Below are 72,089 nucleotides of genomic sequence, written 5' to 3'. Positions count from 1 at the left end.
TACACAAGCCCAATATTGATACTGTCTAAGTGGACAAATCTAATGCTTACAAAATGTAACGACACAGACTACAATTATGAAGATCCAAACTGCAGTTGATACATAAAGTCAGGGTGGACTTACAGATGTATCAGCTACAGGCAGATGTAAATTTGTTGGATTCCAAACAAGGACAAAAGTTTGGTTTGTGCTATTTTGCAAGTTTATATCAATAATTCTCTCCTTTGCCAAGAGAAAATGCTCCTTCAGGGAGAGTATTTCAGATAGTCTATGAGCAGAAAGTCCTAGAATCTGTCACTGTGGTACCCAAAACAAAATTATCACAGTGGAAATCAATTATTTCACTCTTACCTCGGGAACCCCTGCTTCCTCATTGTTGACCTGCCAGAGGTCAACAATGGGGTGAAGTGGCTCTTTCCCTAAAGAGAGCATGACTCACCAAGTTCACTTTGTCCAGGGATATTTCTGAAGCTACTTCTCTTCAAGCTCTCCAGTTCAGGCAGTCACATGTCCCCAAATGTGCATCATTACTGCTTGTACCTTTTGCTTGCATGGCTCACTCATACTTCTCTGCAGACAAGGTACACAAAGTTAGTTATCGCTTTGAATCCTCCTCCATTAGGGCTAATGAGAAAATTCAAACGGCTTCTGTAAGAAGAAAAGAAAAGCTTTACGGCGATATTCGCTGTATGGAGTACAGCATAGGAATCCATGTGCAATGTTTTGATGCTGTGATTCTTAATGCTGTGAACATATTTCCATACATGTACAAATTTACTGATATAGAAATATGCTTTTTAAGATTAAACATAGCCCAAAATACTTGATTTTAAAAATATTATCACAGAAACTACCAAATGGATCCTGGACAGCAGAAAAAAGTGTGCCAATAGTCATAAATAGGATCACATGTCCATTTGATTGAGATTAGACCGCACAATGATGTTGCTATCGTCATGTGACCGTTGCAAGAGATCAGCCTTCATTTAAATATTCCTCTATTAGCAATTTGGACAGAAATCATGAAAACTGTAGGGACATCTGCCACACCAAAAGAACTTTGTGAGCAGCATCACTTAATTTGTTCAATAAAAGAATGCTTAGCAAACAAAAATACCCTTTAACACTCGATTAGAATCTGCTCCCGTCCCAGTCACAACCTTTTAACAGTCTCATGAACTGCGGAGCTACAAAACGGAAGAGCAGTCGGTACTTCAACATCTGCAGTGTTAGAAACCTCTGCCAGAGCCATCTCCGTTGCCTGGCCGGCTGGAAATGAGCAGATGAACAAATGATTGGAGAGGCTTTTAAGCCAAAGGGAACTTTGACTCCCCAAGGAGAGGAAATAAGGGACAGGTGAGCGTAGAGCTGAGTGAAAATAGGACACAGATTGGTCGCTGTGAATCAGAGTGGTTAAAGACATTTTATGTTATTTAGCAGACTGGTCTATAACCACGGCAGTGCTGTCTCACACTGAGCCTCCGGGACCCTTCAGCTGACTACAGTTATCACCACACTGGCCCATATTTCACAAGGACATAACTTACAAGTCTTATTTATTGCCCAAATTTGACATCTCCACTCTATTATACAGGAGTTATTACTTTCTAATAAGATGTCTGATGTGCTATGGATGAATCATCCTTGTGTTTTCAGATAACAGAGAGTGTGATGATGTTTGGGTTTTAAGTGTATCTGGAATACTGTATCATGAATGATACATTAGCTCAGTCAAGGTCTAAAAGTCTTATTTGTGACCCGTGAGACATCCTTTATTCTGTAAGATGTGTAAGTCTGTATAACAAGCAAGAATCAGCTACTTGGAATAACTGATATGATTATTACTAAAGCAAATAAATCACACGGGTCCAGCTTGACATCACAATGCATCCAGTGTGTGTGAGCTGTATAATAAACAGGCATGAGATTGTTTCCTAATCTCGAGTGGACATTCTTTGAATTCTGTCCGTGTCTCGCTCCACGAGCCACACAGTCAGCAAGTGTTGGAGCACAAAAGATTGTGATTAAGCTCCTTGTGAAAACTCCTCATCAACCTGCTTGGAAAATTAATTGTTTTTCATGGCTAATTCAAAAGCGCATTAGCATACATTGACAGCTGCGGCGTGCCATATGCATACGTAAAACTGGAGTTCACTCTGCGGTCGGGCACCATCCCGGAGAAGGAGTGACGGTTAACTCGCAGAGGTCGGCTGAAGGATCAGACCCCCATCACAGAGGATGCCAGCAGTGAAATGCAGCCTCAGCAGCGCGGCTGACACAGGCCTTTTTTGTGTCTGTTAGCAGAATTAAACAATCCCCTGAGACAAAACATCAACACACACAAGGTCCCCTCTGAATATTTAATCAGGCCTACAAGTGCTAAGAGGAGCTAACCAGGTTTGTCTTCAATCACCCAGTTAACCATGAAAGTGCTTGTACAGATCAAGCTGGATTGAGTGGAGGGAACTAATTGGTAGCACATTAACTGTGACCAGTAAAAGTGCTTCATATTAATCTGTAGATATAAGCAGACGCAGCTGGTGTTGGATAATTAATATTATGACAAGTGTGTTTGTTCAGGACTTACGCTGATGAAGTGTTTGAGGCTGTATGGGGAGAATCTTGGCTATCAACTGTTGATCAAACCCATGCAGATTTCACATCATTCGCTGTGTAATCTTGGATATTATCACAACATTTATTTCTCCAGAAAAACAAACATGCCCAAACAGACTCCCTAAGTCCAATAATTGAGGAATCACAAGATTTTGCTTTCAGGTTTTGGAGCTAGATTTATGGTTATTACCCAGGAGAAAGGAGAGCACACTGCAACCAGAAAGTGAATGACCATCCCTGTTTATCTGGCGAGTGTGCACTATATCATCTCCTCTTATCCAAGGAGAGTGAGGGCAATAACTGTTCACAATAAAAGGTCACTTTTGCATAAGCCTGAGCTGAAAAACACCAGCCAGGGGTTAAGGGGGCTCGTAAAAATTCTATCATTTTGGTCCATGGATGAAAGAGAAAAAGCCAAAGAGAGAGGGGGCTGGACTCTGAATACAGATTAGGGAGGGATACTTTTATGAGATGAACAGCGCAATCAGGCAGAAGGCAGAAAGCCCAACACATCCAGCAAAGAGCACTTTTGTGCTGAGAGGATTGTGTCTTAATTAGAGTCTGCCTTTGAATGGCTTGAGACAAATGGCATCTGCAGAGAGACAGGTGTTCATTTCCCATGGATATTACTAATCGCTCATCACAAATTCTCTTATCACCATCCCACAGCAAAATGTAATATGATGGCATGTCCCAAACAACGTGTTGAAATCTTTAATAACCGGCACGTGCATTTATTGGCACAGCATGGCTGGGGTTTGGTTTTACAACATTAGATTAGAATATTATTATATTTTTCAGGCGTTATAATTTTTTAATTTATGCTTTTGACTGAATAAAGTCTCCATGGTGAAAGAAGATCAAGATTCAAATTTGCTAATTTTCATGAAACAAAATGTATAGCTCATGAAAACACCAGTAAAGTGCTTTTAAAGATATGAATGCATTCATGGCTTGGTGAAACATCAGGCTAGCTCTCTACTGGTTCTTGATCCTAACCCCCCCCCCCTGCATTTTAACGTCCTGTAATAAGGCCCAGAATTCCCTGTGACGCCCCTGTAGGTGCCATCTACCTGTCAACCTGAAATCTCACAGCACTATGTCTAATAAAGGCATACACTTTCCCAGACATCAGAGTAAATAGGGGTTGCTAGTGCAATCAGCATTGGCTGACACACAGAAATGCATCTTTGAGTCTGTGTCCTCTCTGGATGCTTCTCATTTATCTTGACTGTCAAGTAAGGCGAACATGATAATGAAAGGTGAACACTTCAGTGAACGCTCTCTGTCTGCCAGCCCACCATGCGGTGCCAAATAATGGAAACTCTGCTCTGTGGACAGAGGTTGGCTGGTTAGAGGATGTGTTAGTGCGATTGTGTGTGGTGTGGGGGATAGGTGGAGTGTTTTTCTAGTTATGCTGTTACACATTTTTACAGAGGGATATTTAGTTTAGAGGAACAGAAAAGAAACAATCAGCTCTAAACTAGCACAGCTTCAAATATGAAGGCTAAGATATTTGGGATAAGAAAAAATAACAAGCTATATGTCTTTGTTTTATGTCACAAAAAAGGTCAACACTTGGAGAATGTGACTCATTGACTCACGTTCTAACCCGAAACACACTAAATCTGTCCCTGAAGTGGATTATTTAAGATGTACTACATGCAGTTTTATTTAGTGTGCTCTCACCTTTCTTAACTGTAGAAGTTACACCACTTCACTGAAATGAACGGACTTCATTAAATGCACAGATACCTCCCTCTGCTGGTTGCAGGCCCAGTTACACTCTGGATACAGAAATAATGCAGAAATTTAAACATAAATGCTTGTCAACTCTCAGTGTTTCAGCAGAAGTGATACCAAACAACTGCTGGATTCAGATTGTTTTGAATCCCCAAAGTCACATTTTTTTTGGCACATAAAACTTTCACGATTAAATATGAGCTCTTACTAGTTTAACTGCTGAAAAAGCTTTATCAGTTGAATAGTCTTGATCAAAAGTATATACATTTTAATTGTCCAAGATTTTTAATTGTAGTCATATAGTTTATAACGCTTGAGTAGATGAGGTCAAGCCTTTGGAAATAACATTTTTGTAGTGTCAATTCTCTTTGGGGATTTTAAGAGGGCTTATTTGGAAACAATGTGAGAACTGATCTCCGCAACTCAGATGTACTAGAAATTTGTGAATATAGATGTTTATCTTAAGCTTAACACAATGGTAATACTCCGCAGTAACAGTAGGAACATTTGGATTAAAAAACTGGAAAGTTACCAAAAATCCTGAGATGCAACAAAAGCAAGTTGAACTGTTGATCTTAGTATTTGAATGTGCTTCACATATGCTTTTCTTTTTTAAAAGGTTATGTATGTAGTCAAAATGTAAATACACAAAGAATTTAGTCTTAATCAATGTTGATTTTTTTATTACATCAAAAACCAAAACAGTGAAATCTTTACACTCCTGTTATATCAAGAGACAATTTCATTATTACACCATTTTTAAAAACGGGCATTTAGATGTAGCAATTTAACTTGTCTGGACAGTAAGCAAAGGGGACAAGATCATAACAAACTGATAACCTGTGTGACCAAGCAGCTTTATTTGGCATGCATGTAGGATGTGATGACTCTGGGACAATGTGCCGAATAACTCCCCATTTCCTCAACAGGCCGGGACAAGTGCAATACCTCACTCACATACAGCATTGCTACCTCTCCCAACCTGCACAGAAAGGGATCACCTCTGATGGATTGTTTTCAGTTCTATGATCAGTTTTGCATGGATTTGCACAGCAGTACATAGAAAAGCTGAAAGCAAACCAGCAAAACTAACCAGAGACTCATGTGCAGGAGATACATCTGCAGTTTCAGGGGGGGAGAACACAAGTCTAGGAGTACTTTAAGTGCCCACATTGCAGTAGATTTCATTAAACTATCTGCACTATAAGCACTTTAATACTACTGAAACCTTTTAAACGGACACAATGATGCCTCATTAACCTTTGAGGAGAGAAATGTCCGCTGAGAGGATTTAGATGGAAACACAGGCCACCATCAGTTTTGCATAGATTTGCACAACTATTTTTTCTCGCAGCGCAACTATGCAAAACTAACAGAGAACTGCCACAATTACAGTAAACATTATTGTGCATTAACAGAAACTGTTTATACAAAGATGCAGCAGATGAGAGTCCCAGCTCTTTATGCCAGAAGGAGCACTTAGGGCAGTAGGTGCTAGTCTACTTCACTATCTGCACTAGATGCACCTTAGCACAAGCACCAGATGGATACATGTTCAATGATCATCAATAAACATTTGGTATTTTTCCATGAAAGTTAATTAAGAGAGACCTTTTAGTACCCCTCCACTGACACACAGACTTTGCTCAGTTTTTGTCAGTGACAGGATGCATGATGCCCTCCAAACATCAAGCATGTTTCATAAAAGGGGCTGAGCGTAGAGAAATTTATTGCAACAGGAACTGTAGGGCGCCAAAAACCAACCGCAGGATGGAGACTATGTCCTCCAACATGTGTCAATCCAGGATAAGCCGTTTGTGTCTGTGAATAAACCTGCTCTTTTAGTTGCCATCATCAGAATAGTGCTAAAAGTGCCTTCACTGCAGTAGATTTCATAAAACTACCTGCACTGTAAGCACTTTGACACTACAGTGGCTTCAAGGTGTTCACAGGGAGGATTGCATTGGGTGAAGAAAGTGGGGGGGCCTCTAAGTCCAGAATGAGGGGGTTTCCGGAGGAGATACAGATGTGCACAAGGGTCTGCAAACAAAGGAGAGACAGCTTTAATAGTGTGTCAGCAATCTTAGCTCAAAGCAAATATCAAACGTGATGTTCAAACATTGTTATAAAAATCATGCAGTATTAAAGATGTCAGGTAAATACATAATAAGAAAAAAATGAGGAATCTAAAGTATCAAGTCTGATTAATAATAATTCATGGGCTGAAGATTAGCCATCTGTAAATTAAAGTTAAAAATTACTTGTGCACAATTTTAAATGACTAGTAACTTGGCTTATATTTTATACACTTTATTCACTTCAGAATGACCTCTGTCTTGCCAGTCTTGGTTTGTAAACAGAGATGAAAAGAGGTTAACTGTGCTGCTCACCTGTTGCCTGAGAAGATCAAATCAAAATCATCTACCTGCATATGCAACTTTCCTTCTTCTTTTTTTTTTTGCAAAACATCATATATTCTAATGTAATCTGGAATCTTGTACTTGAAAATTTAATGGAAAAGCTGCACTGCAACAATTCTTTTTTTTTTCGCTACATGAGTTAAAAAAAACAGTTGCCTTTGCACAAAGCGCTTGTGTACCGAGGACGGTGGCATCCTCCAACCCGCCTAATTGCCTATCTCTGGATGCACAAAGAAGTCCAGGTGACAATTCAGCGCGCATGTGTGGATGAACGCGTGTGTTCGTGGCACACAAACAACAGAAAGTTCCACATGCTGTAATGTTTTGGTAAAGTTTGACGGTAAACCTGAGAATAAGTGAGGAGTAGTTACGTTTGAGAAGCAACACTTGCGCTAAAGTCACATTGCCATACCCCTCCCCCACGCACTAACATGGCGCCCAGGAGTCCGCATTTTGAGCGTTTAATAAATCAGTTTCCATCGCGCAAAAACACCCAACAAGTGCTAGTGTGCACAAAATGTGTTGATATTATTGCACGAACACTATCATCAGGTGCACGGGAAGCGTGCGCTCATTTGTGACCGGGCGCACCAAGCGTAAGATACAAGCTACTGCAAACTTAAGTTAGAATCCAGCACACAACAAGCTAGTGGAGCAGGATGGCTCCATCAAAACAGTCCAATGCAAGCATATGCTAAGCTAAAGAGGCTAGCGCGTGTAACCTGTGAGTACGGTTAGCTTCCAGGAAATTTAGATAACTTTTGAGATAAGTTCGCTGCAGCGTGTTAGTCATCTCAAAAGGTGGTTAAATACCTTAAAGACACAATAAGTGAGAAAGCTGAAGCACTCCATTCACTTCAAAGCGTTCTCGTACTTAGCCTAATAGCCGCTTTGCTACAGCTTCTTCACAGGCTAGCGCATATTGTATCTCTATGTGTGTCACCGAGAGCTTGTACACCAGAGAAATTTCACATAACCTCAGCACAGACAACGGACTGTCAAGCCAATGGTAAAAAATGTGAATATTTTCTTCCCTTGTTGTGCAGAAAGACTTAAGCGCAAGCTAACTCATCGGCTCGCGGGATAGCAAAGGCGCGCGGCCTGCTTCAACCCCATGTGCTGCTGCTTTGTTCTACGGACACTTTTTAAGTGTTCACAGACGACAACTTTAAATTTCTACCAACATATAGCGGTCAGTAGGAGCACAAGACTCTATAACTTATAGTTAGAAATAAACTGAGTTGCGCGTAATTTTCACTTCCACGGGGTAACGAGTACAGATGCAGCAGCAACACATGCTTTTCAAATCTCCCTCATTCTCCAACCATGGAAGAGAGATTGCCATGCGCCCCTTATAACATTGTTTTCAAATGCGGAAACTGGCGAATTACACATTCTTCCCCGCAAAACCGTGAAAGTGCTGCCCCGGTTTTCAATACAAGTCACAGCTTTTTACTTTCCAAGCGTTTACCGCATCTCACGCAAAAGCTAACAACAGGTTTCTTGCCAATAACATGCACGTAATAAGACACTGGCTTCTAAAAAATCCACCATCTTCACTCACTTGTTCAGACTTACCGTTTACTCACACTGTTCCAGAGGTATCTGCAAAACTGAGAAAAGAAATAAAGACTGTACAAATACAGTCCCAGGTAGGACGCATAATCCAGAAAACACAACCATGTGTTCCTATTTTGATTTGCATGGAGTTTGGGAATCGTAGTAAGATTGCGAAAGTGGCGCGAGTGGAGTCTGGGTTCAACCATGTGGTGAATGAAGGGCGGCTCCCAGCCAGCGTAGCTAAACCCCAACTCCTTCATTAGCATAAATCAACTACTTCCTCTCCAAGGGAGACTCTCAAGTTTCACTTGATATACCCTGTTAACAGGCAAAAGCTGTGAAATTTATCGAATGAGAAGTGATTTCTCACAAATAATAATAATAAAAAAAATACCAAAAACAAACATAGAAATAAAAGAGGAGGGAAAAAAACCACAGTTTTAATCTGAGGGAAAAGACTCAAAAGTTAATCAAGTCAAGAACTGTGAACTTTTTAATTTTCTTTACTGGTGATATTTAGTCGAACAACTTTAATATGAAAGTGGAAAAAGCCCACAATAAATAGAACCAATAAATCTAACGAAATTAACTTTTTCTAGCATCTTTTTTTTTACATGAGCTCATATCTTATCATTGTTCTTTGTATCTCACATTATAAAATTGTATGTATCTTTTCAATAAATATATTAGCTTCACAATTATTTGGATCTGTGTTATGGTTAACTAAGTTTTCTTTACAAGTTTACAAACAAACTTAAATTTCTTTTTTTTAATCTTTTTTTTTCTCCCCATTTCCTGTGGGTCATACAAAGTGTTAAATAGTCCTGGTATTTACACACCAAAACATACATGGGAATGGTAATAAATGTTAGTAAGATTAGAGTTTTAAACTATTGAAAAAGTTCCTCTGGAATCAGTTTTAGAGATACAACTTAATCAAACAAACAAAAAACAAAACACATTTTATTTACTGAATTATATGCCAAACCCAACTTTCACCAAACTTTTTAAAAATAGTAATACCAATAACTTTTTAAATAACAAAATTTTCATCTTTTTTTCTCTAAAAAAATCTCCATAATCTTTAAGGTATTCCTCAACCACCTGTGACAATTTTTTCCTCTGAAACAAAAGTTTCTGTAAGTTATATATACATGAAAAAGGCATAAGTTTGAAATAAAATAAGCAGTTGTTTATAAACTCACCGGTGTAGTTTTATTGTATGATTTTAATTAAACACCAACATGTTTCATATTTAATCAACTTTTGTGTGGTGATTTGTCTTCTATTTGGAAGCAACCTGTCATTTAGATCCCCTCCTTTATATAAACATTTGCAAACAAAAAGTATTTACATATGTGATTCAATTTCAAACCAAGCCGGCTTTTATATCCAGCTATTTTTTGAGTTTCATTGAACCAACAACTAACCAAAAACAACATTCTTAAAATCTGGCCTGTTTTTTAACAAATCAACTCATTGCTGTTATGTCACTGATGTGAAACTTTATTTAGTCACCATGAACAAATAAATAAGAAGAGAAACGGATAGACCCAAACAGACATGGAAAAGAAATTAAAGTTTCTGCCACCAAAGTCTCTTTAGCCAAGGCTCCTCCCACTGAATGGATGTGAGGAATTTTCTTCCCTTAATGCAGAAATGCGGGAATTGTCTTTCTTAGGACTGTGGCTCCGGCTAGTTCACCTTTCACCCCTGGATCCAGTCATGTGTGAAGTCAAACAATAGAGGCACAGAATTCAAAGTTTCCCTGCTGTTCACACAGATGTGAAATAGAGGACAGTTTCTAAAATGATTCTTTAGATTTAGATTAGTAATATTTGTAAAAAGAAAAACACACTGCTTTTTAGATTTTGTTCAGCTAAGGAACATAAGTGACTGCAAAATAGAAATCAATCATATGTACAAATGGGTTAAACATTTAAAGCTTTATTTTAAAGAAGTGACAATGTTAAGTTTGCAGTCTTTCATTTTTTAAATGGACATGAAAAAGTTGTTTACTGTTGTTTAAGTGTAAAACTCTGGGTACCATGAGAGCACACAGTAGATTTTCTTCCACACCATACTTCATTATAATTTAAAAACTGTTAACGGTTTTCTTAGATATGTATTGGCTGGACATGAATTCTGTTCTCAGGAGGTACACCAAAGGGGACAAAAAAATAAAAATGAAATCGACAAAGAGAGTGTTTATCCTTAAGAAGAAAAAAAGATTTTCTTACCCATTACCAAGAATACTCCTGAGATGCATAAAGACAAAAAAACAACAACAAAAAACACAACGTAAAATAAAGAGTTTATGGTTTAAAATATTCTTAATGCAAAGAAAAGAGTGGTTACAATTATGTTACCATCATCACATAATGAAATAGTCATAACTTAAATCTGGGAAGTTTAATAGCCCATTAGAAAAATTTGAAAACAGATGCCTATGAAGGCATGCTTAGTTGTTGCTTTCCAGATTTGAGAGTTTATTTGAAATGTTAATGTTACAGAAAACACTGGGAAACAAAAGAGAAACTGAATTTGAAGTTTCAATTTAAAGTGTTCAATGTTGTAAATTAGCCATCTTTGCTACATTAAAAACTAGTGATAATCAGTCACAGAGACAAAAAAGACAGTTTTGTATTTTATGATAAGTTTTGATTGGGCTTCAGCAGCCTCAAATTATGCTCAATTAGTTGGGGTTTAGTACACTCAGCGCAACACCAGTTCTCATATATCTCTGGGCAAAGTCAATGTAACAAAGTTATATCACTGAACAATAAATCATATTTAATACAGAGACTGATACGTGGTAAAGATTTATTCACAATGGTATAGTACTTAAATCAGAGTTTCATTGCTTTTCATTGCTTTTCATTGCTTTTACTGCTTTTTAAAGTTTTGAAGTTTTGTATACTAACTCCAACAAAAAAAGAAATTTGTAAAAGATTTACAGTCGGTTAAACTAAACGAAAATTTTGTTATTGTCTACAATTATTGTCCTGTAGCATTATTTTTTTTTTCAGAAATTCAGAGATTATGCATAATGCATAACATTTGGAACATTATATGAGAGTTATCTTTGTGTGCTCTCTGGGCCAATAATAATAATAATAATGAAAAAATTCAGTTTCGTTTTGATACATTTTAGTCAAGAAAAAAATAAGACAAGATTAATCCAAAAAGAGGTAGATTCCCTCTGACTGGGATTTCTGTGCCGATGGTAATTTCCTTTGCGCTTCGTCGTCACAGATTTTGAGCCCACCCAGGTGCCGTAGGTCATGCCCTGTACACTCCAAGCTCCTCTCTTCGGAAGTGTTAGCAACATACCAAAATAAAGTAAAACAACGTAAATGACACCATCTTTCATAACAATTTATCATCAAACACAATACTGGAAATAATTTCTCTCCTTGCTGTTATGAAAACTATGCACCAGCGTACGCTTATTGTGGCTTTTTTGGTCGTATTATAAATAATTCAGTTTTATTTTGAAGGAGTTACATCTTGAGTTCCGGTGTGATTGCAGCATGCCTGTTGGGCTACACCACTTCCTCTGTTAAACTTCATAAGTTTTCTGTTTTCGGACTGTGAATAACTGGACAGTGTAGATGTCGGAGAGAAGAAGGTGAGTTTTACTGTCCGGATTCAAGGCGCTGATTCATTTATGTCACGTAATTTACGGATTTTGCAGAGACCTACTAGCATCTCCAGCTTCAGTCACGTTAGCTGCTACCTGAAACATTCAGAAACCGGTATATTGTGGATCGCAAAGTCAGTTAATGTCAACAACATGCATGTTCTAGTACAGTCTAAAAAAAAAATCGTAACAACGAGCTCCGCGGTTTGAGTTAAAATAGAAACTTCGAGCAGGGATCCCTGCTTTTATAAACTGTCAGCAGATTGAACAGCATTTGCTGGACTTTGCAGTTTCAGTCGTGAAATAGCCTACATTAAACACATACATTTGTAAAATCCAACATAAATCTGTTACAGTGGAAATCTAGATAAACACAAGGCACATTTAAACTATTGAAAATAATACTTTGTGCTTACTATTTTTTTTTTTCATTTTATTCAGTCTTGTCAACACCAAATATTGTACACTATATTGACATTTCACACAAAATAACAGAATCAAGAGTCATGTGTTGAGTAATGACTGGAAGGCATAGGCAGAAGCAGACTGCTTATAAAGGCCTATCTTATTTTATCAACTTTGTAAGCTACCAACCTCCAGAAAAGCAAAGGACCAACAACACAGATAATTAATCACACTTATATGCTTCAAAAGTAGCTTTACAAACCGTTTTCTTGAAAAGCAAAAAAAAAAGAATGACATGTTTTTAAATTTATGCTGGCATTATTCCAGAAATTTAACTCCAATAATGGAAATACATCTCCTTTTCATACTTTTTTTATCTTTCTTGTACAGTAAAAGTATTTTGTACAGTACTGTATTTATAATGTAATTAATGTGATAAATGGTATATTTTTCGTGCCATGTTGACTTTTTTGTTAGTTCCAAATGAATAAATCTGGTAAATTTATTCATTTTCTAAAAGTTATACAAATGTTTCATTTATTTATTTATGTAGCTAACTGGGATTCTTCTCGTAAGGATTTATGATTTACCTTTTTAAGTGATAGTATATATATATATATATATATATATATATATATATATATATATATATATATATATATATATATATATATATATATATTAATTAGTGTAAATGGCAGCCCACACTGAATGTCATTTAATGTTCACAATATCTTTACTTTTTTGTGTTTCATTAGTACTGCTGATGTGTAATTGATTGAGACTAATGTTACTGTTGGATGATTTAAGTTAATCTGTTTTCTAATTTCGTCACCTAAACGTAAAGACATGTTTATGTCCAAGATGTACATGACAAACATGAGGTCAAAATTGCTTCTAGTGGTAATTTTAAAACGCAAAAAATACCAGTGATCCCTTGAAACACAAATCCCTAGAGTCCATGTAACATTTCTGTCTGCTTAAAAAAAAAACAACTTTTAACCTTAGCTACAAGGTGTGTGTAAGATTTTGATGAAACATAACTTCATGAGCTGTCCTCATACAGTATGCATATAAACTTATGATGACTGTCTGAGGCCCTGGTTTTGCTCTTTTTTTTTTGGTTTTATTATCAAGTAATTATTAAAAGAAAAAAGATCAGCTGATGCCTTTTGGTTATTTGGATCTGTTTTTGCAAAATTTCTCTCTGCTCCTGCCAAATTTTATGGCCAGAGGAGATACATGTCTGGAGATATTTGACTATAAGATGGCAGTCTGAGACATCCGTTAGGGGGCAAAATGACTTCCCTGGCGGTAAGTTCAGCCAGAGTGTTTTCCAAAACTTTTTTTTTTTTTTCTGAAATAGGGCGCACACAGGAAGTAGGCTCATTAGCTGTCAGTTTTTAAATTCTGTTTAGGCATATGATAGTTTTCTTTTAAAATCTTGCCTTTTTCTTTTCAGTCTGGTGGACTGATGGCTGCCTGTGTGCTGTGTCGACGGCTGCCCAGGCTGCGCTGCCTTCCAGGGTGGAGGAAAGGCTTCACCCAGGCCCGACACGAGCATATCAAACGACTGGATGAGACTGTTGATCATGAGGGAAAGGAACCCAGGGAATCCTCTCCACTTGATGGATATAGGCTGCATTACAACCCTACATCTTATCATCCCTGTGTGGGGAACTCTGCTGCCTCCTGGAGCCACATGGATAACGAGGAGGATGAGCAGTGTCTTCCTGCCCTCACACCTTCCCTCTGGCAACAGAGAAATCACTACAGCGTGAGTTGTTCTCGGCATCTCTCCAGCTCTAAAAACACACTCCTTGACTTGGCATTCGACAAACGCCCAAAACAGGAGATCCCATCAGGGTCACAGCATGATAGAAAACCCATGACACTAGATGTTAGAGTCGATCCACGTGCCTTCCTGAAATGTAGGCCAGAGTACGCCTCCACCACCCTTGACCTTACCCAGCGGCCGTGCCCTATCAAATGGGAAGAGGCCGTGCTGCTGCTGAAAAAAGTGGCTGCTTTAAAGGGCAGCATGAAACCATCTGATGTGTCTCAGACTTTCACAAAGCTCAGTGGCTTGCACCCAGACTTTGCGCCATTAGCGAGGCACGACCAGCGGTTCATCATGCTACTTCGATATTCTGTGGAAAACCTTTGTCTCTTTACTGATCCTGAGCTGCTGGAGGTCTTGCAGGCGTTCGTGTGGCTCAGCATGCCTTCAACCCACTCTGTGCTCAGTCTGTACGAGGCCGAGCTGTGCCACCGGGCTGGTCAGATGACTTTACACCAGCTGCTGTTTGTCGCTGACTTATGGCGCTGCATTAGAAAGCAGGTCCCCCAGTTCTTAAAGCACCTGTATGATTCAGTGCTCCTGAATCTGGGACAAATTGGAGTCCCTGAGCTGGTGCAACTCCTGTATATAATGGGAGAGGGCAGACAGTGCCCACCAGACTTGATCCGTCCCCTGGAGCAGCTTCTCATGCAACATTTACCACAACTGCGCCCTGAGGAGGTTGGTACTGTTTGCCTGGGGCTCTTCAAATCCCAGACTTCACTATCGGAGAGTTCAGTGACTTGTCTAGTTGATAAGGGTTGCTCTCTTGTGAAGGATATGAGCGCGTTCGGCATTGTAAATGTGCTGAAATACATGCGTTTCAACTACCTCTATCACCGGCTGTGGATGGAGGCAATGGCTGAGGAAATTCCTCTACGTGCTCACAGTATGGGCATCAAAGGGATAATGCATGTGGCGCTCACCTGTTCAGCGCTACACTGTCGCAGTGACGACATCCTGGGGGCAATAGCGGAGAGGGTTCCTTCTGTTGCACTGCACTGCAGGAGTAAAGACGCAAGCAAGCTGCTGTGGGCCTTTGGGAATTTACAGTTTTTCCCTGATCAGGGAAAAACTGATCAGGGAAACGTCTATTCAGCTCTAACAGAGTCCATGAGGAAGAGAAAGGCAGAATACCTGCAATACCCTGAGCATCTTCTTACTGGTCTTCTTGGACTTGCCTTTGTCTCGCAATTCCCAGAGGACCTGTATGAGCTTGCCTTGAGTCCAAACTTTGTCGACCAAGTGCTTAAACCTTCAAAAATTGATATGAGAAAAGACTTGTTGACTTTGGATGGAATTCTAGCTCTTGAGTTTCCTCACTGGACTGGGCCGCGGCTCAGCAGTGAGCTGAGAGAGGAGGTGACACAAATGCTGTGGACATTTGCTCAGTCAGATATTTGCCAGAAACCAGAGGTGCTGGGAGCAGAATTTGCTCTGGAGGATCTGCTCGGAGGAGAGATGTATGTTCGTAAGAGAATGGTTCTGCCTCACACGCGCTCTATTGACCTGGAGGTCCACCTTGATTCCAGTGGAAAGCCTTTACCTGTGGACTCAGAATCTCATTTACCCACCTTATCAGCAGTGGAGAGAAGTCCCTCTAAAGCTCCTCCTGACCTGGGTTGGGGACAAACACATTTAGGAGTGACTTTAACAGACCAACTTTTAGCACAGTTAGTGAATACCAAAAAGACTTCACACCCTTTAACCCCAAAGCCGATATCTTGTCACAGAGTTCAGCCACGTGAGGAAGAAAGACTCTTTGATACAGGATTAAAACTAACCAATGACATCACAGAGGCTCTTATCAAACCAGGGAGTTGGGGTTCTTCCTCTCAGGACCCCAAATGCTCAGTCAAACTGGCTATCCAGGTCCCCAGCAGGAACTACTACTGCTGCCATTCAGATCAACTGTTGGGAATTCATGTGATGAAGAGGAGGCACTTGAAGATGGCAGGATACCAGGTTGTAGAGCTCAGCTATCGGGAGTGGTTCCCCATGCTGAGGAAAAGCAGGGCAGAGAAACTGGGGTACCTGCACTGCAAAATCTACAGTGACCTTCCATGAACCGCTGACTTCCTGGAGCCAAGAGAAATATCAGTGAACTCTGACGACTGAGTCACTCCTGCACCGAGCTCTTACTGAAATGAAGTCACTGAGGCTTTTTGGCCTCTGGAAAATCTGTTGTTTATTTTATACCAGACATTTCAGGGCACATAAATAAAAAAAGAGGACTTAAAAAAAATCTATCCTTCGCTGTCTTGGTCAGACTTCTGGTACTACATCATAATCTGATGTCAAGTTATGAAAGAATTTGAACTCAAATCTTCCAGCTTTGTTTGTGCCTTTAGTGTGAGCATGAAAACATTGTTTTGGTATCACACTCACTCATGCATGATGGCCTTCTCAGAGGTCAGTGCATCTTATCTGGGGAGTTATGAGATTACTGGCCACTTTGCACATCAAAGGTCAAACTTGATCTTTTTCATCTGATGTGAATCTGGGTGGAAGTAGACTTCTGTTTTTTCCTTGTTTTCTTTGCTGCTCCTCAGTCTGGTTTAATATTGGAGAACGAAAGTCTGAAACGTCTCTTTTCATTTGAATAAAAAAGAAGAGGGAATGGTCTTTATTTAATTGAAGCATCTGTAGCTTGTTCGCAAAGCAGACAGGCTGTGCTGCTTCATTTCTGCAGGATTTAATTACAATCACAAGCTATGGCACTGCTGATGTCTGTCTCATAATGCATATTTATTGTTTTTTTTTGTTAGAAAGTATGTGAACAGGATGTTTGGTTGAAAGAACCTTTGTTTCAAATTTTATAATAAATATGTATAGGGATTTCTTGTTTTTTTTTTTTTTTTTTTTTCACAATCAGACACTCCCAAGGTGGACTAACAAAATAAACATGGTTTAAAGTGTGTTGAATCACTGACTTGTGTAAGCTTTTACCCGGGGTCACATCACTGCTCTTCTATTCAAAGTTTGTTTTAATTACCTGGACAAAGCAACACCAAGAATTTCACAAGAAGCAATCTGCAACAAGAAATCTCCTGCAGAAGTCACCAGACAGTTTGTCAATACACCTTTCTTTGAGGGTAAGAAGTGTCCACAGATTTCTTTCTTTTTTTTTTTTTTTTCAAACTTGAATTTGAGTTTTGAAAAAGAAAATACTTCTTTGACACATTATTATCATGGTGGCATTCATTTACTTTGTACAAACATGTTGTAGTGTCAGAAAATCATCACAATTCAATTTTTTCTGTCAAGCTGTCAGATTTTACATTGTGTAAAGTTTTTAATGAGTTTTCAGGGTTTTTATTATTTTCTCATTATAAACATCTTTCTCTACATATTGCAGGTGGACAGCTCCAGATCTCAGACGCCTCTCAGAAACATGTGATAACTCAGGTACATTTTTCCAAAGCAGACACAGCAGACTTATTAGACGTACTGGTTTTCATTGAAAAGCATGTGGGCATTTATTATAACTTGGTATTTTTGCTGTTTTGTCAAGAATGATCATTTAAAAAAACAGTTTTAATGTGTCACTGTTCACAATGAGTCACATAATCATAAGTCTAAAGTGTGCCGAAAGTTTCAGCTGAGTTTAACTCTGTGAGCTTTGCTTAAATTTGCAAGAATTATTTATGCAAAAAGCACGTTTTTCTTTTTAGACTACTGTTTCAAGGTTTCAGACGCATTCGGGCAGGATATCCTTGAAGACAAAGCTGTGATGAGACTTCACTGCGAGGACGCGCTAAAAAAAAATGACAGGTGCGTTTTTTTCCCCCTTAAAATATCTCTTCCTTACCTCTCCCTGTTTCCTCTCAGTGACCCAGAAACTCATGTTTGTATGCTGCTCAAAACAAAAACAGCTGTAAGGTATCCTATTGGGATAGATTTGTCTGAAAGAAAGTCAAGACATCCTACAGGGAGGGCTCTTTTCAATGCCATGTCAGTTTCAGCAAACATCGGATGAATATCTGATCAGATCATCTGAATTTTCCTCACTGAAAGAATTAAACAGAATATCCTGAAGCAGACATGAAATATACAAACGTTTTGCTGGCCTCTGACTCACCCTGTTCACTTCATAAAACAGAGACAGAACGTGACTCGTGGATCTTTAATCGGTCAATGGACTGTAAACTTTTGTGAGCTTCACATCATATAGACTTTAACGCTAAAATTAAAATGTTTCCACATCTGTCCTCAAACTTCACTTTCTTGAAGTTACTCCCTAAAGGGAAGGAAGAAGGATTGAAGCAGTAGGAAATACAAATTCAGTCAACAACACGGTATCTGCCAGCGTGTGTGGGAGTGCTAGATTTTCCCCCAGGAGGAGCTGGAGGAAGCTGCTGGGAAAGGGGGACACTCTGGTTGTTCTGTTGCCATCATGTCTCAATCAGGATGAAGAAAAACAGGAATGAGGGAGAGATGTCTGTGGCTGTATTCACATTCTTCCAGCAGAGGGCGCTCCTGACTTTGTAAACTGATTTACAAAGTCATGATGAAATAGTCCCATGGCTCCTGTATGTTTTCTCGAATACTTTATGTAACTCTTATATATCAGAAAGCAATGTTTGCATCAGTGGAAAAGTTTCAACAGGTCTGGGGAAAAAAACACACATAAAAGAAAGGATTAAGTTTTACATTCTGTCAATACTACTTAAACTTTCAATAATACTTAAATAATTCATCTGCAGACTCAAGAAAAGAGGCAGAAACACATTCAGAGTCTGTAATTACATTTTATCATGGCAGACAAAAGTCAGTAAACACTTCTTTTATTCCCCACAGATCTGAAAAACTATAAAAGAGAATTCATATTTGGTTACTTTCAAGTCGGTGCCACCCCTGCAGCTACAAATTTCACACTTCTCGGTGTGAAAGAAGCACGCTTTTGAAGTCAAGATGATTCAGTTTCTCATTTAGCTCCATTTTCTTTGGATTCAGATGCAACACCTTGACTGGGAAATAAATCCGGTATCCTTGTACAGGGAGGAAGTTACCCATCTCACTGTTGTTGCATCTGCTTCCTCATATTTTCAGGGTGAATGCTAACAAAAGCAAACCTGAAAAAGAGATAGGGAGTATCAGCCACAGCGCAGCAGTTTTATTAGCGAGTGGAGTAATAGGGAGGATTACTGCTGTAGATTGGATCATTATGCTGCAGTTATATCACACCCAGAGCCAGCAAGGTGTGAAACGTTTTCTTGTTTGTTTCTGCATCACTGATAACAAGAGTTATTAACTTCTCTAAACAAAATATAAGTAAGCAGTGAGTAATCATTAGGCTTAGACGCTATTTTCAGATGTGACCAGTTCTTCACCCGTTAATGGAGGAGGCTCTGCGAGGCTGAATGCTCTCTCAGTAATCCTCGTCTTATTTGCATTTCAATTCTTGTGCTTTCCTCAGCCGGGAAGCTAATCCACAGCGTTGTGAATGTAGGCTAAACTTGAATCAACATTTCTAAAGTTATCTCAAACATAGAGATATTACTGTCTGCTTCCTCTAATTCTTTAATTTAGCGTTTTGTATGGAGCAGACAAATCCTTATGTCTCATATTCTTTAAGGATCAATGCAACAGTCCTGATAGCACGTCGCTGAATGCAACACTTCATGGACTTGTTACTACGGGGTCAGGAAACAGGTAGGGGTTAACTAGATGAATGTGAAGCTCCCTGGGGAGTGATGCCAAATGATCCCGATCCCACTTCTGCGCAATGATGGTGCTGCTCAGTGTGTCTGTCTCACTCTCAGTGCACCTTTCTCTTTGACCCCTTCAGTGGCATTCAATAATGCGTCTGGATCCTCGCCGTTAAGATTCCAAACACACACTCTGCTGCTAAACCAACTGCTGCAGGGGCACGGCTGATCGGGGTGTTTGCATTCAGAGCTCGTTTCAGCCACCATTGATAGACTTTTATTAACTTAACTAGGTTCAAGATTTCCCTGGTTCCTCAGTTATTAGGGGATAAACCTTTTCACCTCGAGAGCACAGAGGATTTGGACGGATTTGGATAATTGGTGCAGTATTTCTGCCGCCTTTAAAATAGAAATGAAAGGATGTTTTAGAGGAACTTCAGGCACTTTAGTCTCCATGTGCAGAGGAACATATATGTTCATCTCACGGGGACATTTAAAATCCATTAATGATTAGACAGTACAGCTAAAGATGTGTGTTCAACTCTCGCTTCCTGTCTTACCATCCATGGAAACAATTGGACCATAAAAAATGCACCATAACCTCAAGGCACATTAAAGGAACGGTTGAACAGAAACAACAGAAATATTAATAAGATGCAGCTCAGTTGCTCGGTTCGAAAGTTCAGCAGAGATAAACATTTGCAGAGGACAAATCCCAGTAATTAAAGCATATACTTTGGTAATTAAAATATCCCCTCCATCACACTGCAGGGATTATTTTTTAGTGAGCTTGTAAAAGATAAAAGCTATTGAAAAGAAAAAGTTGTGTGTTTTTTTACAAGCTAATTAACATTATGTCTCCCCCAAGTTCAAGATGACACTTTTGCAAGCTGTATTGTGTTGCATAACCACACTGCTGTCCCTCCACACTCATCACTTCGCGACACAGATCAGTACAGCTCAAAGCAGGATTGATGTGAGCTCACTAACCAGAGTGGCAGTGTGAAGCAGAGACACTGTAATACTCTTCTACTACAGTGTTTGCGGTGGCTTCCAGCCATTATTAAAGTCTGTCGATTCTGCCCGGCAGATCTGGTGGCATTTCAAGGTCAGTTTAGGTTTATTGCTTGACAGGCTGTGACCTATCTTATATTTATAACGCTAAGGTTTGTCATTTCATCATATCCCATATTTATATGTAAATGACATTCGTTTTAAGATGTCACTTTGGCACCAGAAGCCATTCTGTCATTTCCTGCTGTAATTGCCTGAGTTTTCCTCGCTCTGGGTTTTAAATTTGCAACCCGTGCACAAGGGAATGACAGGAAATGATGGACATGAATTTTGGACGTGATGAGGAAGACAAAAGCTGGTGTCAGGAAACACAGCTAACTGTCTACTTTCTTAAAAAAGAAAGCACAACTTGAAGTTTTTATGAGCACCCTGTCAGGAACACAACTTTTGTTGCATTTCTGACAGGAACCGCTCGACACATGTTTGCTGTTGTGTTGGTTCAGGTTACGTTTCAAATTTGTCTTTGGATCCTGTACTCAGAAAACTTCATTTTTATCAGAGCATACAAACACAGTTATTGCTTCAGTTACCAAGCACAAAACCTCTGAGATCATCTCTTTAAAGCTCCTGTGGGAAACTTTTGGTTTGCACCGATGTTAAAACTCCACAAGTTCTTCATGAGTTTAAAATGATGAGGTCGCCACAAAAGGGTCTCTGAACTGGACCCTGACAGAGTAAGGGGTGCGGTCACAATGGCCATCCAAACTGTGCCACACTCAAGCTTGACTGCCCCCTGCATCACCATTCCTCTGTAGTGGTCATGCTATCAATCAACCAGAGCCTTTTAACACACATAAGGTGACCAAAATGCTTTCCATTAAACATCAGAACATAACAATTCAAATTTAATATAATAACAATATAATATAGATATAATGGCAAAAATATCTCACCACATTACTGTGTGTTAAAAGTCAGTCTGAATAAGTAGGTTTTGAGCCTGGATTCAAAAAGCCCAAAGTCAGTAATGGTGTGTATTTGGAGGGCAGCTTGTTCAAGAGTCTGGGTCCAGCGACAGAGGAGACCCTATCATTCCAGTGTTTAGTCCTTGCTCTGGGGTTCGAGGACCATAAGATCCTAGTGGGGTTTTGAACACACACTAGTTCAGACACATAAGGAGGGGCAAGGCCATTAAAGTGATACTCAGGGATGGAACAAGTTGGGTCCTATCCCAAGGTTTAGGGCAGAAATTCCCCCTACAGCAGTGTTTTTGTGCAGCAGAAGTCCAGAGCGCTTGCACCAAACACCCCCTCCCTGCTCCTCTGCTGGTTTCCTCTGCACTCAGGCGGGGCCATATTTTACTTGACCAAAAACACAAATAAACTGACTCCCACCAAAAAAAATTTGATATCGGTCTGCGTTCACGCTTTATTCAGAGAATTTTCAGCGCGTTACTTTCACACAAAAACACAGCTAAATAAGGCTCTAGTTCTCATCGTGTCTCTTCGTCCTGGCAGACTACCTGCGTTTGTTTATATCTGGCACGCCGCGCGCGGACTGAAACACTAAGCGGCGAGCGCCTCGTAGCCAGCTGTGGCTCTGCAGCGGAGGTAGCGTCGTTTTACGACACGATGAGAACTAGAGCCTTATTTAGCTGTGTTTTTGAGTGAAAGTAACGTGCTGAAAATTCTCTAAATAAAGCGTGAATGCAGACCGATATCAGATTTTTTTGGTGGGAGTCTGTTTATTTGTGTTTTTGGTCAAGTAAAATATGGCCCCATCTGAGTGCAGAGGAAACCAGCAGAGGAGCAGGGCCCCTCCCTGCGCCCTGGGCTTCTGCTGCACAAAATCACTGCTGTAGGGGTAATTTCTGCCCTAAACCTTGTGATAAGGACTCAACTTGTTTCATCCTGGAGTACCACTTTAAGGGCTTTAAAAACAAAAAGTAACATTTTATAATCAATTCTAAAAAAAAAACATGAAGAAAGTGAAGGGGAAGCAAAACTGGGGTGATGTGTTTGCAACGGCGAGTATTAGTTAAAAAGTGTGCAGCAGCATTCTGAACCACCTGAGGACGGCTGAAGTGACGACTTGGAGACACCAACATACAGTGAACTACTCCAGTGGGAACCAGACTTACGTGCTGTCCGCTTACTTGTGCTTGTGCTTGTGCATGAAGTGAACCGTACTGAAGCCCACCTCTCTGAAGCATGCCAAAGCAAAGAAGTGAATCATGCTTCGGCACTGCACGCTTGCAGGCACACTGGCCAAATGAACTGGGATTTACGTTTGAAGCGTGATTAAGCATGGTACAGTTTGCTAGTGTGACCACGTCATACGTGGTCACACTTCCAAAATTGGTCTATGAGCTTAGTCAGTACAAGATCAGACTATTGAAATGCATGTAAACAGCTCAGTTAAACCTAGAATGGACTTAGCATAGCTCACTTGATACACATATATAACATGATTGCAATCAGACTGCAGTTGGATTCAACAGGTCACAGTATGCCTCGGCGTTCAGCCAGAAGAAGAAGTAGATGACCATGAGAAATAGGGTCGCTGCGCTCATACAGTCTATTGCTCCAACACAACAAACACCATGGCACACACTTATATAAAAACATAAAGAGCTACAGCTGCATCCATCTCAGCCATCACCATTAAAATGTTGTTTCCTTGAAACTGGTTTGATATGCATGCAGCTTAACAAAAAAGGACACAGTGCCACCTCGAAGCAAAGTAAGATATTCTTGGCTGGAAGTCCGATTCTCTTTTCAGGGTATACAGGGTAAGACTTAGACCCCCTGCTATGACATCACAATCGAGCTATCACCTTAGTGGAGCTACTGCGCGCATGTCAACGTACTGTTTGACACCTCAAGCATGAAGGTTTTCCTACCCAGGCCTCCAGAGAGCAGGCCAATCAGAGGAAAACTGGTTTGTTGAGCAGGAAGCTTTAAAGAGACAGTAGCTAAAATGAAGTGTCATTTTTTTCATGTAAAGATGAAAACCTTCACCTAAATCTGAAATAGCAGAGTTAATGCTGATGTTATACCAGCTAAAAACTCCTCACAGGAGCTTTAAACCAGCATTTATAGATTTTCTGGCGTATTTAACAGAGAAACAAACTGTAAATATACAACAAACAGGATGTGAGCCTCATATACAACCACACTCACATGCACAGAGCGCTGTGAAGTTCACATCAACATGGTTTGATTCCTTTACGTCTCTATAACCTCCTCCCATGCCCACTCAGCACCAGAACAATTCCTCCCCTATTCTACCGTTTACATCGTTGGCCAGGCATAACAGAGGTGTGACAGTCCTGTCTTAGGCAGACGAAAGGAGCAATAGACTGTGTCTGCCAGTTGGTGCCGGGCAGGGAGCTCACAGCTGCCTGCTGGTGCTGATAACAAGGTTACAGAGCGATAACAGCTGAAGCTAAACCCAAACAAATGGTGCAAAGACACAGAGAGATTATAGAGTGAGAAAGGGGGGTCAGACTGTCGATATTTGTTGACTCATAGATCTTGAATCTGCATTACATTAGAAATGTTCTCATGTAACAGATTACAGAGTGATAGAAGAAATCACCTGAGTCCAGTGAGTTTTTCTCAGAAGCTCGAGGGATGGCTTGAGTTGGTGCAGTATCTTTTAGTCATTAGGACTTAGAGATGCTCAGGACAGTTACATCACTTCTGTGAAACTTCCGTCTGACTCATATCAGTGTTTAGTTCGCTTACTCTGCAGGATGAGTGATGATGACAAACGACAGCATCTGACAGACCAGGAGTTTCAATTACTTCATGGATCAATGACGTCCTTATTAGGGAAGGTTTAGCACAGGCTCAGTGCACAAGAAGGATGTATTAAAGGAAGCCATGCAATTTCAGATGTTTTAAACTAGTTTGTATCGTCAATAGCATTGGGTATTTAATCACAGGCTGTATATCATATGACACTCAAGCGTTTTTATATAGAGTTTGGAAGCCTGTTACTGGTCTTGGCCATGGTGGAAATGATGAACTCAACCTAAACGGCTACAAGGTGCTTGTCTGTAAGTCTATATATCCATAGGGATGGGTACCGAATTAGGTAGTTTCATGGTTACTGTCCAAATTCTGTCAAAAGTACCAGGTACCAATTCAGGTAAAATCAAAGTGTACCATGTTTAGGTACCTAAATGCATCCTTGTGACAGAGTGGAAGAGAAGGTGTTTTTCCATGCTAGACATAAACACATCATTACAAGGTCATATATTGAAGAATAAACATGTTAAATTGAAAATAATTTACATTTCATTATTTCACAAATTGATATTTTTTTTACCAAATAAACACACTAAAGTACCTAAAATTGGTACTGATGAGTACCGATACTGATTGCTAGTTACCAGGAATCGGTACTGTATAGTTTCAAATGTAAAAGGTACCCATCCCTATATACCCATGCCCTAATATGGGCAAAACGCTTAAGTTAAATAACTCTGAAAATAATAAGTAATGACAATTTCACCACAACACAGTGTGCACTGCTGTAGTTATGTATATTTTGGTATAAAATCACCTGTATGGCCTGGTGTGTGTGTGGTTGTTGATGGTTTTGCAGCTAGCCTTTAGTGGACACTCAAAGAAAAACAGCACTTTTTAAGATTTACATCTTGGTTTCATGTTTTCAGATCCAAGGTTGCTGCTTTGCTTTTATCTATGACGGACCTTTTGTAATGTTATATCCTGCTTCATGCAGAATTTCAGCCTTGATGACAGTGCAGATTTCCAAGCAAGGTTTTATTGATTGTGATCTGATCTGTAGTTTAGCTAAGACATCCTCTTTCTACGAGAGAATCTTAGTTTGTTATCCAATAAATCCCCATCCATGAATTCTTGAAATTTTAAAACGACTTTGTCCTCAAACTAAAATGAGATTCCCATAGGAGGAAATGGAGCACTGAGCGGCTCCTTTCTCATCATGCTCATGTTTATCCTGTCTCCTGTTTTCCGTCTCCCACACTCAGAGCTCATCAAGCAAACAGACATGTAGCCTCCAGGTTGGTATCAATATGTGACTCTATATATAATGCTGGCACTTGAGAATGACTTGAATCAGGCAGATTAAGGACATGTGGTCCTTGTCTTTGACAATCCATTGTTTATTTAATGCCTGCGTGTAATTTCCAAGTGCAGTCATAAATAGAAGTGCAGAGGTGATGCAGCAGTTGCAACATCAGAAATGGGAACAAACATCAGACAGACATGAAAGTTGAATCCTGCGTGATGTATAAACAGTGTTTCATATTTGATAGAATCAGCTTCAGATTGTCGGTCTCCAGTTTACAGTTAATGTAAGATAAAATTACAGTGTACAGGAGTGCAGGAGAAGGATGTATCTGCGTTCAGGATGTGACTCATTCATTTAAGAAATGTATTAAATTTTAACGGTGATGCACTGCTAACCCCTGAGCATGAATAAAACCCATCCACATCAATGAAACCCATCTTCTGCTTAATGGGAATCTATATTTTAGTCTGTAATTAGACCCTCGAAAGCTTTGCCTGTGTTAGTGATTACGCAATGATTAAGTCCATTATCTCCAACGCACACACGCACCAGGTATTAAGAAGTGTAGGGGGGAGAATTCAGAGACTCTGTCAAAAAACAAGACTCTCCACCCAGTTTTTTAATGAGCTCTGTCCTTACAACATTATGTCATCAGGGTTACGAGGCATGCTGGGAAACATGCTGGATGGAGAAGCTGGAGAAATTTAAAATCTTTCCAATGTTCCAACTTCTTTATATAAATAATGGATGGATCTTACAGTACATTCACATTGCTTTGACATTGCAAAACATTGTGCTCTGCTGCACATTATTGTTGAACATTTCCATTTCATGACCGTGGTGAGAGGGGGAGAGAGGAAAATGGAAATTGCGTCTATGTAGTTCACTCCCAGAGTAGACTCGCACAGGAGTACCATGCTGTCCAGTCATGCCCACCTCGTGACAAATAATGACTAATAGCTGCTCTGGTAGGAGAGGTGTTCAAGAGGGACACTTTTTCCTCTGTGCTGCAGAATGTGGGCAAAGTGCAGCTATCACACTGAAAGGAGCGTTTAAAGAAAGGTGCTTTGATTTCAAAAGGCCAGAAAGGAAAGTAAATAAGAGCGTGTACCCAAAGGGAGAGGACAAATGTCAGGGCACGATAACAAAAACACAGTGAGGAAGCTTCACATTTAAAACAGAAACTTGAAAATAGGAGCTATTTTAGGTTCGCAGGAAATGTCAGACCTTTTGGAAGCTGCAGCTCGTACTGGCTTGTGTTGTATTCTTTCACATTTCCAGGAATAAAACCAACAAACGTAGATGACGTTTTGGGGACTTGTAGGCATTTTTGTTGTCTTCACTCTTCCTGCATTGCATATCCGCTGTTCTGAGCTAATACATGTTTCCACAGCTGTCAAAACCACATATTTAATGTATTTGACTGTATGGAAGCTGGATGTGGGTGACCTCATTTTGCAGGATTGATGCATTATGGGACCTTGTGATCAGGAGTAGTTCTTAATAATTCCTGCCTCCATGGCTTAATGCTTATCAACATATCCGCTGATTAGGCCGCGTTCCTACGTTAATCCGGACAACTTAATTATACAGGAGATGTCAGGCTTCCAAGGACGCTCTTATTCCATGTGTGGTAAATCCAAGTGAATGTTTAATGTCGCCAGCTTCCTGTGCCATAGACATCGTGTCTCCTGGGAGGGCCAGGAGGACATGCATGCAGAATGTGACTCATACATACATGCATGAAAAACCGTGTGTTTACATACAACCTGACCTAAATCATGATACACATGCTGTGGTGCTTTCCCCCCCTTTAGATAAAAACTCAAAGAACTGTTTTTATATTTCATCCTATCTTTAGATGCACTATAGTGTTAGTAATATCTGTGAATAACAAAGAAGCTATAAACACAACCTGCTGCTGCCATCTGAAGTCATCACAGCAGGTGTTGTTTCACTACAAACACTCGCCTGATTAATGCAGTTAATACACTCCTGGCCTAATAATACATTTGTAGCAAGAGACCATACAAGAAGTGGTTTGAGTTGTCATGGCAACCCACCTTTTTCTTTTCCAGCTCGACTGTTTTCCTGTGAGCGGATGTTGCTTTGATCTGCTAGCCAGTGGCTAGGTGAGGAGTTTAACTGCGCTGTAACCAGTACGAGGACTCTCCCTGTGGGAAAAGAAACCCATCAAGATTACAATCATCTCTCGGATTATGGAGGAGGAAATGTGTCGTAATCTGGCCGCATGAGTTTTATAATCTTCCAGGAATCGATAGCGAGCTTATAAAGGACCTGTGTGTCTCACTGCAGGACTCTTCAAAGAACAGGATATATAAAAAGGATATCTCTTGTCTACTTTTCCCAAACATGTTTTTTCATTTTCCTACTGTTTCTTGTCTAGACTGAGGGTTTGGTGTTGAATTTTGGATTTTTGAATTAAAAGATTTTATAAATATGCATGTAAACCTCCCGCAAACCCAGGTATTTTCAAATATGCAGGATATGGGATGAATTATTAACTGACATTGTGAAATCTAAAATAGTCTTTGTGAATAATTCATCTGACATTCTTATGAGTTGCATATTGCAAACCACAGAGGAGACTGATTTGTTATCAAACATTGTTTGAGGATTTGTAATAATTTTAGCTTCACTTTAAATCCATTACCTTTTCTCTCGTTTGCTATTCAGAGGAGCTGTCAGCTCCAAACCGCTCCGAGGACTCTGGGTGAGCTCAGCTGCAGCAGGTGGCTTTGCTTGGTGGTGCTACAAAGTAGATGCAAATATCTCTCCTCGTGCTTTCCACAAGGGTGATCACCAAGTTTACACCTGAGTGTGTCCTCACAAGATGCTGCATTTTAAAGGGGCTTCTGTGCCTGTGGAGATAAGCTCTGTGACAGTTAAAAAAAACACATCTGCAGCCAGATTACCGCTCAGTCAGTGCGTGGAAATATCCATGCAATATCCTGCTGTTTTTTCTCAACAAAGTCCATCACATCCGTAGTGTTTCAACAAACCTACATATGAGAGATTTCTGTAGGTGTCTGTGTATTTTGCTTCCTGATCTGTATGGGGGTTGTCAGGCCTGCAGTCACCTAAATTATAATAGCTGATGCTGCAGTAGCACATGCAGCTGTGTTCAGGGTTCATCTGGGATTGGCAGTGTTCTCTTTGGATGTGCATTTTAGTGCTAACCTCAGCTATGTGACACTTTTGTGTTTAGTGAAGCACGGCTCTTTTTCTGGTGTTTTTTTTTTTTTTTTTTTTTTTTTAACCTAGCAGCATGCCAGAATTCATATATTCATTTTCATATACAGTGGGTAAAGTTGGTTTCAGGGCAGTTAAAGTTCTGTGGCTTTACTTGATAAAGAAACTACTTCTTTTGGATTATAGGAAAAAAACCTGATAAAAAATGAAATGGTTTGAGGAAAGCAGCTCTGTGCGGGGAGGTGTCTGGATTTTTTAGACTGGGATGACCCAACACGGACACTGACTCATGCAGGGGGTGGCATGAGGAATACATGCTGACATTCACCCATAGGTATGTTAAATATAAGGCTGTTATGATTCATATTTTTATTCCCAATTATTAATCTTCAATAGTTTACTTATGATTAATCGCAAAGTAATCAGACTTTTTTTTATTATCTGTTGCATATAAAACATAGAGGGAGGTTTCCCCCTTTTTTTAAACTGCAGCACTTTATTCAACAAGACCATGCACTTTAGCCTAAAAAATATTAATAAATATTTCCATAAAATGAAATAAAAGACAACAGAAATGTCTATCCTGAAAAAATATCAGTGATGAGGTGATGAGATTACTTTTACAATTTTTCTTTTTAACCCACATCCTTGCCCCCCCAACCACCACCACCACAAAAAAAGACAAAATGCAAATACACATGGAAAAAAACACAAAAACAATAAGAAATAAAAAAGGATAAATAAAAAAAGAAAGTAATTAAGTGAAAAAGTGAAAAAGCAGTAACATATATGGTAAGTTATTTGCATATACATGCGTTTACATACAAGGTCTCACATGATTTTCCATTTTTTTTAATACTCTGTATATACAAATGTGTGATGATGATGATTTTTCTTACTGCAGAAATCCAAAATAAAGACTTTTCATAACCTCAAAGGCACCACTTGCACCAAAAATAATCAAGGCAAACTGATCGGCATACCAACCAGAGTGTAACATTATAAGTGTTATAAAGACAACTAAATCAATATAATATAGACATGTTTGTGTGTAACCCAGAGTTTGTTCAAATTCACAATTTTGCCTACTTAAAGCTCCTGTCAGAATCTGTTTTTAACTGGCTGAGAAACAGATTGACACTGACATTAAGACTTCTTATCACCTTACAACAGAAGACAGGGGAACAATCAGCAATGGCATTAAATATTTTCAATTTTTTTTGTGTATATTTCAGTTTTAAGGCCTTTATCCACTTTTGGGGGGGTAGGTATCAGACCAGAAAAGAGCATGCTAAAGAATCAGCCTTTAGACAGCAAATATTCCCAACAAGTGATATATTTCTCTGTTAAAACAAAAGCCAGGAGAGACTTTTTCAGGCTTTGTATGCACAAGACGAAATCAGCCAAAAAGTAAAAGGTACAGTTTCATTGACAGGGGCCGCCAAAATCATCCGTCACCCAAATTTCCCCAAAGAAGCTTTAAAAACTGTCAAAAACACATTTGCAACTGTAATTTTTGATGGATTGACTGCTTTCATCACACCTGTCTTGTGAATAGATTGGAAATATTTTTCTACAACCACACAAGAAAATGAGCTACATGCAAACAGAGCTACTAGCGGCTAGTTGAAACACAAAGTAGTTAATTTTTCACAAGCAAAGACTGATATCCACTTATAGTTTAGGGTTTTGGGGAAGCACCCAGAGAAAGTAATCTTGATCAAACTTAATTTGTGGAGACATCCCGTCCCTGGCCTCCCTCTGAATACACTTCTCACTCTTGATGCTCGTGTTAGCAGGAACACTGATGAGCATAATGGCATTAAAATCATCACACTAGCCAGGTGTTGCTGAGCCTCTAGGCTACAATGTTTGTCATGTATCGTCTTAGCGTAGCTGTTTGACACGCTAATGTTAACTTTTTCCAAAGTGATAACTGTCTTCTAGGGAATCTGAATGTCTTTACTGTTTTGATACAATTCATCTAAATAGTTTTTGGCACCTGTCACTTAAAATCACAGAATGTCAACTTCACAGAGGCGCTAAAGAAGAAGTCAGGTCAACAAAATCTGAGTCTGGAAACTGCAAAGATGCTCCTGGTGGCATACAAGGAAAAATCAAAGCGTAAGCAAAGATAAACAAGGATTCACTCAGATATTTCAGCCTTGAATTAAACATTAATGGATTCGTTATATGGAACTATCTGAACTCATGAAGTTCAAGAGTTGTCGGTTAAATTTTTAATGAATGTAATGATAAAATACTGATTTATTAAAAATATCTAAATGAGGTGATTTACAACATAAGCTTCTTCAAGTTGCCTTGGGTTTTGTGTCAAACGCATGAGCATGATAAATTTTCGAGATGTTCGAAAGATTCACCGTCAAGTATGAGCTACATGAAGCTAAGTTACGCTGACAAAGTGAGGCATTCATGGAAAAGGGCACATTCAGAAGCTGCCCTTTGAGTGTTTTCAATCTTGTTAGGGTGTCTTTTTAGTTATTCTAAAGGCATACGTTTTTGTTTGTACAAAAATCAACAATCCCTGTCAAAAGTGCCGAAGTCTTTTAGTGGTTGGCTTGATAAATTTGACACTTCTTTGGGGAAATCTGGGAAATGTTGGCTGTCAACCAACAATAGCCTGTCAATTATCCAGTCAAGAGTGAAAGAGTGAAGTGGTGTCTTACATAAATGGCTGTGAGCTTCATCAGCATTATGAGAGCTGACACACACTGGCAGCTCTTCTTAGTCTTTTGCCTTGTTAGGAGTTGTGTAGCAGCACGATACTTAACACAGGGAGGGAGTTAAAAGAACTGTTTTGATGCAGTTGCCACCAGCGTGCAGTACACAGCCTTCAGCAAATAATGCTTCCCAGTGTGCTTAATGAGGAAATACATGAATGGTCAAATGTAGTTAATGCTGAGGCATTGAGATACCTCTCTTTGAAGTGCAGCTTTTTGAATATTAATGATATTCATGACCTATTTGCTACTTCTCTTTATGTAAATTCCTGATGGCCTTGCTGCCCTTACGCTTTCATGGAGGCTGCGATGGTGCTGTTGGCACAAAAACAATTTAATTAATAAGGGAGTGTATGAATAAACTTCTTAACAAGAAGCAAAGATTTTTGGCTTTAATGCTGTTTCTGCAGTTTTCTTTTGGATGTCTGAACAATTTTGTAAATTAAAATCAAAGTCAGGATCTCATTATATTTAAACAAACGGAACTGCGGGTGAAGACATTTGTTTGACAGCTTGTATATGGCAGCTCTCCCTTGGGTTCAGAAGATGCCTACCCAACACCCCCACCTTGCCATCTGTCTGGATCCATTGTAGCTCGTTGTAAATCCCATAAGGATACTCAAGAGAGACAGAAACACAGAAAAGTGCTTTTAAGAACCACAGCACACGCTCGGGCTGTCATGACAGCTGAGTATGACATGAGAGTCTCACTATGCCTTGAACTATAGACTGAGAAAAGTTACCCTCAAGTTGAAGTATTGTAGTATCTGAGTTTCTACCAGCCAGACCAGGGGGAAAGTTGGGAGTGTGATACTGTTATTATACAACTATTCTACTACAGGATATTGTCATGAACTCAAAAAGGCTAAAACAGATTATCATTTTTCTTTAATTATTCATTTGGGACTGCCAACACAACTCCCACAGCGTCACTCAAAACGGACAAACCTCAAGCAGCACAGGGACAGTTTCCTGCTGCATTGTGAATGTCTGCTCAAAAACCTCTGGTGTTGAGAACTGGAGCCAGTGCAGAAGAAGAACAAAACAAAAATCAGCAGTTCCTCCTGGGTTCACTTTAGGATGGCTGCAAAAGCCAAAGAATCCTCATTGGGTCTCATGATAAACGACCGTTTACTCAGCAAATACATGCCTGGTGCTCTGCTGCGCATCATTGTGGGGCATTTCCATTTCATGACCGTGATTAGAAAGGAAAGTGGAAACAGCAGCTGTGTTGTAGTGTCTCTGTTGTTCACTTCCAGAGTAGGCTTAAACAGAAGCACCATGCTGCCATGTTGGAACTGAGTTAATCTAGCGTATCTACAGCCGAGCTTTGGGTTTGGGAATTTTCTGCTGCTGTGTTTGTTTTCTGGAGCCAGAGGTGACCATATGTGGAGGAGAGAGTGGAGCTGGAGAGAGTTGGCAACTGTTTCAGCCAAACAGTAAACATCCTCAGCTAACTCATTAGCTGATACTGAGCTTGTTTACTCTCATGTTTCCTGTAAAGTGAGGCTCTATTAGTGTGTGGTGGCTGACCACAGCTGTTTGGTTATCAGAGTAAGGAAGAAAGGAGAGTTTGTGGTAAATAACTGATATACCACTTGAAAGCCTGGCTGTTAAATTATGTCCTTTGATATGTGGCAAAACTAAGTTTTTCAAATTTGGAGCCGGTCCCCAATGGACATTTAAAGAGCAGGCATAGTGTTTTTTTTCTGCTTTATTCTGTCCCTCTGGTACACTTGAGCTACATTGCATAATTTATAGCTAAAACAATTTAATCCTCTATTTGTCCCTTAGCCTTTATTTCAGCATCTGTTTGAAGCAACATGTTTAGCTGCCGTCTCTTTAAGGCTGCCTGCTCCACAAACCCTCTTCACTTTGATTGGCTGGCCCCCTGGAGGCCTGTAAGGGGCGAAGCTATGTGCAGAGCTTAGTGTTTGAGGCCCAACCCTAAAGCATGTCATGGGCCAGTTAGAAGGTCCATATGTGATAAAATAATCATTTGAGCAAGTCTGGAAAAGATCTTGTGAAGATCTCTTATGCTATTTCTTGAGCCGAAGGTTTTGAGCAGTTTTCAGACAGATTCAGGGATTTTACAACATATGAATACTTAGTGGTTTGAAAATCTGCACACATTTAGTCCAGCATTTTTCCTTTAATTCATGTGTAAAGTATTGGAAAGCAGATTACCCCCTCTTTAAGTTTTTTGTACTTCCATATTCGCTTAATTTTTTACACCAACACAACTGCCTTGAAACTCCTGTAAGAAATAGATGAATATGATGGCCAGTAACTTCAAAGGTTTCAATTTAAAGCTCTGCTACAAAAGTTCATCCCTTAGGACGCAGAAACTCTGTTCTGTTCTTAGCGCTGGTAACCAACGAGACAAGCAGGGGAGGAAAAGATAAAGAACACACAGAAACAGATCACTGGAAGTTATTTACAGATTTTTATGAGACTGCTTCATGAAAACAATGATTTAAAGTGACAGTAGCCTGTGTGTGGTGTGTTAGGCTTGCACTTTTGTAAACCAAGTCCTATGTCACAGAGATACCACGCCAGAGGCTAAAAGCATGCGTGGTCCTGATGACACGGGTCACAGCAGGTCTGCCTGTCACCTGAAGTGTTTATTCTGCTGCTGTGTCCTTGAGCAAGGTACAGCAACCTTTATCAGCTCAGAAGGTGTCGCACCATTAAACTGACACTTTGCCAAGGCGAGAAAAGTATCCTCGCACTTCTGCAAGAAGAGGAACTTGTTAACGGCTCTTCTTTTGTCTACATGTGGTTTCATTCAGCTGTAACACGACTATGATAAGATGATAAAGCTTCAAACACTTTCAAGGTTAGAAATAAAAGAGCCTCTTTAAATTCTCGAAAGCACACCCTCGTACTTTCTTGAACTTTGTACTTTTTTTATGTTTCTACATCTTCATATGAAGTGACAGAACCACAAAAGGTATGACTAGGAATAAATTCTGGCCCAACAGAGGGAATTTGGGGCTGAAGTCGTATAACATATGAATCATTTAAGCCAAAAAGTAGAACTTCTCCTGTCACTCTTGAAGAAATACTCATGAAATTATTAAAGTTAGTCTCTCCAGCTACAGAGAGGTTCAGTCGGCAGAACTGCTACACGTCAGAATGAACAAACATTTGAACAAAGCCGAGCGGTGAGCTGCCTTCCTCTAGCTGTCGGTTCGGTTTTATGAAATGGTCAGGAAGAGAAGGAGGGAATGTTCCTCTGTGCTGCAGTAGCTGCATTTAAATTCAGGGCTGCCAAAGTACACGGGCAATCTGTACGAGTCCACTCACACATCACAGCACTTGATTCAAAAGCTTTGCAGGCAAGGCAAAATTAACTGTGTCCAAGAACTCAGGAAAAGGTTTGTATGAAATGATACAAACTGAATCTAGGGTTTGCTAAAGCCCCTGTTTGTCTTTAATAGCAGGCTTTAAAGTTAGAAGTTCGTTTTGTTCTTCGTTTTTAACCAGAAACCATTGCTTTAAAAGAATCCTGCCTGTTTTCTTTTCTTTTTACTGTGTGGTCTCTAGTGCGGCATTGCTGTTAAGGAAGGTCAGCCTCATCATTGAAGTCGGAAGTGGGAGAGGAAGATGCAAACAGGGCCCTTTCAGGTCACATCTATTTCAAATCAGGAGGAGACACTGCTGCAGTGAATCATGCTGGTGGGCTCAGAAAAAAAACAACAACATGAGACAAAAAACAGGTTCAGTATGTGGATGTGAAACACATATTTCACGCCATATTCACAGACATGGTGTGTTGTACGTTGTGGCCTGTTTGTTTTCAGTATATATTACAGGCCTTTAAGCCTGGCAGCCTGCTATAGAGACACTTTAGGCTAGAATACAGAGAAGGACATGCCCTTGATGTGCTGGAGAGCCAAGAGGAAAGTGGCTGATAAAAAGAGGGTGGATAACGGTCATGCACTGAGGTTAAAGCGAGATGAGCGACTCAAGGCACGCTTGTGACTGAAGGAGGGAAAACGTGATTTTCAGGGTGGATCATTTGTGGGGTATTGTTAATTTGTGTGTACGCTGGCAGGAAATCTCAGAGAATGATATTATGCATGACATTGTTGAGCATTCAAGAGCTGTGAAAGCCTCTTATAAACATCAATTCACTGTATTCTCAACACAACATCACGTTTTTTTTTCTCTAAAGCTTTTCTTTTTTTCTGGATGAGAAATATCATTTTCGTGTTTAGTGTAGAGAGAACTAAAAATGGGAGGATGAAGAGGGATTTTGTCACTTTTTTCAGGTTGGCAGTCATAAGCCTGGATAAGCTCTCATAAATATTAGTCTGTCTCACACATTCTGTTTCCAGTTGTTGTAAATATACTGGCAAAGTTTAGCACATCACAAATCCAAATCCCCCCGTCTCTGGGTGTGTTAATGCCATTCTAGCCCAGTAGCATGTTATTTCCCTTCAAATCAATCTCAGGCGAAATGTATTACCCTAACTTATACTGCAGTGTGGGCGGATACTGGATTGTGATTGACTGCAGGGTGCATTTTCAGTCAAGTGCAATTATTTCCAGAAAATTGAACCCTAATGAAGTAGCTTCTGTAAACTGTCTGCTCACTGTTTAAGAATTATTACACTGCCTATGAATCAGCCTGTCTCCAAAATGACCAATAATAGCAATTTACTGTTACATGCTGTTATTTGAGCTCTCAGGCTTTACTAAGGGATTAGAGTTAACACTGATAAAAACTTTTTATCAGAGCAGACAATTTGATTGGAGCTGATACAGAGACTATGATTCAGACTTCTCTCAAAATGTATCACTCACCTTCAGATGGGCATTTTGGATTAGAGGTTAAATCCATCACCCAGCTTTCCTAATAATTATTCGTCTGTGTTAAATACTGGATTCTGATTGGTCAAAATCCCATAACAAGGATCCTTACTTCTGATTGACGCGAGTAACGACAGGGGCAAGCATGTCGTGTAAATCAGTGAGTGGAAAAGTGTTTCACATTTTTATAAAGTTTTTTATGTCACCTCTTCCTGCTGACAATGTAGAAAATGAGATCATTTCTTTTTTATTATCACTCAATTTATTCAGAGCTCCGTTGTAAAACTGTCAAAACGCTTTATCACGCAGGAGATTGGGTTGTTACACTGGATATCAGGTTGCTGTCCAAAAACAACCAAAACTCAGCAGTTCTGATTTTCACTGACCTCTCCTGCTGAAATTTGTTGAAAGTTTTTGCTGCAAATTGACAAAAAATGCACTTTAGCAAGAGCCTGTGTCATAATCACAAATTCAGGTCAAGACCATCCAATGTTCTGAAAACAGACACCCTGTCAGAGTCTGCGTCATATAAACCCAAGGCCACTGGTAACAGGCGATGCTTAGGACAGCTTATGTTCCTGGATGTAATGCATCAATTATTACTGAATCCCTTTACCTTGCTGCCAAGCTGTGTGAATGTTTTGAATCTAGGATGTTGAAAGTCGAAAAGAGCGGATAAAGGTCTCGCTACACTGGGTGGTTGGAGTCTTGAGGCAGGCATGAAAACACTCTGAGTCAATAATTTATGCAGCCAGACACACACATAATACACACACGCGAACACACATACAACGTGAGAAAGAGAGAAACGGGGCATTGCCGAACGGGAGAAACAGAAGACTGAAAAAGCTGGAGGGAAAGACACACAGAGTCTGAGACGAACAACTGGAAGCCATACACATGTCGACAGATGTGAGATTCTGCTCCGTGCTAATAAAAGAAAAGAGAGACATATCAGGGAGGTCTGAGTCATTGCTGTTCCTAACGAGTGGGCTTGCCTCATGTAAGCAGATAGTAAAGGTTTTTCCTTTGGTGGATGCTAACAGTCATATGCTGTCTTCACACAGCCTGACACATCTCTTCAAGCTTACATAATGTAGATCTGCCCTAATTTCCCGCTCCCCAGCAGAATTCAAGCATCTAAGCAACATAACACCATGAGTCTGACAAACACATGAGTCAAAGGTGATTAATGGTGGTCAGTTGCTTTTCCGTTTCTGCGCCTATTTCTTTCATTTAAATTAAAATTGGCACTTTTCAGACACAGATCCTGCATGAGTCAATCCTGACTAACACAGGGAGATGTGGTTCATTCTGTTTCAAACATGTCCAGTTAACACCAGTGAAGCCTCTAGTTGTAAGAGGCTCAAAAAGCAGAGTATAAAAGTCATCCCCTCTCTCTTTCAGCTTAGTATCTCCTCTGGAGTTTTGTGTCAGGTGCAGTAATTGGATGTTTCCATGGATACCAGGCTTTCAGAAAGCTATCTCTGCTTAGATTTCATGTTTTTATTTTGGCGTGCACGTGTTCATGAAGTTATATTCAGATTTCTCTTCTTCCAGCATCATGCTCATCAACCCTAACACTTTGTGAAGCGGCAGATCAAACACTTTGAGTTCAAACATGTACAACACACTCTGATTTGGTTAAGTTCATTTAGTGATACTGCCCCAGGCCTGCGCTGACGCTGCTATTTGTGCAGCTGTTTGAACACTTTGGGCATCAGCTCATTTGTTCAGACAGAATTGATTGTTTAAGCTCTGAGTCAGAATGTCTTTGGGTGATTCTGACTAAAACTTAAGCATGGTTAAGTACCAACTACTCCACCATGATGATTATAAAACTCAGCCCTCTTTCTTATTTCCCATTCGCCTAATTGAAACCGTGAAAATGGGTTTATCTGAACATTTAACAGGATATTGTAATTTTTGTAATATTCTGAAATTGCCTTTGGGGTTTAGTACAACATTTGAAGCTCTGTTCTCCCGCTGCACGCTGACATTTACTGCACACGCCATGTTTTGGAAGGGAACACAAAAACAAGGTTATACCAAATGAATGCATATCTTTTATTCATCAGCTAACAACTAAAGAAACAGCACATTGTTGATATATTTACCCCACATACTCAGAGTCGCACTGTGTTTTTGCAATAAGAGACCAGTTTTTGCTTTCAGTGCCGATGCGAGTTTGCATTGAAATGCTGATGAAGTGTTCTATTTACAAATCTGAGAGTCTGACATAGAAAATTACTGTTTCATATGAAATCCAACAAAGCAACCATGAGAGTAAGAGTAAGACACTGACTGGACCTGTTCTTTGCACATAAACACAGGACAGTTACATTTCAGTTGAACACATTTTTGGATTATCAGTGTTTGTATTCGTATACGTGACAGAAATCTGCATTTGGTCATTGATTACAAAAAGAGGACGACATTTTACAAATTTCTGTTATTTACAGTAAAAACTGTCCCAGTACACAGCCACCTTTGCAAAATTGGTAAAAAGACCCATCATGACAAATAAAAGTGGATACAGTTGGCTTTTCTTCCCCTGGTGTGACGTTGAATCTTCTAATTTGTTAAATTGGCTGTACAAAATTTAAAATCCAATTTGGCTCAGAAGTGACAAAAAAAAAAAGCAACACAACTTTGGTCCCTTTTTACAAGAAATTTTGTCAGGAGTATCTGTCTGTGCACAAGTGTTTGCACCATTAACTTTGTTCCTGTTCAAACACAAGCAGCCCTGCACGTCTCAAAGTAAAATCCTACGCTCCGTCATGTCGTTTTCATTTGTTCTGATGACTTCCCAAAGAGCACTCGCAGGTCAAGTGACAAGATAATCACAAAGTGACTCTAGAACATATAAAAGGCAACAAACCAGGCCTGCATTCTGGGTAAAAGAATGACTAATACTGCAGTGTAATACATGATGACATGCAGACAGGATCCAGATGCACCGTACCCTCTAATTATCTGACTTAAGATGACAGCTTTAGAGCGTTATACTGCATAGGATGTGAATTCAACTCTGAGGAGGAGTCAGATCTCTGAGCTTACACTTTTGACCCAGAAATTGTTCAGACTGCATTATGGCTGAATGATATGCTGGGATTGTAGAGCATAGGACATATTTATGCATAAAGACCACTCTATTCATTCATTCCTTGTGCTTTTCATCTAACAGCGAAAGCTCATGGAGACCTTTTTGCACCTTTCTTTACATTACCCATCAGCCCCCTGTGTGAAAGAGGGAGAAAGTGAGACTGCTGATTGCAGTGAAGTTGCCACACTTGGAAACATTTCATACCCACGCCAAAGAGATGAAACAAAACAAATCCGGCTAATGAGACAGTGTTTTTCACACTTACGCAACACACATGAATCCTCTCAGTTAACCCTTTCACTGCCTGATGTTTCAAACACATGAAGTAGAAAAAAAGAGAAGGGATGAACTGTTGGCTTTTGTACAGATTGTCCATACATACTCTTTATCTATGCATAGTGCAAGACTCTATAGCATGTGTAACTTTGATATATGCATTTATCAAACCTACTTTTATGGCTATGTGCCCGTGTTACCAAACTGTGCATTTCAGAACGTGACATCATTGTTGACCTGTAGAAGTCAATAGTGCATTTTTCACAAAAGAAAAACTGAAAGAAAAGACACATTTGTATAAAAATAGTGATTTACAATGCATCATATGGAGAGACTGTTAGTCAAGCAGGGGGATATGTAGATGTGATATAGACTCTTATATTGCACGTCATGTCAAATGCATTGCAACTGGGTCAATGAGTGATTAAGAGGATGTGTAAATACAACAAATCTATCTGAGGGTCAAATTTTGCATATTGTCTTACTCTTTGTACTCACTAATTTTTAACAATATGCTTCTAAGCTTTACGACCAATTGTGAAAAATGATAGAGTCCTGTTTCCTAACCCTGTTTCAGTTGCAATCCATCCGAGCACAATGGGATTATAGTACCTTAGTTACATTGCAGAGTACAGTTTCAATACATAAATATTTAACTCAAAAAAGTGCAACATGTGTCCACAATCCACAAGTGCAGTGGTTTGGGAGTTGTTGAGGCTCTGCAGGCTCACCACCACCACCGCTGACTCTCACAGACTGCAGTACTGAGCACTCGGTCAGTTTAGTTTTAAGAGACATGAAATATTCTCTCAAAAATCTGCATCCGAGATAGGCAGAGATTTACCAGCCTCGTAATCTGTGATTTAAAGTGTTACACCCAAATTTATTTTATGACCCCCCGTGCATCAATGTGATCATCCCAGAGCTGTGCATTTTGGGAGACAAACTGCACCACTAAATCTGTCAGTTTTCACTACAGCAGACTTTCCATAACAGATGTGTAGGCCACGTGACTCCTTTTTTTTAAACACCTACACCCAGGTCCAAGTTGCGGAATTAATTCAATTTATCCCCATGTTTGAGTTTCAGTGAGAATAAATCAGGAAAGACAGAACTGGGAGCAGTAAATACAACTGTAAAAAAATCCTGGTTTATGCGGGGATTAGAAGAGATATGCTCCGTTCATTAACACTCGTGAACTGTGAATAATCTGAGGTGAAATCTCAGCCTCTCATTATTGTCAATGAAGCAGCTTCAGGGTGTATTTTATGGCGCGGTGAGTCATAAGAGCCCTGAATCTCTGGTTGCTTGTTTCGTATTTACAGATTCAGACCCACTGCGTTACACCACAGGGATCAGGGGTTAAGTGATTCTCCGATGAGCAGTGTTCCCCTTTATTATTCAGTCCTGTATGGCGTGATACTAAGAAATTCACACAGCAGCTCTCAGAGTCGCTTTCATCATGGTCTGTTTCCTGATTAAAATGGTTACATTACATCAGTGCATCTGTGCGGGCCATCCTGTGGCAGAGTCTTTCAAAACTGTGTAAAAGTTGTTCGTTTTTCAAGAACCTCCAGATAGTCAGGGTCAATGTGGAGCTTTGCTTTCAGTTCCCAGTACTCACTCCTGTTGGGCTCCACATAAACAGTACTTGGTGCTGTACAGTACAGTATTGTCTGTTGCACTCTGTCCGGTGGAACGTACTGATGCCTTGCATCAAAGTCTGAGGTATACTGACTGGACGAGGGTGTCGTATGCTTGCATGATGGTAATGTATTGCTGTAGCGTGTGTGCTTGTCAGGCTCGAGTACGTCTCTGTAGTAACACAGATCATCTTGGTGGGGGGTGGAGGGCTTATTAAGAGGCTCTGGAGTCGCAGCACTGTATTCTGAGCTTATCACATTACTGGCTGCCTCTTCATCTGAGTTCCCCAGAAAAGGGCCGCTTAACTCGTCGAAGTCTCTGAGTCCTTCCGCTGACTTGCTGCTTGTTGGAGTGTGGGCTGTAGTCCTGCACGAGGACTCCGCGGGAGGTGGGATGTACTCGTATACATGCCCAGCAGATGTCCTGACTTTGGGAATGGCTCCCTTTTTATAGAGGCCGTACTCCATGTTAAGGGAGCTGATGCAAGCATTCATCGAGTTATTCTGCTTGTTTTGACTCTTTTGTCGTCTCTTTTTCATTGCCACGAACATTCCCGCAGCCACAAACACGGAAACAATGAACATGAGGAGAAGGGCAAGAATCATCACAGATAAAGGGATGGTGCTGTAATATGTGTCTGAGTCCAAGGATGTTTCTATGGTGATAGTGCTGCCAGGAAAAGATTCTTCAGAGGGTGGGATCATGGAGGCAAGTATCTCAGAGTTATTAGGGCAGAAATTAGCTGTCTTGATGTATCGCATATCCTCCCCTGCGAGCTTCTTAGGGGAGCCACAGATGACATTGTTTACAACCGTGCCTGTGCTAAGCTGCTCAAGCCACATCTTCAACTCCAGTATGCTGCAAGAGCAATCCCAAGGATTCTCGTACAAATCGACCTGCACCAGAGCTGTAAGCTGATCTAAGACCCCGCTAACCGGGAGATACCTCAGGTGGTTGTTGCGAAGGTTTAGTCTGGCTAACGTCAGGCCGCTAAATGTTCCTACTGGGAGAGTTTTTAAGAGATTGTTGTTCAGGAAAAGAAGCTGAAGTTTGGGAACGTTCTGAAAGGTGTCAGCAGAAACTTCTTTGATGACGTTATACTCTAAATAAAGGAACTGCAGACTCTCTAAACCATAAAACATATCGGCAGTTAGACGGTCGATCAGATTCCCATTAAGGTAAAGTCTCCTTAAATGAGTTAAATCACCAAAAGCTCTGTCATGTATGCGAGCAATGCGGTTGTTACCAAGATGAAGTAAATCTAATCCAGTGGCTTCAGTGAAATCTGAGCGACGCACCACCGGGATGTAGTTCCCTGTTAGGTACATCTTTTTGGGATTGTAAGGTTTGGGCTCTAAGTCGGAGATATGCTCTATCTTTCGTTCCTGGCAGTTCACATTCAAACCAAGGTCTGAGATTTGAAGATTGCAGGTACAGGCAGCTGGGCAGTCTAAAGGCACAGGAGATTTGGTTTGATAAGAAATGATCTGGCCATAGTTCTGGGGTTTGTTTGACGGGCTGCGCACAGTCGGTCTTGATTTTAATTTTCCTGACTGGCGTGGTCCCTTGGTGGGTCTTGATGAGGACCGTGCAATCCCAGATGAGGTTAAGGAAGCCGTGACTAAAGATGGCGGTGTCCTATGGTATGCATCAGTGCTCAAATGTGGCAGTGGTGGCATTTCATATTCAGCAATCGCTCTCCTCGGGCATAACTCCTGTTTTGAAACCTCATCGAGATCTCTCCCATGGAGCCGGAAAGGAAACTCGCAAACAACATCCCCGACCAAAGCTGTGTAGGAAATGCTCTCCAGCCAGGTTTTAAGAGCTATTAACTCACAGGAGCAGTTCCACGGGTTCTCCTCCAGCTGCAGCTCCACCACACTGTTCATGTGCTCCAGCAGACCCGAGTAGGGGAGCACTTTGAGCTGATTCCCCCGCAAGTCCAAATGAGTCAATGGCACATACTGGAAAATGTTCACAGGCAGAGCTGATATTAAGTTGTCATTCAGGATCAGGACCTCCAGTTGCCGGAGTCTGCTGAAGGCATTGGGCGCCACATGAGTGATGGAATTATAATCAATTTGAAGATACTCCAGACTCTCAAGTCCAAAGAAAAACTCTTCCTTCAAGGCATCGATTTTGTTATTGTTGAGATGTAATCGTTTTAATCCCTGAAGTCCATTAAAAGCTCCAGCTTCAACCTCAGATATGTCGTTATTTCCAAGATGTAGTATTGTAAGTCCTTTGTAGTCGACAAAATCATTGGCAGACAGCTTTTTCAGCCTGTTCCCTGTAAGCAGCAGATGATACTGAGGGAAGTACACCGGGCTTATGTCTGAGAGACTTTCAATTCCTCTGTTTTCACAGCTCACTGTCAGTATCCCCTCTCTCTCCTCACAGGCACACAGTCTTTGACAAATCTCTCCATAGCTGCCAAACATCTCCACAGTGCACACTGACGTTGCACTTAGCAAAACACACGTAATCCAAAGATGCATTTTTTCCCAGCAAAAAATGACGGCCAAGCTCACAGTCCGGCTAAGAAATCCTCAATGTCATCTAGAAATAAAAGACACACACATGGTGATGTCAAACAGTGGGCAGTGAAAGCAACTTCCACACACACACACACACACACACACACACACACACACACACACACACACAAACACAGACACACACATATACACAGAGCAAGCTGCAGCCTGCATGAGTCAAAGCTTCATTTGCTGTTACCCAGAGGTAACTTCTGGCTTTGTTGGCTGCTGATATAAAATGGCTCAAACAAAAGAGGGCAGAAAGCAACTCCTTCAAGCTATGAAAATAACAAAAAGCAAGGTCAAAGCGAGACATAAGCAACAAAACAATGCTCCAAATACTGCTGTGAGGGGGAGGGAGGAAGAAGCCGTATAGTGTTTGCTAGTTAAGACATGAGAAATGCAATTAGTTTGAATGGAAAGCTATGCAAATTAACACATTGTTGGCTGGGGGACTGAGCATCACAGAGCACGCCTTGTCAGACAGGAGACAGCCTGCATAATTTGTGTCTAACTCAAACACATACCTCACGCACATTGATGAAGATGTTGGCTCGTTAGGTGTTTCGGCGCGTCTTTCATCTTTTTAATCCGTGAAAAGCGAAAAAGGAGGAAATGGGGATCTATTTAACGGGAGACGGGACGCGCACTTCTCCGACGCGCCGATGAGGACGCGAAGAAACGCTGATCAACCATAACTGCCAAGTGTTTCTCTTGTCGGAGGAGACACGGCTATGCCTGGTAACAAAGTTGCTTACTCCCCCTGTCTCTCTCTTTCCCTCGCTCTCTCTGTATCTCCCCCTCACGCACGCACGCACGTAGGCACGCACGCACGCACGCACTACCCGGCGGTCGGGAGGTTGTCAAGTCATTTCATGCACAAAGAATCAGCTCACTGGAGCATCCTACAGAGATACTTCCCCCTCAAAAGATGTTGACCTACCTAGTGGAGACACGTACCCGAAAAAAAAAAAAATAAAGAAAAAAGAAATTAATAATTCACTGGAGTAGGCGCGCGCAACTCAAGCGGTCTCTTAAACCGCTTATCATGTTATTCATCCTGGGAGAGAAAGAGCGTAATCTGTCAATCTGAAGCTGAGGAGAGAGTAAAACAGACTAAAACAAGGGTGACAATGAGTAGGTTCTGACCTGGTGTGAACTCATTACGTGCAACATCACACTGGGAGTGTTGTTTTGAATACAACATCAGAGCTATTTTTGGACCTCTCAGAAAAAAAGAAAAAAATTAAAAGATACATATGAATCTGTCCACAGGGTATCCCCCTTTTTCCCAAATCTATCATGCAGGTCAAAGGTCAGGGTTTGTTATTGCGCAGTCAAAATTCAGGTGACTGTAAACCTCTGGGTGAACTGTCACAATGATCCCACTTCAACCCTTCAAAAGCAGCATGTCACTGCTGATATATCCTGTGCGGTACACCCGTTAATAAGCATGTCATCCACTGCCTGAGCTCCCCTCAGGAAGGTTGTGTATTGATTATCTCTTCCTGCAGAAAAAAAAAATAGAAGTACAATCTCTCAAAATAGGCGCACAACTGCCTGTTGGTTTATTCAAATTAAAGACAGGAGTCACACAGAGTGCATTTCCACCGAATCTTAATGAAAACCAAACAGCCCTGATATGAGTTCACGGAGGTGTAATTAGAAGCAATTATTCAGCTCCTTCCTGTTTAATATATCAGCTTTGGCATCTGAACTTGTGGTGTTGCATACAAAGCGCAGAGGAGGTTTAGTCATGGTAGCAGGAAGGTAAAGTGAAAGATCAGCCGTGTCCCATCCCAGCCCGATGTGCCATCACTCATGAGGAAACATGTCAAGTACCGCTGTATACGGCCGTGTCCTCGTGGAGCAGTATCCATCATCCTCTCCACTTGGCTCTGGCTCACATGGGACGAGAGCAGGCGCATCAGGGACACTGCCTGTGGCTCATATTAAAGAGTATGAGGACTGTATTCATGCTGCATGCGATTCATTTGTGCTTCTGTTTCTTCTGCCTTCAGAGGTTTGCGCTGCATATTGGTGTAGAGCTTCAGCACTGGATGAACCCCATCATTACACCACTACTTCTGCATATATTAGCATTTATGTTTGATGCTAATTGTGCAGCTGGTTTATATCTTATTTGGCCCAAAATAGCAGCCGCCCCCAGTGTCTGATGAGAAAGATTTTTGAAATTAATCAAATATTCCTTCAGATTATGTTGCAGGATTTTGCGTGTTTACGTCTAGTGTGTGCACACGTTTGCCTCTGCAGCGTGGTAATCCATGTTCAGAGGAACCATGAGGCACACACAGGCAATAGCATGACACGAGTCTCATTGAGTGTCTCTCTAAGTCTTCCATGACACTGAACATAATCTCCACCAACTGGGAGCGCTCCCTCAGCACACAGACACGCTCACACGTGCACCTGAGGAATCAGCATAACAAATGACTGCAAGAAAATGATGATGACTAACAATTATGTGCTCCAAGGTCAGGCGTGCACAAATGAAGCTGGAACCGTGCCACGGAGGATGATGGGTACTGCCTCAGATATATGTTCCTTGCAGATGGTGCGTCCTCTCTTTGTCAACTGTGTCCAGCTGGAGCTTACAAGAACACTCGGCAACCAAGTGAACTGTTCTGCCATAGTCTGGCAGGAACATTGCTGTCAGGGGCTCCCACAAGCCTTTGTTGCATCAGACTGGATGTGACACAGCACACAACAAGGCAACACAGATTCTTCTGAGACCTTCACGCCAGAACGTTACACATTATTATGTATGATATTACTCTTTTCAACTTTAAAGCTCAGGATATTTGCGCAAGTGACCTATTTATAGAAAGCAAAAGAAACAAAACACTCCTTTGATCGTCGGTTTCTTGCTTATACCTTGCCAAGGAGTTAAAAATGAGTTTGCAGGCCTGTGGAGAAGTCTCTGTTCTGACAGTGAAAAGAAGGTCAGATGAGACTTTAAACAGCTACTTTAAAGAATTTAAGCAGAAAAATGTACGGGGACAACAGCGAGGAGAGCGCAGACACACTGCATCATGCATAATCTCCAAGAACTCAGTATCCACCAGGGAGGTGCAGTGTTTCTCCAACAAGACCAAGATCTCCTCAAACTGCACTGAACGACAAAAAGAAGGACTTTATATCAGAGCAAGACTCAAGAGAGGAAGATCAGGGGGGTTAAAGGGAGGAAAGGAACTAACATGAGGAAGAGTGAGGACCGGCTGCAGCAGTGAGGGAGTTTGTAAGAGCATGAAAAACATCTTTAGATATGAGAAATCAAACAGCGGGCAGTCTGAGAACATGCCTCCCCGGGTATCCGAGGAGGTGGGGGTAAAAAAAAAGAGATGATGGTCACATTATCAGCCACCTCACAACCCCCACTTGGAGCCCTGAGAGCCTAGGGCAGCTTCCTCCACAGCAGGAGGCTCCATAAATAAAAGCAGAATGCAACATGGTTTTCATCTCTGCAGCACTGAAGCTCTGCAGTAATAATCCCCAAGATAATTAAATGTAATTTTCCGTACTGGCGGCCTTTGAATCCTTTATTATCCAGCACAGTGTATTCTCTGCATTTATCCTTATATGCCTTATTAATTCATAATCTTAACACAGTGCCTTTCATGTGTCCATTATCACATGCTGCTGCTTTCATTCCCTCCTCAGATTGGTAAATTTCACGAATTGGAGAGTCGTATTTTTTACTTTGTGGAGTCTTTCAACTTAATTCCAGCATCTCCCTCCTCATTCATTCAGGTCTCTTCCCTTCTTCCAAGAGCTTTGACGCTAACACACCTTTAAAAATAAATGAGCCAAATGTCACACCTTTGAATACTGTTGTTATTAACACCCCTGCTTCAGGTGTAAGTTTATGCGTAGAGATAAGCAGCAGCAGCAGCAGCTTAGAGATGCTCTCACCAGCTCTGCAGCTATTGTTGGATTGGAGGGCAGGATGTTGCTCCACTTTTCCTCTCAGAGATGGTCGGGGTCCAGTGGCTCCTCGGGCTGCTTGAACAGGCAGAGGAGGAAAGTGTCCGACTCCTTCCACATATTGATTTGATTGTGGTTTGTGAGATTAGGCTGTCCCCTAGTGTTGCATTTGCTGTTGGGAAACATGTATTTGCACACATTTTGTTGCCCTCAGTGCTGCCTCATGTTCATTCCCTTGAGGTATTAAAATGAGATCAATGCAGGGGTGCAAAGAAACTGCAGTTCCTCTGGTATCCACTTGAGGCTGGTTCCTAAAGCCAAGAAAACCCAGTTAGAGCTCATGCTGGAGTTTGAACTAGAGATGTTTATACTCTAGTTCAATAACTTTTCTCTATCTTTTTCACTTTTCCTTCATTTGTAACAACTTTAGTGGGGTAGCATTCTTTTTTAATAGCATCTGTATCTAATCAAATTATGAAAAAGCACCAAACAAAATAAGGCATAATCATAGACTGTGTAAAACATGGGCGTGGTCTCTGTGATGTCACCCGTCTGTTCCTGAAACCATGAAATGAAGCCAATCCGTCGACGCAACCACATTTGTTGACGCCGACTGCAAGTTTTTCTTCAAACAGCTACAGGGCGCCTGTCAGTCACGTGACCTGAGCTGTGCCTCCGATTGGACAATCAAATGATAACTTTTAAACCGCCGAGTTAAAAAAACCCAGAATCGTGTGTCGATAGCAAAATTAGCTTTTTAGACCCAAGCCATTTTTTGAACCAGGCTGTAAATAAGTTTTTTTTTATGCTGTAAAAGTCAGTTTTTATGGCTGGGTGTGTACGTGACTTCTGGTCTTTCTGCAGCCAGCCTCAAGCGGATCCTCGATGCACAGCAACTTTTAGCACTTCCCCATAGGCTTCATTTTTATTAACCGGATGTTTCCCCTTGGGCATAATGCGAGACGTGGTTATACGATGAAGAGGTGCCAGATTTTAGATAAATTTGAGGTTATGTTGAGCCTCATCAGGGATGTGGCGCCCCCAGAAATTCCCATATGTGTGGCCAAATGGTGCTACTAAAAATCTTGGAAGAGTACACTAAAAACAAAGTCCATCTCTGAATTTTATGATCTCTGTTATGATCTGTTGTATCATACTTGCTTCAAGCAGGAAACATGACAGCTGCATGACGGCTCCGGCCGAGCCATCGTGGCTTACAGACAGGCTGAGATGCTGCTGTCAGCCTTGTCTTTCCCACAAGCTTTATCCACAATAAAATCATGAAATATCTTCATTATCCTGTGTAGGATCCAGCGTAACCTGATGTTATTCCATCAGGAAATAAGCCTATTTGACTCTGCTCTATACAATTATTTCAGGGGTTATGGGGTTTCAGGGATTGATCTTATCAGGAAACTATCTTGTCTATGGGAACCCAAACACAGACACCAGCTGAGCAGAAGAGGAGCAGACACATTGCTCTAGAGGAGAGGTTATTTTCTGTAATCTGATGTTTAATATTTAACATCACTCACCTGCAGACAACAGTTTTTCCACTAAATGTTGTGCAGAGACCCAACTTCAAAACTTTTTGCGTGACTTTGATTTACCAAATAACTGACCTGGATAAAAAGGCTTGGGGTGAAAATAAATGAGCTTTCCACTGGATGCTTATTCTGCTGTTATCTCCACAAAATTTGTTGAAATCGTCAAAACTTTGACTTCTTTAGCTTCATCCCGGCCAGTCTTCTCCCCCTGCTTGTTTCGAAGCACACCGCTGCTTCTTCATCTTTCAAGCTCCCCCTGCAACCTTTTTCACCCACCATGAATCCGACAAACTGCACGCTCTTCATCCAAAACCTCAGACATTCCTCTTACACCACCCACCTGGCACCCTGAACCGATATTGAACTTCTCCGCCGGGCTTATTCTGTTTGACCTTCAGCGGACTTCCCATTGTTAGAATTGACATTTGACCAAATACAGCACCTGTCACACCCTCAGCAGCCTGCAGAGGAGGATCTCTCTTTGAAGCAGCTCCTGTGGTGTCTGAGGTTTATTTTTCTAAAAGTCCTCAATGTGTTCTTATTTACTCCAGCTGGATCATGAACTAACACACGCCTGTTGACCTCATAAACATGCCTTTAGGGCACGATCCCATATGCTTAGTATCAGAAGGTGAGGATCGTATACTAAACGTATAGCTTTGCATGCACATTCACCCCTTTGAAGTATCTGGTTATGGGCTGCAGTCGCAGTTCTGCCTTTGAAGTCATTCAATCCCTCCAGCTGGTGAAGTTTCAGCAAAAAAATGTGAGACCTCCTGGAAAAATTTCAAAGGCCGCTCATGGTCCATGAACCCTGGAGTGGATCCCAACTGTTCATAACAATCATCAACATTTCAAGGCTTTGTTTATATTCATGTAGGCAGCTCTGGCACCACCTGTAGGTCAAATTGGAGAATCACAAAATAGAGAGACTGGAGATAAAAAGGAGCAAATAGCAGATAAAAGAGAGGACTGTGATGTTTCGTTAATGATGCCAGTCTTAAGATGTTTGAACACGATGGGACTCTCTGACACAGCTCACAGTTCTGACGGATACAAGGAGTAATGCCAAGAGTTTCTTTTTTCATTCCTCACAAATCCAGACTACAGACTAGATTGTAACACAGTTACAGCCGGGCAGATGACAAGGACATGGCAGTTTGTAGAGAATAATCAGCCCAAGCTCAGGCTATGACTCTGTGTAATTGGATTGAAAGAGAGGATCAAGGTGAAACAAGAAAAACATTTAAAACCATCATTTTATTCTCAGGTCAGGTCAAACAGAGATGCGCCTCGTGTTTTCTAAAGAGGTTAGAAACAGACAAAAGGAAAAAAAATACACTGCCATTAAGTTGATAAGCCTTGTTAGCAGCTGGTTCGAGACTGAAAAGGTGAGCGTTCATCTTAGGGTGACTCATGCAGGCTGCGACTTGTTGCATAAGGTCAACAAGAACTGAGAAACAATTATCACCCACAGTCATGGGCGAATAGAAGAGCTGCTGGTTTATCCTTGGTTCTGACAATTTCATTTCTATTTCACTGTACGAGGGAGCCGCAGTGAAATTGCTTGCTGTAACTTTCATTTGCCTCCACTTGATCTTTGACACACATGCTGAGGAAATATATTTTTTTAACTTTAGCGGCTGCAGCATTTTATGAAAAGACCTTAAAGTCAGCATGAGATGTGTTCACAGAAAACTTGAATCGAAAATCCAATCTGGTGTTGTTTTCTTCCATAATCTGCTTTTGTTTTATGCAAACCTGTTTTCCTTTTTAAAAATAAGATGTAATACCAGAGCAATCCTCTTGGTGTCACTACTGGCTTGCAAAACAAATCGTGTCCCTTTACCTCCAGACCTCCTTCCTTTGTTCCTTCTTTCACTGTGACTCTGAGACATAAAAGGATTCACAGCTGAAGTAAATATAAAATTAATTCAAGCTGAAAATGTCAAATAAAACCCAAACCATCATGTGTTTTAATCCTCTGTGCTTGTTTTTTAAAAGATCTGATTTTGCAGCATGGCATGACGATATTTGTTTGATCTGAACAGCTTTTATTGTTCAGTCATTTCACCTTGTGGATTCTGTTTTGAGTGCATTCCCCCTTTAAGTCATTTCTGATGCTAGCAGCACACCTCGAGGAAATATTCTCCTCTAATTTGATGATGCATCCTGTGCGATCTTGAAGGAAAACAGAAAAAAAAAGTTGAGCTGGTTGAGCAGGGGGAAAAAAGCAACACCCACATTAATTAGCGTTCAAGTGTTTTAGCAACCCTGAAAGTGAAATCATGTAGCCTCACTGAGCTGACAAATATCAGTTAAAGATGCTACACACTTGGGTTGTTGAAATCAGAGTGCTGTCAGAAAGCTATTTACTGTCTTCACAACTCCTGCTCCAGGCTGATGGGAGCAAGATAAAGTCTTGACATGTTCACTAAGGTCAATTGCTGTGAGGTGTCTGTGTGTTCGCAGATAGTGGGCAGGCTTCCGCTCCCTCTTAATTAAATACTACATTCACCTTATCTCTGTTCCTCATGCTGACAAGACTCTCTCTGCAAAACTAAAGACATCTTTTCTCCGGCTGACAGATCAAATGCTAATGAACAAACAAACAAGGGCGAGATCTCCATGCGCGGCGAAGAACGGCGAACCCGTTAGCCGTTAGCTCTCTGAGGATTGCGAAAAAACCACAGCGCTAATCTGATGCAGAAAGATCTCTGCGGGCTTTATCTTTGACTCACGATGACTCAAGAGCAGAGGTAATTACCTTGGTCAGAGAGGCCGTTGAGGAACATAATGGAAAAGTGACTGTGTGGGGAGTTCAACTTTGTTACATTTAACCAAGCTGTAGCGAGAACATGAGATGAAATTGGGGGACAAGTCAGAATATGTTATCTTTGTGATTGAGCTAAATCAGAAGACAAGCGAGCAGGGACTCAGCAGCAGTTTGTTGTCATTCATTTACACTGACCTACATGTGCTGCCATCCAAATGTGACAGTTTTGCCATTCTGTTTCCAGAGTAATTGTTTTAAAATTAAAATTCTGGGCTACTTTGATTGTGGAGTGTTGCGACTTCTCCCCACAGAAACAGGTTGTTACTGAATTCCCCACGGAGACGAGGCAAACAGCGGGATTGTAAAAAGTGCAGCGGCGGGGTACTCGAGCTTTATTTAGCTGTGTGCCTTTAATTCTCAGGGGGATTGGGTGCAATGTTGATTGTTCACAACCAGGCTCTAAAAAAATGGCCTCTATGATGTTGCCACGGTAACACACATTGTGCCTTTAATGACACCCCTCTGCTCACATCTTTTGGATGATCATTTGCAGCCATGATAGCATCCTACTCACACAGATTGTCCGTGTTGAATAAGTTATGTTGCTGCATGTGTTTGTCTCATTTAGCTCGTGTTTTATAAAGAGACACATGTCTGTTGACGTGTCATAATTAGCCCACAGTGTGCGTGCGTCTGCATGCATGTTGTGCCATGCATGCGTCTCAGTGTGTTTAAGAGTTTGTAAGTGTTAGCATGCATGCGTCGACATGTGTTGCTTGCTGCAGCCTGTTGTGGGTTACATGCCCGTTCTGCACCACTTGTGATCACTCAGCTGACCGTCACCTCTCTGTGGGCTCTCAGGTGGATTTAGGTATAAGGCAAGAGGAAGGAAGGAAGGAAGGAAGAGCAGCAGCTGAGACGACATAAACAGCTTGAGTATTTCTATCACGTTCATCAGACCATCCACCATCCAAACTGTTATGGAGTTGCTTTCATTTTCAGCTCATATTTGTATAGCCTTAGGCAGTAACCCAGAGTAATACCTAGTGGCAGCCAGTACTCTCAGCGCTGTACATCACTGACGTATTAATGTCTCCAGTCAATTAAGGTGAGGGTGCATGTTTGCGAAATGTTATTCCACCTAATAGCTCAGGTTTCTCACTGCCATTCATAATCAATACTTCATCTGGATATGCATAGAAATGGGAACACATGCCAGTGTATTCATTTTGCCTGAGCACTCGGTACAAGATGACAGTCTGCTGCATACTTAATTGCATATTCAAAGGATGAGGGGATAATAACTTGTGCTCACACGTGTGAATGTGTGAGATTCTGTAAAAACGGCGATACAACTCCTCGACGTCTTCTCAAAATAGAGACAAATTTTCATTTTAACACATTATCACCCTATTAATTCATTTAGAAATTGGTGCCTGGCACTCTCTTCAATCCCCCCGGTCTGTTCATCTGAGAGCTCAGCTCTACAGACTTTATTTATGGTTACCTTGAGGCATCTGTGTGTGTTTGTGCGGTCGCTTAAAGACTTCCTACAGCAAGCGGCGGTGCCGTTGTGAGGATTCAATAGGTACACATCGCTTCCAGTTCAGAGATAATGATTGGAAGTTGGCCTCAGCACACCTTTGCTCAAAGAAGCGGTTTGTGTATCGTTTAAGCTCCCGGAAATGACACGCTGTACACTTTTTAACTTCCTTAAAACATTACTCTATTGGGGGGTTATTTTGACCTGTTGGAAATTCAAAGAGAGAATATTCTAGCTGCGGGACTCCTCGTAGGACCCCAAATACTTAAAAGGACCATGTATTCATATGTTTGGGGATTGTTTAGGGGCCTTGGATTTTACCAAGACTTCAAAGAATAATGGGATAATTACTGCACTTACCACCAGAGGGGAAGAGAGACACACACACTCTGAGACCAACAGACAGAGAAGCAAGGAGGGAGTGAGGAAGTAATGAGTGCTATGAACAGACAATAAATCTAACACCGTGCAAATTGGATGGAAATATGCTTCCACAGGAACAACAAGTCTGTGATTATTATTGTCAACTATGATGCTGTGATGTTGTCTTCCTCCCCTTGGATTGGTAGCTCTTGAAATTGCTGTTAATGTTTTATTTTGACCCCATACTATGCAGCGCTCAGACCAGGTAACACAGAAAAACAGCTGGTGCAAGCGCGGCTGATAGAAGCATGCTCACACTGATTAAATTGCAATCGATTGCTGCGAAATGTCAGGAAACGCCAGGGTCTAGTGCCATTTAATGTGCGTCAGATGAGAGCTGAAGGTAAGGGCCTGTGTTATCACTCATATGTCACAGAATGTGAGGAATGACAGGGGTGGGGGTGAGGTGGAGATGGGATGCCAGGGGTTTAATTGGCGTTAACGCTTGCAGTGTAGAGCGCCAGGGCTGAGTCTCGGAGGCGATGCCCAGTCAATGCGAGTCAAGAGAGGCACTCTACAGGCTTTGACGGGAAGCAGTTATATTTACTTACTGAGATGGATTTTGGGGGGTATTTTTTTTATAAAGCCGTACAAGAGTCTGGAGAGGCTTCAGGAGACATGCAGTTCAAAAGAAATAAAAACAGAAAACAATATATTGAGCACACACAAATCAGGATCAGTCAACACTGCGGCTCCCCGGAGTCGAAGAAATCCTGGGATAATAAAAAGTGATTTTGTTGACTAATAAAACAGCCTATGATCAATATGTCTGTAAATTGCTTTTGTTGGATAAGGCGCCACTAGACCTGGGTAAATATAATCATGCAAAATAGCCTCTCTAGATCTACAGCCTATTCACATATGTGGTTCTTGTTGCATAAGACTCTGAAAACACAGTCAGAAACTTCTGAGCAGAAATAAATAAAAGGAAAATGGCAAAGCAATTGAGTTGGAACGTCTTAGCTGACAAAAACCATAAATACTAATTAGCACTGTAATTGACCAGGAGGGCACCGTCAACCTGCTCAGTTTAAGGTTTCAAAGACATGAGAAGATTATTCTTTTGGATTACTGAAATGGCTTTTCAGGGTGAAAGCCATTAATCAAAAGCCCCCTCTGGTCAGAGAAAAAAAAAAGCTCCATAGAAAATATCTACAACCTTCTCATTTCAGCACAGAGTTTTCTGGCAAAGCTCTAAAAGCGCAGTGTCATGAAAGACTGGCCCCACTCCAAACCCATTAATGATGCCATGATTGAACTCTCATTCACAGAATAACCCAAGACACTCCAAATGTCACATCAGGTTTGTCAGCAGAGGTTGTTCTGACTGAGCAAGGTCACTCACACCGGAGATGTGGTCTCTGCTGCTTGTTCACTTTTTGGCTTCCTGAGTGTCGATACACTGAAGGATGATACAAGCCAATGACGGACAGCGTATGCAGACAGACTTTACTTACCTGAATCTTCAAACCCCTTTGACGGAAAATAATCACTGCTAGGTCAGACAAAGTCATCTTGAAGACAAAGTCTGTGAGATGTTGGGTTAATAGCGTCTGTCGAACAGATTTAAAAGATACAGGAGGGGTATAAAAGAGGAGGATGCAGCCACCATGACTGCCCACAAGCTTATGAATCATCAATTTTAGGGGTTCCATCCTAGTTTTTTTGCCCCTTACTTCACACTTTTGTTGTGTTGCATGCTCACTTGGAGGGTCCACTACACTGAGTGTCCAAAAACCCATAAGCGAGGAATTAGAATGGGTTGCTTAACCCTCCAACTGATGGGTGGCTCTGTGCCCTTTTTGGTAAGCAAGCTGCATGTGTACTGAACAAGTTTCCTTTCTCCTAAAGAGGAAGCATTATTTGAATAATGATTTCTGTGATGGATGCAGCTGTATTACTTTATTTTTTTTTAATGTATGTATGCACCTTGATGCTTGTTTATTGTGTTGGAGTGCAGTGACCAAGGGGCATCATCCAGTTAGTAAAAATGAAGCCAATGCAGAAGTGCTAAAAGTTGCTGTTCATTGAGAATCCGCTTGAGGCTGCAGAAAGACCAGAAGTCACGTACACACCCAGATAAAAAAACAGACTTTTACGGAAATAAAAAACATATTTTTACGGCACTTTTACAGCATTGCAAAGCATATTTACAGCCTGGTTCAAAAAACAGCTTGGGTCTAAAACGCTGATTTCACTATCGGCACACACTGTACGGTGAGTACATTTTTTTCTAACGTTTAAAAGTTATTAGGATCGTTTGATCGTCCAGTCACCGACGCAGCTTAGGTCATGTGACTGATGAGCGCCCTGTAGCTGTTCGAAAGGAAACTCACAGCCGGCATCATATCAAATGTGGCTGCGTCCACGGATTGGCTTCATTTCATGGTTTCAGGAACAGACGAGTGACGTCACAGAGGCTACATCCATGTTTTATACAGTCTATGGCAGTGACCCTATTTAGCAGGCTCATCTACTTCCTCTTCCAGGTGAAATTTGCTTGCATTGAACGCTGAGACGTACCGAGACCTGTTGAGTCCTGCCAAATCCAACCGCAGTCCTGTAGCAATCACATTATCTACCTGTGACGATCGAGCTATGCTCAGTCTGATCTCCTGCTGACTAAGCTCTTAGTCTGATTTCTTAAGCTGCATGTAAACGTACTAATTGTTCTGGTTGCTTTCCTGGTGTCTAATGATATGTCCCACTCAGGAGGCTACACCCCTGAACATACCCCCATTATTGACAGGTTACTCTAAATGGTGCTGTATTCCAAAATCCTGAAGATGAGTACCTGAAGCCAATCAAGTTGTTTTTCTGGACCAGTAGTGTGTTCAGCGTTTTCAGTGCTCAACACCCTGGGCTCAAAACACCTTCAGCAGCAGCTGTTTTTGTTGCAGTACTCACAGTTCTCTTAGTTGTTCAATTTTTGAAACACCGCCACGCTTGTCAATGTCTGAATCAAGAATGGGGAGGACTTCTGATATCAGTCTTGTCCATGACACTGCCAGAGGTCCTGAGAAAGTCCTGACACTTGTTTTTTGAAGTTTTGTACAATTCCCAGGTTTAAAGCCCTCCCTAATGCTACAACATGGCTTTTTGACATTGAAAGAAAGGAGCATACAGAGACTTCACTGTCACTACTGAGGCAAGCAGAGGTGCCGTGGGACTACTTTTGTAACCCAGCGAGAGTCGCTCTGGAATGGAGGTTGTGGGCGCTGCTGACACAAAGAAAAAGGTGTTAACAAACACAGACCCTCAGGCTTTAAACTCAACAGGGGAATATTGACAGAGGTGAAACATCACCTGAGAGGATGGCTTGTTTTATTCATTGGTTTAATGAAGCACAAGTTGATATTTGAGACTCTTCCTGCTGGTTAGTGAAGGGACTGCAGATATGATGGCTTCACTTTTTAAACTAGGAGCAACATTTGTGTATCACATACAGTCTCAGACTCATACCTTTGATTTCACATGCCTCACAGTTCCTTCACAGCATCAGTCAACAGACAGTGAGCCTATTTACCTGTCTTATTTCTCTATTTACCACTTCCTGTCATGTCATAGGAACGTCCTGATGATAAGTTACTCTCTGTGTCTGCCAGTGATGTTGTGTTTCATTCATGTTAAACACTTTCCTCTGGATGTAGTCCTCCTTTGAATCAGTTGGGGGGATCTCCAAAATTCCCACGCGTCGTAGGACGGATAAATAAAACAGAATTCTGTAAGAAGTTGTCTCAGATGCCGTATAATTTATTCTCCTTTTGTTTTTCGCTTGCTTCCCCCTCCACACGGGGTAGGAAATGCAAAGCAAATGAAGTTTGGGCCTAAATTCATTACACGACAGAGCAGAGGATTATTATTCCATCATACATGTTTGTGGTGTGTGTGTATGTATGTGTGTGTGTGGATTCTGCACGGATGCCGCTTGTAGGTGATAATTGTGAGGTTGAGAAGCTGAGAGAGTGGCTGGCGAGGTGGTGTGGGTGGATGAGAGCACAAATTAGTTGTGGGGGAAGGTGTTTTGTGTAATAGTTTGCATATTTTGTCTGTCAGGTATATTAACATGTTTGTGCCATTTTTGTGTGAATGGGATGAAAAGGCTGAAAGCTACTCCACACACACTCACACACACTCACAGAGCTGTATATACATCCATCCAACAGCTGTTAACTTAATTTCTATAAAGTCTCTGCTCTGATAAATCCCTATAATTCTGCTCCCCACTGTTTGTCAAAAGCTACAGGGTTATTACTGTAGTTTTCTCCCTGTGAAACGGCCAATTTCTCCTTGCACTGCAGAGCTGATTCCTTATCAGTTTCCAGCCTGAGAAGGTGAAGCAAGGCAAGAGTTTCTGGGATCAGAGTGCTATCAGAGCTTTCTGCAGACAAGTAGTTTTTGAATGCTGACAAAATAATTGCTTTTTTATTTTATTTTTGGGAGGGGAAGTGATCAAGGCTCAGTGGAAAGTGCAAGGCTAAATTTAGCCTAGCATAATGGGTAAAAAAAAAAAGCATTACCATATTACAGCTTTTCATGAAAAAAATAGAGAGTCTTTGTGAGGAAATGTGTTGTGGAGCCGAGGCCAGTAGAACAAAGGCTTGCAATGAAAAAGGGTGAGACATCTGCACTCTATGCAAAACTGCCTTGAGATAAAGTTCTAACAGTGTCTGTCAGAAGTCGGTAGTGAAACTCCCACAGACTGCAAGGGTCTTCTCTGCTCCTTTTTATTTCCTTCAGCCGGAGAAAAACACACTGTCCTGAAAGAAAGGAGATATTGCTGTCCCCACAAGTCCTTTCTCCTGCTGTATTTTAAAGATGACACTCAATTCAGGTGTCACTTCCAACCATTGTCACTCCTTTTTGAAGCCAAGTTTACTTTTAGGCCAATTATTCCAGCACCGTGCTCCTTCTCTCCTTCTCTCATTCACTTACCATTCCTTGTACTGCACTTTTTCTTGACCCCATGATGCGTTTCCATCAAGGGCGAGGGGAGCGTTTATGAAAAAAAAAAAAAAAAAAGGGGGGGGGGGGGGGGGGGGGGGGGTGCAACAAAGTGGTACTTTAGCGTATTCACATCCAGCTCTAATCTGCCTTCTCAAGATGACGGAGGAAAAGGATCACACATGACGGAAAAGTCTTTATAATGGATTGGGGGGAAAAAAAGGAGGAAGAAAAAAAAAGATGACGAGAGCCCACGCAATCACTCCACCCTCTGGTGCAAGAACTAAATCCCCAAAGGAAACTCCTCATAAACATTCAGTTTGTTCAAGGCTGCTCAAAATGTGTTCAGCTTCTCATTTATTGTACCTCGGGTGCATACCCAGTGCAGCGCTGTGGTAGCATGTCGACCAATCAAAAATCCTGGAAACAGGTTTGCTTCCTCTGCCATGGCTGTAATAATTTCCAACCCTTCTGACATGCCTCACAGTTTAATTTAATACAGATAAATTATACATTAAATGAAGTGAATATTAATTTAATTTGATTTGGATTTAATCAGCAACATGATTTGTTTGTCTAAATCAGCGGGGAGGTTCGCAGAATGGCAGGATTGCGGGATTTGAGCGTCATGCCGGATGGTTACGTTTCATATCCTTCACTAAAGGGAGAAAAAATAAGGGATCAAGGGAATGTAAATGCTCCCTCACCTCATCTAAGCCAGAATGAAACTCCACTTTGGCTGCCATTTTCAGCCACACATGTGGAGTTTTCAGGAAAGGGAAGAGTGAAAAGAACACATTTGCCTTCATAAATTGCATGAAATCCTGCCAGGGATTTGGTGATAAGGATTCGGGGCTTGGAGAGAGCCACACAGTCTGTCAGGGAGGCTTTGAGTTGATGCCGTTAAAACTTGTTTTATCTGCAGTAAAATAAATGACTTTGAGGAGGTAGACATCTTGTAGAGGTTATTACAGTCAGAACAATTAGACTCATAGAGTGTTTTTGTTTTTTTTCTGGGTCAGATCCCGCGTCCTTGTTGAAGACAGGCTGCAATGAGAATTGAAATGAGAGTGGATTGGACGGGCGGCATTGCATCAGAGTCTAATGTGGAGCCCACAGTCTGTGCCAGTTAAAGCGAGCAGGTTTGAAATGGAGATACACTTCGTTTAAGTTCTGCTGCCTCTTTTTGTTCCTCTCTTTGGCTTTGCTTACGCTTTAGGTAAACAGAAAACAGACCTCACATGATCTGGCACTGGATGCCTGACAGCGTAATTATTTCCCTGCGACGAGTATTTGCCGAACTTAATTGAAGAATGTTGCATTTTACTGTGACAAAGTCTGGGGAGGAGAGCAGCCAGATGGACAAGAAGCGGAGCTGTCAGAGATGGATCTCACTGTAGTGGCGCAGCTCTGGGGTCAATATTGCAAACAGTGTTTCGGCTCCAACACAAACAGTTTTGATCCTGGGGCTCCCACTGATCCAAACATTTACTCATCCAGATTTACTTGCAGTTATTGCCTGGAAAGACAATGTAGGCCTTTGCCCGGCAGAGCATGGATGCTGTTTAAAGATGTGCCAAATGATTGATAGCTTAGCATTCAACACTGTGGTCAGTCAACTGGCTTTTGATTGTACTTTATTGCTTTCATTCACTGCCCCGGCTGATGTGTATTTAACATTCAGGTCAAATTTGAGACCTATTTAACCTGTAATCAGCACAGATGTATCGCCATGCAAAGGCTGAGGTTTCTGACTTTAATTATGGACTTTTATTATCATTGTGGGATGAACACAGAGGTCACTGGATCTTTGCAAATTGGCCCTAGCAGTTCCTTCTTTGTTCTCAGCTTAGCCTGATGGACTCAGTGAGGTTACGCCGAGCAAAGCATCCTTCAATCTCACATTTTTACGATTATATCCGCACGCACTCAAAAGCTCAACAGCCTGTATGGTGTAAAGTTGTAAAACAGAATCCGAATGAGTGGAAAACTCTGAATGAAAGGACGATTATTGTCCATTTATAGAAACATCCAAGGGCATGAAGGCTTTCACGGAGACACTCCTCGGTCCTCATCATTTTAGTCCGGCTTTCAGGAGGTACAGTGGTGATGAGCAGGATTGTGAAGTGAGATATAATACCACTGCGTGCAATTAGATTCAGACCCATGCAAGAGCTGAAAATGGATGATTTCCCAGGGGGTTGTGTTAATCCACTCAAGTGCCATGGCACCTTGTCATGCACTTCTTAAAACAAATCGTATTTTTATCTTGGCGTAAGGTCATGCTATTTACATGCCTATCTGTCTCTGCCAAATTTATTAGAGCTGGCACCGCTTCTTAAAGCATTGTACTCTGCTCTGGGTGGAAATGTACCTTAACTGGGCATTCCTAATGGATCCATCAGAGATGTATAAATGCACAGTGATTGAAGAACAACAGCACCATGGGACATCTGTGTCGAGTCGCTGGGTTTTAAAATTGCATTGTTGTTGATAAATTCATTTTCAAGACGGCTTCATCGAGCAGCTGCCGGGGAAATGAGAACAGTGGTGGGAATAATACACACACATGTATGTAAATTCAGGTGCTTCAGAAGACACGGACACCGTAATAACACAAACAATGAGGTAACACAGCACATGAATGGCTGCTTGTGCCATCAGTGGCTGTTTAATCCTTAATAAGATAACCAAACCTCTGTGTTAATGTTTGTAGCTGCTATATGAAGTCTGCAACGGTTCCTATAGACAAAGCTGTCATTATGAGGTTCAGCGACTTGGCTTGCTGTGATATTTACCCATCTCTCTCAGCGTTATGGTTAACCTACTTTTCCACATTGAGGGAAGAAGGGGAGGGGGGCGGCTGGCAGCTGCTTTTCATACTTTTATGCCAACGGACTGATCTATCCGTGGGGGAAAAGCATGATAGGTGGATAAGGATATTCTCTTAAATGCTTTATTTATGAAGACAGTGCTCCTCATTGAGGCGAGTATCAAAGTTTCATGCAAACAGCTTAACCTATGTACCCAAACTAACATCAAAGATTACCAGCGTAGAAAAAGAGAGACGAGGAATTTGACGTTCTAACAGCTGATAAAACCAGCGAACCATACACAGTCTTTGCTGTTTGCTACCTTTTCCTGATTTGTAACCAGCAGCTGTCCGATTCTCCCTCATTTCGAGTCACAGTGAGACACATTCAACATTTATTGACTGATCTGTGTAATGCAATGATAACACTGCGGCTTAGTCATCCCTGGCTAGCTTAATAAACATTCTTCTTCAAGCATTTCAATACAGCAGATACTGGAGCACATCAGGAGAATAGGGGGAAAAATCCATATGTCGCATGTTTAAACAGAGTAACAGTAAACACTTCAAAATATCCAATTACTGCGAAACACTGCCCCTCTGCTGAAAGCTCTTTGTTATGGAGAAGTGTTAAAGACAGAAAGAAAGGCAACTCAGCAGTCATTTGAGTTTCAGTGCTAATTTAGAGGTGGGAAACTTAATAACAATGGCCCGATCAATATCATAAATTATTAGTGCGTTTGTTTATTTACCCATAACAGTCCTGAGATATCTATAGAGAGTCTGTATTATAAATAAAATATAAGATAGGTCCTAGTAAACTACAACAAACTGAGTAGTTTTAAACTGGCTGTGAAACAGTGTCGGCACACTTAGAATGCTTTTTTATGACCCATAGAAACAAACGGAAACACATGTTAATGCTTTCACTGATAGAGATATGCTCTTAGTTTAGTGTTAGACAGCACAGACAAAGCAGGAAGAGATGTGTATGAGATGGAATCAAATAAATACAGAATCAAGAAATGGATTGAGATGAGAGAACTGGCTGAAAACAGAGACAGTGGATGGAAACGTATCTTAAATTTTGCTTTTTATCGCTTATAGATTATTTCAACGTAGCAGCAATGTTCTAGCGGAAGCTCAAATGTTACCATGTCATTTACTAAATGCTTTGTTTTAGGAAGTAAACATTGAGAATCTGACATTTCACCACTTCCTACTTCACAAGACATCACTTCAATAAAAAGAATGAAAACCCAGGGTGACATCTTGAGTAAAAGGAAATATTTGATGAGTCATTAGTCAAAATTAAAGCTCAGCGAACATCAGCATTCACACATTTCAAGACTGACAGAACCAAAGTTAAAATCTCTGCAAAAGCAAATTATTTATCAGTTGAATACTTCAGTGGTAGTTACAAACTTCCAGTTTGCTAGCCAAAATACAATATTTAAGATGTTTCATTGTAGAAAGATGCTGCTATAGCAGAGGCAGTAACTTTAACGTTGGCATTACTGAAATAATCAGATATAGATCAAACATTACAAAATAAATTTTGAATTTTCTTTGGTTACATGCAAGGTCATAATTAAAACAGCCACTGGGCTTTAATCTCTCATCTCATTCAGTTCTGGATTCACATTTCAAATCCAGGTTATTGTGTTCCTGTATTTCATGTCCTGTAACTCTGGAAGTCTTTTCAACGGTTGCTTATCGTGCAGGTCAGCTTTTTTCTATACATTCTGTGTATCCTGCTTGTGTTTGAATGAGTGTGAAGAAATCTAAACCTTGGGCATGAATATATCCGGGTTTGAAATCATGCTTCCAGATTATGGGTTCTATACAGGTGTTGATAATTGGAGTTCTGATGGGACCATTTTAATTTAACTGAGATTCTGAAACTTGAATATTAGGTAAGAAGTTGCTAAAAAAAAAAAAGGCTTATATGTATTAACACATTGCTTAGTAAATTTATTATACCACCTGTTATAAAATTAAGAGAACTAGCCAGCATCATAAAGTGCTGTGACTTTAACTCTTTCTTTCTCTGAAAGTTATCTTCGCTTCACAGTTTTGAACAGGAGGTAGGAATTTAAAACTGAATTCAGGTTTTTATTCTTAAGTCTGAGCCAGCACACAATTAATTTGGGGCAGCACAGGCAAATATTTTACAATGCAATCCAGACTGCTAGCTTATACTGACACCTGCTAATATTCATCCGTTTTTGGAGTTGAAATATGGTCAAATGTTGCTCCCACTGATCACTTCTTGTTTTAACAGTGTCTTAACAGTAAATGCTATGATCTGGTTTTAAATGTAACAATCATGTTAGCATTAGCTAAATTCTGTCAATTTACAAAGCTTTTTAAAAACAGACAACAACAACAATAACAACAACATCAACATCATCAACAACAACAACAACAACAACAACAACAACAACAACAACAGGTGTTAATAAGTTGTTGCATCTCTAATAAGTAGCTATAGCTCTATCCACATTAGCATCATTATTATCATACAGTCAAAAGAGGCTGCTGAAATCAGATAAAAAGAGCCATATTCTGTTTGTACATACATGATGGCGTCAGTGCTGCACAGACGCCCCTGCTTTGACAGTCCCTGCACAGGTGTTTTCAGTTATTGTCGTGCAGCAGATCTCTGATGGGTGGACCTTTGCTGTGAATTTTGCGAGGTCTCCAAACTGGGTGTACTAATATTCATAAAGGTGTAAATTGACTGACCCTAACAGGTGCAGTAAAACTGACAGCAGAGTGAGAGAGATGTCAGCTGAGCACTCGTCTGCTCACACCCACACAGTCCTCAGGCGGGCTTTAATCAGCCAAAATGTGAATGTGAAAACACCTGGGTGGACCAGGGGTATATGAGGGCTTTAATGTTAGAGGAACTGCTGTGATATGAAGAATTTCAGAATAACAACTCTGTCATATTCTGGTGTATTTTTGTGTCTTGTGGGTTCTGAAGACATTTGTTAGAAAAGCAGACTCAAATGAAGGATTGTGGAGTGTTGTTGAACACATCGCAGGAAGGGTTTTTGTACAGTCATCCTGCAGAACAACACGAGGATGAATAACTCAGATGAAGAAAACCCCTGTGAGTTGTCACGTTGTAAATCGACATCTCAAAGATGTTTCTGCGAGTTGATTTGGATAATGAATTTAATTTGACAGGCATCAACAGCTTCATTTGGCAAAATTGTGATGGAAAATACTGCAGATCAATAATTGTTTAGTTTAAACAAACTTTACCAAACTCTGAACACCATTTCCAATACATGATCTGCAGAACTAACAGTGAGAGTCAGCAAGGACTCGTCTTTTTTTACCAGAGTACGAAATATAAAGCTTAACATTCAATGTGCTCTATACACAAGCTTTCTCACATTCTTCCCTTCACAGCGTGGAACAGCTGAACACTGTGGAGGCCTGTTGAGTCTGAAAAGCTGCAGGATGGTGCATGACACTTAATCGGCCATCCTATTCAACATCTACCATTTATGTCAGACAGACAGGTTTCACACAACACCAAACTGTGTATTGATTCAATAAACTGTCTATCGATCCTAAAAGGCTGGCCATGTTTCTATACACACAGCCGCCTGCTCCTCTCCCCTCTCTGCCTCACCTTTAAGTATTCCGTCTTATTTGCGATGGCAGACAAAAGCACTTAAAGGGTGAAGCTTTTTAGACGCAGGACTTTTGAGCACATGACAGAGCGCATTAGCTTTTCTACTTTATGCAGATACTGGCCCACTTTGTCACTAAAAAGGCGTGCAGAGGACTATTTTTGCTCAATTCAAAGTGTGGAAAGTGTGTCATGACCCAGTAACACAAAGTGAAACCTGTGTGAAGTCCTGCCGGATCAGTCCCTCATGCTATATCCCTCTCATGGCGTGAAACATCAATCGTGATTGACAGATTGGCGTGCATTTGAACTGCTCCCGGAGGAGAATGCCATAAGTAACACCTTTTTAACAAGCACTCAAAATAAAACGTCTGTGTAGTCTGGAATTTTTCTGTCAGACGGGGTCAATAAAAGGAGTGTTAATTCCTGTGGGTCTGCATAAAAACTAAATGCAGTCAGCAGTGTGGCACGGCTCTGCAAAAGGGAGCAGAACAATGTTTAAAGGACAGCGTTTTCTGCACAAGGCTCCCAAACTGCCCTGTCAAGTCTGTCTTCAGACACAAAGGGAAAATAAATTGTGAAAATGCCGTTGCTTCAACACATGAATATCTTACAGTGCTACTCGGAATCCAAATTAAGGAAATCATTACCAAGTAGTGAAAGATGGCATTAAGATTTATTTCTCCGTCGCTGTGCTTAATAGAAATTTAACAACACATTAATCAGTTTGGGTAACTACTATTCTCTTCCAAGTGTTTTCACAAGGGGTTTGGAGTTGTGTCCTTATGACGAGCTGTGTTTCAGTTTTGTCACATGATGGCTCAATTTTCTCTGTGAGGAAACTAGTGCTTCTGTTGGCATCCTCTAAAGCAGCTAAGATTAAGACATGTAACAAAGAAACATTGTTACAGGATTATTTTCTCTGTAATTTGACCCCAAAATGGTCAGTTTAATAACACCTGGCATGGTTAACATGGATTAGCTGAACAGCTGATATTCTGTTAAATGTTGCCGTTTCTGTTAAATTTGCCTACATATCCTATCAGCTAAACCTTTGCTATTAATTAGCTCTGAAGAAGATTATATGGTCTAGAAACAACAGTTCAATGAGACTAATTTCATGTCTGTATGATGAGCAGTGGCGTGAACAAAGGGGGAAGGCAGGGGGGCGGTCCCCCCTCTTTGTGGCCCAGTTATGAAAATCATACACTACAGCAGTGGTCCCCAACCCCTGTGCTGCAGACCGGTGCCCGTCTGTGGGTCAATTGGTACTGGGCCACACATAAAAAATACTCAACTTACATTATTTCAGTTTGATTTTTTATGTCATTCTGTACAATGTTTTTTTTTTTTTTTTTTTTTAAATGACTGGTTTCTCTCTGTCATACCCATCTATGACTCATTCTTGATGCCAAAGCCCCCAAGCTACCAAAATGGACAGAAAACAAACATATTTTGAAAGTTTCTTTCAGCAAGGTAAAAGAGCCTGTGGAGACAGAAGAGTAGCTGGTAGCTGTAATCACCGGTCTGTAGTACAAAATAGGTTAGGGACCGCTGCACTACAGTGTTCACTTGGAAGTCAAAACACACTAAACCTGCCCCCTTGGCTGCTAAAACTATGGTAAATGCTAGTTGTAGCATGCTAAAGAGCTCTCAAAAACACACCAAACATAGTGCCCTCTTTAGTGGCGAGCGCTGTATGTGTCTTTTTCTTGTTTTCTACCCCTGCCCTTCAAAAATTCTGTGCATGCCACTGATGCTGAGTAGAATTTAAAGCTATCCAGTTAGCATCATTGGGGAGTAACACAGAAACACATGAGGTAGGTTTACTGCTTCAAACTAAACAATCATTCCTTTGCTCAAGATTCAAACCAATTAAACTGATAAATGGGAATTAACATCACATCTTTCTTCTTTTCTAGTCAAGACATTGGTAACTTGAGGTGTCATTTCTTCTGAATGACAATCTTCTCTCCTGTATTCTTCCTGTACTTCTATAAAACACAATGCTCTAAAAGTCTGGTCTTAAGGTAACACTGAAACTTTTACCTCAGCAGTCAGACTTACTGAAACTGTAACTTGTATCCAGTTATTAAAGTGAAAACACAGAATCCAAACCTCTTTTGTCTCACCATGAAAGGATGATGGGATGACAGCTAAACTCAAAAAAGAAAATGGGGTGTCCATTCACACAATGTCAGGCTCTGGGATACTGTTCGCTCTGCAGAGACCATACATGGCCCCAGTTGGTCAAATGAGGTGTCAATCAAAAGGACTATAATGTTGGCACAGTAAAGTATTGAGATTTGAAAGACAAAGGCTGCTGCCCTTTAAGGAGTTAAAACAGTTGAAGACGATAAAGGATATTAATAATTAAGCTTCCTTTGTGCATCATGGTGAGAAACTTTATTGCATGGTTATCAAATATTGATTATGAATACTTTTAAAAAGTTTAAAATTGTGAATAATGTTAAAAAACTGCTTTAGAGCTAATGAACAGAAAAGAAAATTAACATCACTTTCATGTCTTTATGCTTGTAAAAATGTGAAGTAGCATACAGTTAGCTTTGTTTAGTAGAGACACACAACAGTAACTCCTTCAGACACTTGGAATAAAAAAAGTAATAAAATATGCTTTGTTAATTGGAAAATATGTCAGAAAAAAACGAAAGGTGTTGTTTTCAATCTTTGCTTTTGGGGTTGCCAGCTCTCACGCCCCAAACGTGCGACACACACTCACACTCTACCCAGACAAATCAGCCAGTTAGCTTTGTTTGGGATAAACACACAACAGCAACTAATTTTGACACTTCTCTTTGAATAAAAGCAAAGAAACTTGCTGTCAATTAGTGTGCACAAGAAAAAGTGTCAGAAGAAGTTGTTGATCTATGTTGGATGTCTCTGAGCTTAGCTTAGATAGCACAAATCTGCTTGTAGCGAAGATACAGACATGAGAGCAGTATCAGTCTTTACATTTGAACTCCTGATTCAAACCCATTAAATTGATAAAACTGATCATATACTAAATCATCTTTCTACAACTTGGAGGATGATGATCTCACCACCAGTATCACTGTTTCAAACACACTCACACTGTAAGCATGGATGAATAATTGAGTGAATTCATTTATGATATTTATAGGACACAAAGTGATTCTTAAAGCGTCACCTCCTTAACATTAAACTCACAGGCGTCACATTTACATTACCTAATTGGGCGCAGTTTTAGCTTTTATTGTGCAAGTTTGTTTTCTACGCTTTAAACAAATATGCAAATGAACCCAGAAGAAGCATTTTAATATTGTTGCCCTTAAGGCACGCATGCTGTGTTCAATGACACTGCTTGGTTCAAATGAATCCTGCACTCTCAATATTGTTTGTGTGTTTGTTCACTATTGTTTCCCCACCGACAGTTCCCAGCCAAGTGGAACCATCTCTTATAGCATTTTGGTGGAGGTGGAAGACAAGCTCTTAATCGGCTGTGTTATTGAATTATTGAATTAAAAGCTTAAGTACTCAGGGTGAGCATGTCAATTTTTCACAACTGAATGGTACACTGCTTATTCCATTTTCATCTGAATAGATCATTTGTGTACGTAAAATGTAGAAGAATAGAGGTATTACACAGATCAGTTTCATTGTCTGTAATTCCCTTTCACTGTGGCTGTAATCATTTTGAAAGACAAGTCATATTCATCTAACAGTGCATGCTAGTCCTTAATCTGCATTCAGCTCCCCTGCACGACATGGCACTTTTTCTGTCAGGCATCTGTACAGTAGCATGGTGGTAATTAAGGAAAGGTTTGCATCTGAGCAGATTTTGCATAATTATTGCAAAAGTGGAAGTTTAACCTGTTTTCTACCCCTGTGATGTAAAACAACAATATAGTGCTAAGAATTGTTGCAGTAAGTGTTGCAGCAAAATGGTTTCAACCCTTTTCTACTTGACATTCTGCTCACCTGTCTTCATTCCCCGTGTTCTGAAACCCTGGGACTGATACAGATAAAATGATGTGATGTTTCTGTCTGTATTTCAATGGGATGAGTTGCTGTGACCCACGCAATCTCCCTCTCAAAGAGTATTTCAACTTATGCAGATGAGCTCATCAGAGCTGCCTGCTGAGATGAGACATCTAGGTCTGGAATTGTGTCAATACCAGCACCAAAACAAATGCAAATCAAAATCCAAATTAATGTGTTTTCCCCGAGGAGAAACTGAGTCGTACTTATAGTCAGTGCTCAGTAGATGACAGGATTCTGTTATCCAAAGCTCATGAAAAAACAAGGCGTTCTCAAACCGCTCACCGAGCTGGGGTACAAAAGTCAGCATCTCCAGATGGGGAAACTAAACTAAACTAAGCAAAAAGAAACAGGATTTTTTTCATGATTGTTTTACAGATGCAAACAGAAAGCATTCGTACATATGCAGGATCCCCGGGTTTAGTGAGGCATCTCTGCAAACATACACCCATGTTTATGCTTAATCTCTCTACTGAGCAAATGTCAAGCAGAAGTAACTTTGAGGTTCCTACCATGGTCACAGTAACATATATACCCCTGCTTTGAGCTTTAACTGAGAAGAAGTGAGCATGTGTAACATAAAACAAGGATGTGTTGGGAAGGAAATAAAGGAAAAGATGTATTGCAGTGATTAGGGCTGCTTTAATGTCTCTGGACCGTGGCCTTCTGTCCGTACACCTACCCTTTTTGCATTTGAATGAACAGTAAATAGTGCATGCTGAATACAAAGAGGAGATTTGCACATCACATAAGAGCAGGAGAAAGGGTGGATGTTTCTGACCCCTGCGAAAAGGCTAAGAAACTCCTCACGGCAAAATCTCATAACCTTGAAATCACCTCAGAGAAGATTCTGTATTTGTATTTGCTGGATTATTACTCTCTTTTTTTAACTTCTGATAACCTTTAATGCACTATTTGTTCAATCGTTTGCTGCTCCAGTGACCCACTTCTCCCCCGCAGGGATCATTAAAATTTCATTTTAACTAATCAAAGAATTCATTGCCAAAAGTCCTTGCTTGTAGCAGCTGAATGTTAACTTTCATTTTCGTTACATTTGTGTCTCGTCATTTGTCAGGCGCACTCATGAATATACTACAATCACAAGTTGAGATGCTCTGACAGACGGCCTGATGACTGAATTTTAAGGGAGCAGAAAAGCATGAGTTATTTATAAAACATATGTAAGCATTGAGCAGAAGAAGTCATCTCGTGTTGGGTGCACTAACACACAGTGCCTGATTTTATTAGAGGTTTTAAATAGAAATAGCTGTGTAAAATGTGGATTATGACTTACTTCTGAAGTTCCCCTAAGTAGGATCTAGACTACTGCTAGATAACAGGTGCTGGTATACAGTTCACAGCTGACGTTGGCACATTTGATGCGATGCTAGTGGCTTTTGTCATTAACACGTATTAAGCACCTTGTAGACATTAATGCACTTGTCTCACATAAACACATGACAGCTTTAGCTGCAGTTGTCACCACTCAAAAATAATTGCCTTCCATGAGCACAGTGTGTACAAATTTAATAAAATACACAACAAGTACAGTAGCCCACATTCACGTGTAAGCTCAGCTTATTTTCACATAAACGGCAGAGGACGACAATAAAATTACAAATACATTCTTAAAAAACTGTTTTTAGAGGAACCTTCAATGGTTTTATGAAAAGGGACATTCCCTGTTGCACCACCATTAACAGTTCATAAGACACTTCACTTTTTGTATTTAACGTCACTGATATGTATTTCAGTTGCTTGTGATATTCAAAGAGATGTTCTTTATACACTAAATGGAGACAGAGAGCTTCACTGTACAAAAGCAGACAGGACTCAGTAGCTTAACAGTAGCAATTTCTTCAACAGCCTCACAAACCGGAGCTTGAAATGTGTAAAATACAGACATCTACATTGACAGGTACAGTACACCGTGGAAACACTTGAAGTCAGGTAATCATTGATTTTCACCCCAAACCTTCACATCAGTCAAGGACACATATTTCACCTAAACACAACAAGTCACAAACTGAAAGAAAACATAGAAAGCGGATGGTTTTTGGTTATACAATGCGTGTCTGGACACCGACTCTGAAGGTGAAAGTAAACAACCTCCTGGTCGTTAATCTGTGATATCATCAT

General features: G+C 40.7%; 3 protein-coding genes across 4 annotated transcripts in view; 1 reads left to right on the top strand and 2 right to left on the bottom strand.

Moving 5' to 3' along the window:
• Positions 1–11,857: 11,857 nt before the first annotated feature.
• fastkd5 (FAST kinase domains 5) lies at positions 11,858–17,102 on the top strand. Its single transcript, XM_074694119.1, has 2 exons — positions 11,858–11,970; positions 13,850–17,102. The coding sequence occupies exon 2, from the start codon at positions 13,862–13,864 to the stop codon at positions 16,292–16,294; it is 2,433 nt and encodes an 810-aa protein (XP_074550220.1). The 5' UTR covers positions 11,858–11,970; positions 13,850–13,861; the 3' UTR covers positions 16,295–17,102.
• A 21,665-nt stretch (positions 17,103–38,767) lies between these two features.
• Positions 38,768–45,065, bottom strand: slitrk5b (SLIT and NTRK-like family, member 5b). Of its 2 annotated transcripts, none has more exons than XM_074695390.1 (2): positions 44,819–45,065; positions 38,768–44,313 (listed from the first exon to the last, which is right to left on the bottom strand). In XM_074695390.1, the coding sequence occupies exon 2, from the start codon at positions 44,250–44,252 to the stop codon at positions 41,646–41,648; it is 2,607 nt and encodes an 868-aa protein (XP_074551491.1). In that variant the 5' UTR covers positions 44,253–44,313; positions 44,819–45,065; the 3' UTR covers positions 38,768–41,645. The 2 variants fall into 2 exon arrangements, with proteins under 2 accessions (XP_074551491.1, XP_074551492.1); XM_074695391.1 differs by having other exon boundaries at positions 44,828–45,065.
• A 25,554-nt stretch (positions 45,066–70,619) lies between these two features.
• Positions 70,620–72,089, bottom strand: part of LOC141808878 (protocadherin-17-like) — a 14,142-nt gene continuing 12,672 nt past the window's right edge. The window contains exon 4 of the mRNA XM_074695637.1: positions 70,620–72,089. This exon is cut by the window's right edge and continues 635 nt beyond it. The gene's annotated coding sequence lies outside the window, so the exon portion shown is untranslated.

The sequence above is a fragment of the Halichoeres trimaculatus genome, unplaced genomic scaffold (genome assembly GCF_033239565.1).
Source record: "Halichoeres trimaculatus isolate MK-OKI-2021-1 unplaced genomic scaffold, fHalTri1.1 fHalTri1_scaffold_19, whole genome shotgun sequence".
Classification (NCBI taxonomy): Eukaryota; Metazoa; Chordata; class Actinopteri; order Labriformes; family Labridae; genus Halichoeres; species Halichoeres trimaculatus.
The sequence above is the reverse complement of the archived record's forward strand: the minus strand, read 5'-3'. Positions and strand labels throughout refer to the sequence as shown.

Excerpts from the sequence above, each read along its gene's own strand:
- fastkd5 (XM_074694119.1), top strand. The coding sequence starts at position 13,862 with ATGGCTGCCTGTGTGCTGTGTCGACGGCTGCCCAGGCTGCGCTGCCTT.
- slitrk5b (XM_074695390.1), bottom strand. The coding sequence starts at position 44,252 with ATGCATCTTTGGATTACGTGTGTTTTGCTAAGTGCAACGTCAGTGTGC.